This window comes from Corvus brachyrhynchos, unplaced genomic scaffold, assembly GCF_000691975.1.
Source record: "Corvus brachyrhynchos isolate BGI_N302 unplaced genomic scaffold, ASM69197v1 scaffold97, whole genome shotgun sequence".
Classification (NCBI taxonomy): domain Eukaryota; kingdom Metazoa; phylum Chordata; class Aves; order Passeriformes; family Corvidae; genus Corvus; species Corvus brachyrhynchos.
Window position 1 is genome coordinate 6,799,540 of NW_008239758.1, and position 55,657 is coordinate 6,855,196.

The window sequence follows — 55,657 nt, forward strand, 5'->3', positions numbered from 1 at the left end:
ATCACAAATGCCTTTTCCTGGTCTTAAAATCAAGAGTCAAACACGGATAGAAGGAAAAAGGGGGTTTTACCTTGGTATTTATTTTAAGGATCCTCAGGTGCACCATGTCCAGGTTGAATGCACCTCAATGCCCACTGTAATGCCTATCCCACAAAAGATCTGGTATAACATTATAGGTCTTACCAATTAGCAGATCTATCAAAAATTCCCCAATGAGAGGCTCAAGTGAGCCCCCATCCCCAAGGAACCTTCCCCTGGATGGTTCTATCTTGGTTTACAGAACATGTTCTGGAGAGGACCTTGGAATCTGGGGCACACTGATCCCTAGCTAGGAAGCTTCTAAAATGTTTAATCTCTCAGTTTGACAAACAAGTCCAAGAATGTAGGCAAAAAGCACTAAGAATACAGAAGTTGTAAAAAGGTATAAAAGGGGTATAAAAGAAAAGGCAAAAAATCATCATGGTATCACCATCAGCAATGTAACTATCAGCTCTGTTTTCTGTTTAATAAAAACTGGTTACAGGATGTTGATAACCCCCCACCTGACTTCTTGCTACCCTTGGTGCTTTTGAGTGATATTTTTAATCACATTTGACAGTGAGATGCCCAGCTGTATGGCTCAAAAAACACAAACCTTATCAGACAAACCAGAAACTCATCGATATCTTTCTGTTTGCAAAGCAGGTTTTGAGATGTTTCATTCTGCCACTGGCCACAGATGTGGTGTCTGTCTGTCACCTTCCAGCACATGCTTGTCACTCAGTAAAGGGTGTGGAGGAGCAATCTGAACATAATAAGAAACCCTGGATAAAGGGAAACTGAAAATGCAAGTCTCTGGCCTTTGGAATTAAAGGATGAAGCAATCACTGGTTAGCTCATTCCCCCGAGGGAAGTCCACAAGCCTCTTGCAGCCTTCACTGTAAAGAAGCTTACAGTAAAATATGCATTTCATTTTATTTTGTTGAGAGGGAGAAGGGCAAATGAAATGAGCAGGGGAGAGGTGGACAGAGAGTGGAGCAGAGTTGGCACTTTCCATTATGTTTCATTTGTCAAGCCAGTTAGTCTTGCTGCAGGAATAATCTCAGGTTCTCTGCCTCTTTTTCTCTGGACATCTGCTGCCCTATTCCTTGCCCCATTCCTCTTTTCTGGGAGGGCAGAAAAGATGGTTTGGGCTGTCTTCCTGTGCTTGGAGGCAAGCTCAGTGCTGCCTCTGGACTTGCCTGAGCTCAGAGGCAAACCCTGCCCCTGTTTGAGATTGTGGTTTGAGATCCTTGCTGCTTCTGTGGTGAAGCTAAAGATTTCTCTTTTAGGGGGCTCTTGGCCAGCATCTAGGAAATACCTCTCCAGTTCTGTTTGGAATTGGATTTGTCACAGCACATCTCCAAAGTACTGGGTACATATCCCAGAAACTGGATTAAGCATGCTCCTCCTTTTTTAAATAGCTGTATGATGTTTCTATACAATAGAGTTTGAGACATAATTGAGCTAAACCTCTTCCTTTCTCACTAATAACAGCCTTTTCCCCTCGCATGCTGCCCTCTGCTCACAGCATGCAGGCTGTGGTTGGATTCTGTACCAGTGAATTCCTGCACATCCCATCTGAAGCTACGGGCTCTGCAATCCATTCCTTGGCTAAACTTCATGCAGGCTCAATCCTCAGCAGTGCTGAGCTGCTGGGAGAACTTAGAAGCTGTTGCTTGCACAAAAGCTGGCAATTAGCAAATTTTGGTGGGGATGTGAATACTTGTACCTGTGCTCAACTCCCCACAGAGGCCAGTTTACAGTCCAATTAAACAATTACAAGTCATTAAACTGAATCTTCAGAATCCTCTGGGCTCTCTATATTGCTATTTACATAATTCTACCGCTAAAAATAATGATGATAAAGTAATCAGGTGGCAGTGGAACATCTTTCCAAGTGTATGAAAAGTTAATTGCCTTCACTTTATTCCCAAGTGTGCAAACACTGTCTTGTTTGGTAGTGACAAATATAATTTGGGGGTATTTTATGCACCTGACATTTTGAAGAGGATATATAGGCTGTGCTCAGCTGTGGAGTTACCACCTCAGAAAATATTATTACTCTATACAGGTCCATCACCCTGTGGTGCTTATTAAGGAAATATGAGATTGCTGAAAGATGTAACTTCTGAATTAGACTATGCTAGCCTTGACAGGATAAGGAAAAGCTGGAGTGAACTTTCCAGGTTTAAAGCCTGGTAAAAAGGAGTTTTGCTTTTCATTTTTTCTTTCCTGTTTTGAGGCTGTCCTGTGCAGCGGCAGGAGTTGTACTTTGATCCTTGTGGGTCTCTTCCAACTCAGGATATTCTACGATTCTCGGTTCACGTCACCGTTCAGATCAGAAAAAGCCCTTTGTGCTTATGTGGATAGCAGACTTTCTACACCTTCATTTGAGACTCTCTTGGTGGTGTTCTTCCCTGCCCTCAAACTTTGGGTACACCCTGCCAGGCTTAGCATGCCTTCACTTATTCACTTCACTACAGTGGAAATACAAGGCTGGAAATAAAAAGATGACATTTATCTTAAAGGCCACACTTGACTTCAATTGGAGCTTCCCAAGTGCTCAGTGCTTTGGAAAATACATTCTTCAACTGACAATTTGATGGCTTATTCCATACAGGACATCTTAAATGCTTTATGAAACAGAATAGCTTAAGCATCTCATTAAATGCCTTGCTGAATACAGAGTCAAATAGCAATTATGTTACATGACTCAGTTTCTCTACCTACCCAGAAGGAAGTTTTTGAGCCCTCTGTACAGCATTACAAGGAGATATGGTCTAAGTGAGCTGTTGTATAGATACAAATCCTACACTCAGCGTTAGATTTGCCTTGCTGTGGAAAGCTCAGATAATTCTTCTTTGCAATCAATGTTCATGTTTCTTCAGCGTGGCACCAGTACAACTGAAAAACACAAGTGAGTGTTCGGAAAAGAAATTGCTGTAAACAGGAAAATAAATGCTTTTTTTCCAATTTGTCCAAAGCTCCAACTACCTTTCATAAAATTTTATGTAAATTAAACAAAATTAGTTCTAAATAACAGAGCTGAGGACTGGCACCTCAGCTGTGAGAATGGTATGTTTGTTCTCTTTTGCAATGTGTTTCTAGGAAGGGGGGAAAAAAAAAAGGCATTAGAAAAGTGATGTGAAAAGGAAAAATCCCACTGTTTGCTTGTTCAGTACCTCAGCAATATTATGATGACTTATCTTTGTACTAAAGGTTTTTTGACCCTCTAGAGTTGTTCTTGGAGCCCCTGAGATGTTCTGGCTCTATGCTTCAGGTCCACAGCAAGGAGAAGGGATCTACTGCAGGGAGCAAAGCCAAAAGCCCCAGTTTTGAGGAAGAAGGAATTCTCTTCTTCTGATACAGATCTAGGGAAGGACTGAGAGATGCATTGCTGTGTTATGTCCCTATTTCACAGTAAGCTATACCCTTGATGCTAAAAATTAATTTCAGCTGATTGCAGCTCTGGTCTTAAAGGTTTTTATTCCTTTAATGTGTCTGTTAACTGATTGTTCACAGCATCCAAACTCCCCAGGGCAGTAGGAAAAAGGGCTGAAGACCCTTCCTAAGTTGTTATCTTAAACAGGTATCCAGTCTGGGATGTGAAGGAAAGGCATCTGGTACAGGACTGCATCTGACTCTTAATTTCCAACTCGCTTTGTGCCAAGGGACACAAAAAGAGGCAGAGGATGTTATGTTAAAGAAAAGTGAGAGTGGCAGAGGTGGCCTCTGGAGGTTTAGCACTGTACAATGTCTGTTCCCATCAAAGTCACACCTCGTGCAGGTGTCCCTGGAGCATCCCAGGAGCTGCACAGCAGCAGGGGGACCTGTGGGCATCTGTCAAATGCCCACACCTCGATGCTGGTGGAAAGGGATGCCTGCAGGGGAAGAGCAGTGGCTGCACACAGCTCTGCTGACAGACAGATGGCACCTTCAAGAGGTACAAACACCAGAATTTGGTGATGTTTTGCTATCCTGAGCTAACCTCTGCTCCTCCTCAAGTGACAAACTGCTGCAATTAGAAGCATGTTATCACTCCAAAGTGACCTTGACCTGTCACAGCCTGTGAGATACCTTATAAATCAAAAGGAACAGTAATTACCAGCATTAGGCAAGTGATTTGGGATTGTTTTGGATAATAGCATCACTGCAGATTCTCCTAGGGGTTTCTCAACTTCAGGAAAGTTAAGACTTAAGGTTCTCTCTGGTGTCCTTTGCTAAGCCTGTTATTGCATCCTTTGGGCACATTTTATGATGATCCAGCTTTTCTCAGAGCTTGTAATGACCATTGTTGGCTGGGAATAGCATTTTTAGCTTGAACAGTGTGATATTTTGTTTACAGAATCCTTATGCTTGCCTATGATCTCGAGTAGAGGGGGACGTAACCTAGCAAGCTGGAGTAAGCTATGACTTGAAAAACATGAAGTTTTCTTGATTTTTGTACATTTTCAGGAAGTTTTGGTCATCTGACTTTAATTTTGCTATTCCTACAAATACTGGATTCTGCCAACTGGATTTTACTCTTTAAAGGATAAAATGTTGCCTTTTAGTGGGAGCTGTGGTAGAGTTGTGAAGCCCACGAGAACAGAGATGAAATGAGAAAAGGACCAGAGCTGCTGGGCAAAAATGGAAACAGCACTTTGTGTTTGACTGGTGTAATTCTGCTTGGTCTCACACTTCCAGGTGAGTTAGAGCCCTTGAGACAGTATATTACTTGTCTTTTTAACTCATGGGGAATTTAACCTGCCTGTGGAAATTAACATTTGCTTAGTCTCAGAGATGTAAATGCTGGGGATTCCCTGTGCAGAGATGAATCAGTCCATGGTTTCCAGCTGCTGCTCCTCCAGAGCAGCTCCAGCTCCCCTGTGATGTGCCTTCTGGCCTGACTAGGAGAATGAATTGACACCAGAAGTAATAAATACAGAAAAGAATGAGTTGTCTGGAAGAGGAATGGGAAACCCCTGTAATCTCTAAAACCCTGCATGCCTGCTGAAATGCTATTCTTGTCTTCACCTGAGCTCCAAGACACTGTTCAAGGGCTTCCAACGTTTCTACATCACTTAAATCTAGGTTTTCAGTGCAAAAATGGAAGATATTTTAGTAATAATTCAGAAATGGCTTAAGCCTTCCCACCAAAAAAGTCCTCACCCCAAACCAGGTCTCTTAGAAGCTCTTGAACTTGTTCAACCTTGAAATCCCAAATTCTGTTTCAAAATCCTGCTTTTGTTTTTTTCATTCAGTGGATCTGTCTGAAGCTGTTCAAACACCCCTGGAGGATTCTCACCCCCAGCTGGGGATGTCTGCACTGTGGTGTTCCTGCCCTCTCTCATTTCAGGTGGAGCCTGGCTGTGCCTGCTGCTGGGCAGCCTCACTCAGCAAGGCTCAGGCTGCCCTGTCTGGCAGCCCAAATGACACAGGTTGTGCCAGAAGACACTGCCTCTGCTGGGTTTTGCATCTAAACTTACTGCCTCTCTCAGAATATCATCTTGCAGAGTGTCTTGCTTGAGAGAAAAAGGACAGAGTAAATCTCACATCCTGCTTTCTTGGATAAAATAGCATCCCAAAAGAACAAAATCCTCAACTCTGTGCCTGACCTGTCTGACTCAGGATGTCTGCTGTAGAGGCCACAGGCTTTTTGGTGGGGTTTTCCTAACAATAGGAGAGCTTCAAATAAAGCCCTTGCTCAGGGAGACGTGTAGCTGAAATTTCTCCAAACTGTTCAAGGAAGGAAGTTGGGCCTTAAGAGGAAAAGTCTGTCTTTGAGTCGTGTTTCTTCTACTTCCTAGGGCTATTTTTGAATTGTATAGAAAGGAGAAAACAAAAAGAGCAAGGTTTAGGTTGGTTTTTTTTTTTTTTTCAGTCAAGCATCCCTTATGTCACCAGGAGCTTTGCCATTCATTTCAGTGGGAGCCCTTATTACTGTCTTTCATTTCTTCAATTTGCCTCCAGCACTCCAAAGCAAACTGCAGTATGTTTTGGCTTTCCTGGGGGGTGTGTTGAACCCCATATCCTCTTTTGCTGTTGTTCTCCCCAGGAACTGAACAGGGACTTTTCACATACGAGCTATAAGCTGGCTCTGTACTGCTTCAGTGAACAGGGCAATTCCCTGCAGTCCCTGGCTTCTGTATCCCCACTCTTGTGTAGTCATGCAGGGACAAAATGTCATTGTCTAAATGTAGCAGATTCTCTGCACAGATGTAAAGGACCTCAAAATACTGTAGAGTCATTCCTGTGGTGGTGAGACTGTTTTGCAGCAGTAATCCAAAATCTGTAGGAGTGTTACTAGTATGGGAAACCTGCAGTGGGATGCATGAGGTCTGTGTTTGAAAGGAAGGAAATTTGAAGCTGTAAATATCAAGGTGGCTGTTCTTTCCTGCCAAGTGTCTCCTTGTTATTTCCAAAACCAAACCCTGTCTGCTCTGCATTGCTGGGTGTCTCCAGGTCATTCAGTGAGGGATTTCTCTTTGGTTGAGGTTACCAGAACTGGAAATCCACAACAGTTTTATCCTGAGCATTGAAATTTGTAGTGGGATCCAGCTCCTGGAGTTATGATACATAAAGAATGTCATGTCATTAAAAAAAAGTAGAAAAGAAAATTATATTTTGAGCCCTTTTGGCTGAGGGGCAAAGCTCTTAGTGGTGTCCTGAGGACTTTAAAGGAACAAACAGAACTTGGGAGTTATTTTTAAATTCCAAACTGCTAAGGACTGGAAAAACAAACAAATCCCTGAAACTGCCTCAGAAATACAGGGCAGATAAGGAAAAATGCTGTGCCCAAGCAGCACTCTGATCCTATCTGTTCAACAGTGGCAGAGACAGCTTTCCTGTTTCACCTGCGGATAACTTCTTGCCCTCTTGATAATTTCCTGACTGCTAAGGACATGTAGAGAAACCTGGAGGAATCAGCTCATTCCCATGTATCATCCTGCACCTTTTTTTACCCTGCTGCAATATTTCTCACCTCTCCCATGCAGCAGATTCAAAGAAGTCATACAGGGGCCAAGTCTGCAGTTCCATTTATCATTTCAGACAATATAGAAAATTGTGTTGCAACAGAGCAAACTACTAAATCACATATAATTGCTCTGATAACGACTTAGGGAAGGTGACAACAGCTAGGGAACTCTTTCATCTTCCAAGGTTAAACATCTTAGAGGTATTTGATCACCTCTTCTTGTGAAAATGTGTATTTTCATCCCAGAACTTTTCTGCACAAAGCAAGTCAGAGGGAAAAAAAAGGAGGTTTGCTTATTTATCAGCGTGTAACTAAGGGAGGATTGACTGTCTTATGGAGGGGGTGTGTGTGTGACACTGAGGTCCCACTGCAGAGGGCAGGTGCAGAGTAGTCACTGTCCCTGTGCTACAAGCAGCAGTGTGGCACACTGACATGAAGGACCTTGCCCAAGACTTCAAGAAGTCCTGGAGATGTCATGATTGGATTCAGGTTGGTTCCAAACCCCTGCTAAGAGTAGAGAAACCCCCTCATCCCTAGGACAGTCTGCCTCCTGGTTTGGTTTCATTGATTTCAAAGCCAATGTTTTCAGTAATTGAAATCTGTTTGGTTCCTGTGTGTAGAAAGTTACAAATGTTTTATCTGTGCAGGACTGGAGGAAAAAGCTCTTCAAGCTGTTGACTGCTTCCCCCACCCTCAAAATATCCTTTTTATTGCTCTGCAATATTGAAACTTCAGCAGCTAGAAACTGTCATCAAACTGCTAAGAAAACCAGAAGAATCTCATTGCTTGAGTTTTAATGAGGCTTATTTTTTTTTTTCCTGTGGCACTCCAGCTTGTAGCAGCCGAAAATAGAGCTGGCAAATGAGAAGCGTGCAAGGAACTTTTCTTGCTGCTCACTCCCTTTCCCCCCGGCAGTGGGTGTGGGGTGCCCGGCACCCACCCATTTCCACGGGCAAAAACCTCATTGCTGAAAGGATTTCTCTCCTCCTGGACACCTAAAATCTTGTACAGTTTCTGCAGAGTGAGCTGTGGCAGCGGCATTGAAGCAGGGAGTGGGTTAGTGTGCTGGTGGCTGTCTGGATTCTGGGGTAACTCATTGGCCCTAGTGCACTGGGGGTGTCTGAGCATATCCAAGTGGAGCAGTGGAGCCAGCCAGGGGCCTTTCCCTTGGGAAATGCCATTCCCAAAGGTCAGGACCGAGGGCAGATGGAAACCCCACCTCAGCCAGGCTGTTCTCCTTCATTGTCTGGTTCTATGTCCAGCTGTGAGGCTTATCTTAGAGGAAAGGGTGGAGGTTTTCCAAACAGCTGATTCACTTCAGATTTTCTCACCTTTGGGAAGATGCCATGCATCCTCGCTGCCTCTTTGCAGCTCTGACTGCTCCAGCAATTTCCAAATTGCTTGTGAGAAAGTCTGCAGGAGGCTGAATGTGGCAGGGGTGGGAGCAGGGCTTTCAGGCAAGCGGGGAGATCTGCCCCCTGTTTTTCCCAGAGAGGCACAGCCCACAATTCATTTGCCTCATATAAAAAAAAAAAAAAAAAAATCAAATGAAAGAAAAAAGAAGTAGCTTAAGAAAGCAAAAAGATTGCAAGAAAGAAGTGGGAAGGGAGAACAGGGCAAAAAAAATCTGAAATTGTTGCTCGGTGTAATGCAATGCCAACACCCAAATCTGTCACTAAACCCAGGGATGAGGGTCTCCCCTCCACACACCAGTGAGTTTGGCAGGATGCTGAGCTCGGCAAAGGTGCTGCCTTAGCAGTGACCTCCTCAGTGCAAAGGACAGATGAGATCCACACCATGACATTTTCCAAAAATGACAGCTAACTTCATGCCTGGGTCACCACTGCGTGTTTCACCCTGCCATAGGAAGATTAAGTGGGGAATGTGACTGCAGAGCCTCTGTGTTCCTGGGTTTTGACTCATTCTCAACACCAAAAATGCAGCATAGGCATGTCTGCAGAGGGTGTGAGCTGATGTGCCTCTTCTGCCATCCATGGGGAAGCTGTTCTCCCTTCATCCCAGTTCCAGGTCACTAAGACAGCCAGCACAGCTTATTGGATCATCATGGTGTATTTGCAGCAAGCTCAGGATCTGTGAAAGGCCATGAGGAATAACAGAGTGCCAGGAAGTGGCTGGATGAACACAGGTTGTCCTCGCTCAGGAACACCTTGCCCTGGGTGTTTCTGCCCAGTTTTAGGCAGTGGGGATGTCAGTCTAAATACAGACTTGCTGCTGACAGGACTGTCAGTGCAGATGAATTTGTTTTGGAGCTGTCTCATCCACACAGCTCCTTAGAGGACACCTTTGCTTCTCCCCCAAGAAGCAGCATCACTACTCCATCCATCATTATGACGCCCATCCCTCACTGAAGGCTTACAGCCAGCAAATACCAGTGAGTTTTGTGTAATGCTGCATCCTCAGCCAGGCTGCTGACCCTCAGGGTAGTTTCTCTGGACTCATGTTTCCTGATAGAAAAGATAAAATGAGTAACACTTCCTTCTCAACATGCTGCAGATCTTCAGTTTTGTTTCAGAGATGCTCTGGCCCCTTTAGATTAAATTCATGGATCAGCTGCAGCAGCCTTCCTGGAGTTATTATGCCGTTCTTTATTTTGGTATTTGTAGTTGTTTGTATGGTAAGGTGCTTCCTCAGGCCCTATGAAGAACAAGTGCATCTGTGATGAAAGAATTTCCAGGGGTTATTTTTCTGACCCTCTGAATTTTCACGGTTTATGTATGGATGGGGAATATTTCTCTCTCTGTTTTTGCTCTGGGCTTCAAAGATGGGAACTGTGTTTTCTGAAGCTTTAGTAAGAGTTAGTCTCAAGTTCTACTTTGGTCCCAGAGATAGGGCAGAGCAGGCTACTAAAATATGGAACATTTTCTCAATAGTTTACAAAACAGACTGTGTAGATTTGTTTCACACTTAAAATAAGAATTTCACAAAAGCAATAAAAGCAGTCTTAAAAATTACCTTAGATTTGCAAGGCTGAAAGTCTCCTAAGTCATGAAGTCACAGGTGGTAATTCAAAACCCTGTTCATCCATTTACCAGATTCCATTAAATATATATATTAGGGGGAGTGGGGTATTTTTGATTTGTGGCTTTTCTGTGTGTGAAGTACACTTTTTTTTTTAATTTTAACCTTTTTCTCTGCCTGGGTTTCATTTAGGAGGTTTTTAGGTATGAGGAATTGGGCCCAAGGCCTGACACCTGTTTCCCCTTCCTTTCTCACTCCACAGTTGTGTGTGTGCTCAGTGGGGCTGGAGAGGTGAGAAGCACCTTCTGCTCCTGGAGCTCTCTCAAAAAGCAGCCCAAATTTGTACTAATAATGGTGGGGGTTTAAATCCTCTGCAATTTGTAAATGTGCATTTCCATGGTAACACGTAGGTAGTGAAGTAATCCTCAATTCATCATCTTCCATGAAATTCCAGCAACTATTCCTAAACATTCATCCTTTTCTAATCCCAGAGCTGTTGCCATGGAAATGATCAGATAAGATACAGGCCTTTAGGCAGATGGGTCTATAAAGAATGCTAAATCTTGGCCCATTGAAATCCTTATTTAAAAGCAACATAGCTGGCAGTGATTTTTCTTCTGATTGTTTCAAGATTAATTAAATTAACTTCATATTACAAAAGGCTTCTTTTCAAGTGACCCCTGGGAACTGAAAGTGGCTCTGGCCACAGAGACTCAGGTCTCTCCTCTTTTATGTGGTGCCAGGGGCTTCTCCTGCTCCCATTTCCTGCTCCCATACTCCTGCTCCTCTCTCCACATGTGAATAACTCAAATTCTCACCGGCTTTGCTCACAGTCTGGGGTTTAGGCCTGCTTTTCAGATATCTTACTCTGCAAAGGAGCTTATTTTTATTTTTTGCTGTTCATTGGAGTAAAGGACAGCATCTGTGAGATTACATCCAACACCCAGAGGATCACTGCTTTCCAGTGCATTAAATTCTCAATTCCAAAAGCTGTGTAGGATGAGGGGCTTGCACGTGCAGAGGCACCTTCTGAGCAGTTTTCCAAGCTGGACCTGGAGGTGTGTAGATGACTGTTAAAAGGGGATTTGGTCTCTAAATCTCTGTTCTTAAGTCACAAAGGTGTGTTGAAAGCTGGATGTCTTCTCTCTTCACCAAGACATTTCAATGCAGGAGGAGACACTAATTTTTGTCTTCTCCTGCAATCAAAAGGAGAGAGTTTCAAAGACATGAACCACTCTTAGGCACCAGTTTTGCTGACTTTTAGTAAGGGTTGGGGATCCAATTCCAACATATAACTTTGGCATTTTTCTGCAATGTTTCTTTATCTCTCTGCACACAAAAAAAACCCCTTGTAAATTAATCTGAACAGAGAACACCTGAATGAAAAGTGGATTTCTTGTTATTTTATTAGACTTTAGGGACAAGAGTCAGAGGGTAAGAGGCACCCCACTTAGACAAGTGCTATGGACATAGCAGTGGTGGTTAAAGAGCCTTCCGTCAACCAGCCTGCTTGTTATCAGTTTTTGGTGGAGGCTTTCACCTTCTGAAAGGTTGTGAGCTTGAAGGGTGGAAGGCACCAGGTATAAAGCATGAGTTGAAGAGCTGTGAGTTCTCCTCACCCAGAGCAAAGTCCACCAGTGCAGGTTTGCTTGTTAAGGAAGGTCAGGTGGATGTTCTCTGTCTTGAAGGACTAATGAGATGTGGAGATATCATGAGAATTGGAAAGTGGAGGGCTGGAAACATCAGGCCAGCAGGGATGGCTTCAGAGGACAGGAAGAAAGTGAGGAAGGAAAGGAGAGAGATCACTGGGCCAGGAAGCAGGCAGGAGAGGAGGAAGGACTCTGCCAGGAGCTGTTGAGCACATGAAACTCCGGGGAGAAGAGCAGACAATATTACAACATCGATCAGTGTCTGCACAGTCTGTTCCTCATCCCCTCTGCAGGCTCTACTCTCTGCTCCTCCCAGCATGGCAGCAGTTTTGTTTTCATTATAGGGGGGAAATTAGAGAAATTACACCCCCAGAGCTGGTGCCTTGTCCCTACCAGTGCTGCTGGCAGTGGCAGCCCAGGGCATGGAGCCCCAAAAGAGCCTCTGAAAATCAAAAGCTTCACTATTCAACTTGTTGTAGAGGGGTACTTTTGAAGATTCCCCCATGGATGACCTAAGAATTCCCATTAAAAAAAACCTCCATGCAATTCTTTACAGAGCTTAAAAAAAAAATCAATATCAGCAGCTCTGCCTGGGTTTAAATCATTCACTGACACTGTTTATTGCCTAATGATAATATTGCATGGATTGCAGCTCCTGTGCCAAACACATCACAGCCTGGGAGGGAAAAGGGGGGAATAAATTCAGGGAAAATGGCATGTTACAGCCAAGAAGGGCAGCCAGTGGTCTTCACTAGAAAATTGGGCCAGTTCAACTTCTCACAGAAGAGGTTAATAGCAATCATAGCCTGGATATATATGGTGCCCTGAATCCAAGGAACACATGGCCCCTATTTATATTTTTTCCAGCTTTACCTCATTGATGAGGAAGGAGCATCAGAAATAGGCTGAGTCACAAAAGCTCATGAACACTGGCAGGAATCAGACCCAAGTGTCTTGGGCTCTGGTCTGCAGCTGTAATTCAGTATATGATATTTACCTATGCACCCAAAAAGTTTGCATGGGAGAAGCTGATGAAAACAGGAGAGCAGGAAGGCAGAGGGTGATGAGTATGATGGGAAGGAAAGAGAAAGGGAAAAAGAGGGGCAGCAAAGGAGTATGCAAGATTGGAAGGTAATTTTCTAGTGTCTTCAAGTAAGTAGGAGTCAGAGGAAGAAAGGAGGTTGGACCAGCAGTGGAGCAGAGATGGGCTAGAAGACAGAAGAACTAGGAGATGGTGCATAGGAATGGTGCTGTACAACACAGCTAGCAAAGATTTCATGCTGTGGTAGCCAGTGGAGAGCTGCAGTCTTTGTATTTGCTCCTAGAGCTCTCTAAGATATGAGCTGGGCACCATCAGTGCCTCCCACATTACTGCAGGAGCACTGAATCTTCACCAGGGAAGGAAAACATCCATCTCCAGGGAGACAGCTTGGCTAAAGTCTCAGACATCTCAGTCACTTTCATTATGCCTTAAGTAGCAAACTGCTGTGATTTCAGCAAGCCTTAATAAGTTCCCTAAAATATCCCCTTGACTAGGCCTGGCCACAATTGCCTTGATTTGCAGATCTGCAAAAAATAGATGAAAAGACAAGTGTGAAACAGGTGCTGTCATGCAAATGAAAGGATGGGAATGCAGTGAAATTTTTGTCTGGCTCCACTACCTCCCTTTTGAGACAATTACCTGTTTGCAGCAGTCCTGTCCAAATGCTGCTTGATGATCTGCTAGGACTTCCAAAGTGGCTGCAGCTGCTGCAGGTGGAGTATGTCATGCAAAGGGACTTTTTAACAGAAGGGGTTTTGTGAAGTGTTTCCCAGATTTATCTTATTTTCCAGTCATCATTCAAAAGCAGGGGCACATAAAGGGCTTCTGGTGCTCCTGGAATCACAAAGGCTGGTTGGGAATATAGCAGCAAATGGCATCACCAGCAGGGTCTGAATCCACTGCCTTTGGCACCATCTCCGCTGCCTGAGCGCAGGGAGCAGCATCTCATCTGGTAGCTGTTGGAAGTTATTTACTATCGTTAAAAATAACAGAAGTCCCACTTTCTCTAGGAGTAAAACACTTTGAGAGTTTGAGAGCAAGGTCTCACCACGTTATCTCTGTGTTCCAAAGCAATGCATCTGGGTGTGCTCACAGTCAAGTGCATGATGAGCTGCCTGGAGTATTTTACAAGCCCGGTCTGCAAGCTGAAAACTCTGGAACAAGTAGCTTATCACTTAAGCTGCTTCGAGGATTTAGAGTGGTTTAAATTACTTAAAGTGCTCCAGGGACCCGATCCTGCACCCACTGAAACTACTGGTGATTTTGTTGGAGACTTACAAGGGACAAGGATTTGGCACTAAAGGCTTAGAGAGCTGAAGTGGATAAAACCCCTACAGCCCTTTAGAGATGGCTAACCCATTCCAAAGCCTCAGACCTGTTCACAGCCCACAGAGGTTGGCCAGTGATAGAAAAGCCTTAGGAGTGCACCAAATGTCCTGCTGATGTTTACATCAGGCACATTTTCAGCCCCTGTGATTGCAGCAGCTCATCTCATTTCCCCTGACAGCTGTGGACCCATCTTGCTCCCAGCAGTCTGCAGCACCACTGGGCACAGAGAGAAAAGAGGAGCCTTGTGCAGAGTATTGCAGAATAACTTTCTGGTAATTTGGAGCAGAAGTGGGCCCCAAGATGGTAGCTCAAGTGTTTCCCCCTTTTGGTTTTTGCATAAGGACTCTTCTTCAGTCCCTTTTGTAGTCCATTTCAATACTTTACTGTCGTTTGCTTTGTTCCTCTCTTCCTTCCACATACCTCTTAGATTATTTCAAACTGTATTTAATACTGATCTTTCCCTTCTTGCCTAAGAAAGTACCAGCATGCACCCTGAGGTTTAAGTTATTAATGTGTTTGACACAGGCAGAAGAAAAGAAAAATATTAAACCCTTCCAACTTTTCACAATAGCAAAACAAAAAAAAAAGGGGGGGAGTGTTGGTGTTTATACCCACTGCAAACCTCAGAGGTTTATTGCTCCCCAGAGATCCAACCTTCCATTTGTGTACAGGCCTATTTTGCTTTTCATGCAGGAGTGGAATATGATCCCAGCTGCAGTGGAAGGGAGTGTTAAGGGACCTTGGGAAATGCTGACATGGCCCTGCAGGCACAGATTATCATCTGCAGAGGACACAGGAGATTGAGGGGCTGAGCCAAACTCCTCCAGATCAGCACCCAGGGACCCTCAGCAATGCCCAAAACCATGTCATCCAACAGGATGTTTTCCCCTGTTCTTTCCAGCTTCATCCCGTATCCCATCCTCACGGGCAATAAGAATGAAAGTCTTAACTTCTTCAGGGAAATTCAGCCATCCACAATATAATACACCAGGGGATGAATTCCTGAGAGAGACCCTGTTTGGTACAAAACCCAAGAGGATCTGGTGTTGTAGATAACAGCACAGAGATAAGAAAAGTGTTTAAAATCTTCTGCAGCCATTGCCTGCTAAGGTGTTCCTCCTTTTCCAGTCTCACCATCTCAGCAATCCCCTGTGATTTGGGCTCTCATGCCAAAAAAAAAAAAAAAGAGAAAGAGCTGTATCAAAACCAGAAAGAGATGATTATATTCCCAGGGGCTTTCAGCAATTCTTCTAGCAGCTTCCAGAACCTACTCAAATCCTGTCAGTGCAGTAAAAGCCAAAAGGGCTGGAGAGAAGCATCTAGGAGCCATCATACCAATAGAAATGGTCTTACGATGTTAAAAAAACAACCCATAGTTTAAACATTTTTCAGCTCAGGAGATTTCCCTTGGTAGAGCACAATAATCTGGACAGACTGACTAGAAATATAAGTCAAAGAGATTAATCTATTTCCATATATACCAACCTAGATGTATATATTTTAGATTTATAGTGGATGGCTCAACAGTGTCCCCTGAAGGATGCACTGTAAATAAAAGAGGTTATGAAAGAGGTAAAAGAAAACAAAACAAAAAAACAGAGGAAAAGAAAGAATAGGGAGAAGTCTGTGAAAATCTTTTGGAGAAATAATTCTGGGTACTTTTCTTGTAACAACTACACAGTTCTGAAGTTTTCCAGATCAGTTAGTTGCTGCAGTGATGTCCAGTTAGCTGGACTTCAGATAGTTGTGCCCAAGAAACCTCTCTGCCTATTCAGAGGGCACTTCTGTCATGGAAAAGTGAGTCTGGTGCACCTCCCTCTTCAGCTGAGCAGGAAAGCAGAAGGTTTTTGTGAGGGTGGTCTCATTAAAACCCCCCATCCCACTGTGCCCAGGGGATGCACTCAGTGACTGCCCAGTGGACACTACGATGTCAACAACTTTGTTGGATGGATGCTGAAGTCATCCAGGCATCGAGAACCACACCAGCCATGGTTCCTCAGTCCCTCAGTGCCACCAAGCACCTCTCTGTCTGGGGCTTATTTGGAAAGGGATGACCTTCCTCTGAGCACTGAGGGTCCCTGCTCTGTACAACCCTGTCCAGCTCGAGGCTGTGATCCTGCAGCCAGCTCCCTGTGCACGCTCTGAATTCCTTGTGGGAATGCAGCTCGCAGTAACAACCCCAGCAGGATTAGGAAGTTCCGTCTATTCATTTAACACCCCAGTGGTTTTTTAAACAACGGCATCAATGAGGTTTTCATTTTTTTACACAGAGGAGAAACAATCTGACCACGATGAGTTCAGCTCTGTAGTTTTCTGCAGGGAATCTATTTGCTGAGCCACTGACTCCATTGGTGCTTTGCAGTAATGCCAGAGCTCGGTAAATATTGGCCACTGTGCCTCTAAGTACTATTAATGAAGTTAATTAGCAACAAAAGTTTTCAAATGGGAAAAAGCTACAGGCATAGCCACGGTTCATTAAGCTTCTCAGAAGCTTTAAACCAATCTTAACTGCATTTCTCAGGGAAAAAGAACACAACTTTTTCTGAAGAATTGAAAGAATTTAGCAGGTCTTCTCTACTTTATGAAAACAGCATTTGATTCCCTTGGGTGAAAGGAAGATTGGTCCTGCTTTTCCTGGGAACACTTCCCTGCAAGTGACCTCCATGATGTACCTGCTGTCTATTCAGATGGAGCTGATGGAGTATTTAAGAGGTATTTAGGAAGGAAAAGAAAAGATCATAACCTTTTTAATAAGCAATTTGCCTATGACAGTGCTGGTCAGTCCAGCATATCCCTCTCACATAATTAAGACCAAGCACTAGATTTGCTATTGTCCCATTTTATAGCATTATGGAAATCTAAGATTTAACCCAGTGCTTTAATGTCCCTGCCTTGTTTAATACCATTACTGCATTATAGATTTAAGGTAGCTCTCAGGTGGTAAATTTTCAAAGCAGTGTGTGGGATTTAATGTCAACAGAAGTTCCATCACTAAATCTTTTTGCTCTGCTTTCAAGTGTTCCTCTGAACTGCTCACCTGCAGCTTAACACCTGGGCTAAGTGGGGTACTTTTAGGGTATTCCTTATGTCAATGTATTCCCTGGTGAATCACAGGCTCTGAGAGACAGATTGCACCCTGATGGAGACTTTCCCATGCTCCAGATCTGGGGTGACAACTGATAAGCAAAGGTGCACCATTCACCTTTTAATTTTCATTTGATCTACATGGCCTCTGTCTTGACCAGCAGAGAAGAGGGTTTGTGGCAGGCTGTAGGAAATGGGGAGAGGGAAGTACCAGATGCCTCTTCTTCCCTTCCTCACCCAAGAGACGCAGGTTTGTACAGAACTGGTGCTGCTGCTTCGTGACAGTGTTTGAAGTCTTTCTGATTCGGGTGTTGAGATCCCACTGACAGCTACAGGACATCATGTTTTCTCCTCGCTGCTTTCAAATTAAAAACAAAATGAGATTTCCTTTTCTGTGCCCCGTAAGTATGTTTTTCTCCGTTTTTAAGTCTAAGTTGGATGCAACAATTATTCCTTTAAAATCAAGGGTTATTGTACCACTTCCAGCTGTTTAGTTGAAATGTTACCTAAATCTTTTCTCAGCTGATAGGCTTGCATCAGTCTCTAACTAGGAGTGAGACTCAATTTCCCAAATAATATCCTCCTTAAATAGAAACCTAATCAAACCCATTCCACATTCTCATTGGCTACCTGAGCCTATTTCCCAACAATCTGTCTTTCTGTGCCAGAGCATTAAGTCCAGTAAAGTGAAAAAAGAAATTGTGGAGGAAATTAAAATAGGTTTACTGTGGCAGCCATCACTTCTAGCTCAGCCAGCTGCATCACTCCTCGCTGCTGGGAAACTCATTTTGGAAGCAAAATTCTGTTATTACATCCTGATATTTCCTCAACAGTTTCATGAAATATGTGTGAATAGAGCTGTGACAGGGATGGCAGGGTCAAGCTAAAGATAACCAGAAAGAGTTAATATAAGAAGCTGTGCCATTCCATGGCCTGTGCCCCTGGAGCACTGTGTACACATGGAGCCTTCCAGCAAGTAAATTTTGATGCAGATGGAAATGTTTGTACCTGAAAGTAAATAATATATATTTTTCTCAGCCAATCAAGAGATTAAATATCCTGTTGTCTACAAATCTGGTAAGATTTAAAACCCATGCTAATCTCGTTGTAGATGCATCACAAATAGTTTTCTCATATATAAGAAGAACAAGATGAATCCATCACCAGAATTATTTACTGAATTACTTTCCATGACCAGTCATCAAAGGAGAAAGCAAAGTAATAATGAATTGAGAAAGAGATGATGAGAAGCTAACAAAGTATTCATGTGGTTTTATTCCTCTGGGCAAAACCTTTATTCCACCAAAATCAATAAGAATAGAATCGGATGAGTTATGATTTATTGCTACAGTCAGATCTCATTGTGTTCCATTAAAGAGGTTGTGATGATTACAGGTTTTCTCTGAACATGCCACAAACAGCGACATATTTAGAAAGCATCAGATGTCAAACACCAAACTGTTTCTGAGAGAACTTACAAAATGTCACATCACAAAATGGATCAAAATAGTGCCTTTCCCAGTTTTTACTTTGTTTCTTTTTGGCAAGCACTAATTTCTCAACATGCTAATCCAAATTCTTTCCTGATTGTAAGTCAGTTCTGAGGACAACATAGCCACATTAGCCTGAGCCTGGCAGAGTATGTGGCATCTGGAGTATAAATCAACGTGGCTTTGCTTGTTTCCTTCCTCAATTGTGCAGCAGATAATCAGTGATGACTCAGAATTACTCAAAGAGTAGCTCTTGCAAGTTCATTTTGTTATCCTCAGTGTTGTCCTGGCTGTGTGTTCAATAATCATGCTCCAGGGTAGCTGGATTTAATGACAGTGTCATCAGAAAGTGGTAGTGTCTTTTTTGAATTTTTTGTGACAATATAAGCCCAGCTTGATGTACTGTTAGTGATATTTTTCTGCTTATATCCTTAGCATGGATGGTACCAAGATGAAAGCAACACTGCCAAGCCTTTTTGACTGCAGCTAAAATTCCCATTTGCTATCAGAAAAGATTATGTTAAACCAGCCATAGTGGGGCCGGAGGTACCTCAAAGACATACTGCAGTGACAAAAAGCGTTACCAGCACAGATATGCAATTGCCTTTCATGGGAGCTTAGCTCCCAGGTATGACTGATTGTTTTAGGGCAGCAGCACTTACAGGCTGGGCCAATTTTATCAGTTGGAAATTTCCTTCTATTTTTGATTTACTTTATTGGAAAACGTTCTCAAAATGCTGGTGCAGGGGTTCTGTATATTAAGCATTTTTCTTTGCTGGAAGGGAAGTGTCAGGACGTTGAAGTCCATCTGGTTGTAAGAACCAGGCAGTGAGAAGGAGAAGGAAGGTTGTGGCTCAGAGGACCTGAGTGCTGTTCTCATCAGTTTTTGCTTGTCACCATGAAGAGAGGGAGCCTGCAGGGTGGGCACAGGGGACTTTGAAAGGAGCTTGCTCCAGGCTGGCAATCTCAAACCCTCACTGCTGCCAATCACCTGTGCTGGTCCCTCCAGAGCACTTCAGCTCAGACCAGCACCTGCTGCCCATGCATGTTCTGGTACCTCTGGAGAAGAAGTAAGAGCACAACAGCAGCAGAAAAGGAAAATGATCAGGAGCTGATGAGTAGCAGAAGGTACTGGCTGTGAGCAGGGACTGCAGTGTAAGACCAGTGATGGTTTGTGAACACTTTGGTGCAGCTGGGAGGAACTTCCCAACACTGGTAGAAATGTACCTCCTGTTAGTTGAGAACTGATGATGCTTGAAATGATTCTGTGAGGCAAAATAAGTGCATAAACCTGTACAGAAATTCAACCCAAAAATAAATTAATGAACAATTTTATTCTCTTAGGTGGCTATTTTATTTGAAGAGCTGAATTCCCTTCTTTTGTTCCTGTAAACTGTTTACAGGGTCCTCTCAAGCATCTTCCTTCTCTGGCTCACCCAGTAATGTCTGTGGAATATCCTTGGTGTGTGCATGGCTGGTGGGAGGCAGAGCAAGGGGCTGCTTGTGGGTTGGCAGGCATGGGGAGCTTCTCTCTTCCTCTCTCTTCAGTTTGCTGCAAATCAATGGGCAAAGTTCATGTGATGCACAGTAAGGAAAGGGGGGTTTGAGCAGCTCTTGGCAGAGAGATGTACCCAAGCGCCACAGGTGTGCATGCTGCTCTGTCACTAGAGCTCTGTAGAGGTGGCATATTTCTTTCTCCTCTTCCCTGAGGAAATTACTCCAGCTCTGGACTGGAGCTCTGAGCAGAGCAGACAGAATCCTGAGGATGCCATCCCAGCAATGTCTGCTTGCTGGAACTGAGGCCATATCTCCATTGATTCACCATCTTTGAAATGAAGGCAGTGTCTGTGCCTAGGGTGGAAAGAGAGCTGCTAAACAGGGAAGCAGCGAGGTTATGTTTTATGATCATGGCACTATTTCCCTGATCTTACAGGAAAGTGTTTAGGCTGTGTTCCTCAAAGCAAGAGCTAATCTGCCAAAAGCATTTGGCGTGGACTCACTGACTGCACTCCTGAGATCAAATACTTTTCTTTTGATCTGCTCATGCAGTGTCTCCTGTACGTGGTAGTGCATTTTCCATCATGGGTAGGGAATAGCTACTGGTATTCTGAATGACAGATCCCCTTTGTGAGTTTTCACAGATATCAAATATTCAGTTGACTTTATTTGGCGCTTCCTAAGTGAAGAAAATAGGTAATTCTGGGACAACACAATGCAAGGAAAGTTCACAGACCTGCAGTCTCATGAGGAAAGAATAGAGGCTGAGTGAGGAGAAATTTACTCGTGCATTTAATTATCTGAGTCAGCCTAAATAAATTGGTCATCCTAGAAGACGGCAGGGATCCAGGATCACGACCATCATCAGAGGTCCATCAGCAAACATTTGTCATCTTCCAATTAGCACTGCCCTGCTGGCACAGCTTCCCAGTCTCAGCCTGAGACGGGGCACTCCCTGGAGATCCACTGAAATAGTGAACAGAGGGTTATAGGCTGTAGAAGGAACACATGTATAAGGGACTGAATTAGGATAGCTTAGGCAAGCTTAACTCAGGCATCTCTTAACATGGAGAACTTGACTGGACTATATTAATGTCCTCTTAATGCTGTTTTTTTTAAGACAATTTCACAGATGAAGAATGAGGAGTATGAAGAGTTGTGTTCACAGAAGAACAAACAAGTCAGCAAGAAAGCAAATAAGACAACCAGAGGCAAACTCGGAGAAGTCCCAGGATAAAGCCTGACGTGGCTCAGCTGCAAAAGATATGCTCTACTGTGCTGGGAAGAAAGGATAAACTTTTAGGAAAAATGAGCTGGTTTTGCTCTGCATTGAGCTTGATCTATAAAATACAGTGCCAATTCAGGTCAGACTATGGAGAAAATATCCTTGGATCCTCAGAAACAAATAATCTCACTTTTTAGAGACAGATTAATATTGAGAAGTAGAAGAAAGACATTGGCACAAAATTCTAAGGAAGGAGATGGAATTTGCTTTTCCTGAAAGCCCGATCTTCCTTTTTTCAATTAAGAATAAACATCAAGAAAGCTGATGATTACCTGGGGTTTATAGCTCTCAAACTTTAGACAGCAAAGAAAGATTGATTTTACTGCATGGTTATCGTTCCAAGACTTGGAATTTAAAATTATAAATTTTATTCTAAATTAACAGAACCATTTTCAATATTGTGCACTTAGCTGTAAAGCTCTGAGAACTTCTTTTTTACTGTTAATTTTATCTGGTGAGTACGGGAATGTAACAGGGGTGTGCAACTTCCCTGTTCTTCCTGGTTTCTTTCATGGGTAATTGCTTTCTTCTTCCTCCTACCGTGCTTGGTTATCCTGGGCTCTGATAGCAGTGTGATTGCCACATTGCAGCCTTCAGCAAAGCCATGCAGGGTCCCTCCCATGTGAGAATTTGGATGAGGAGGGTCCTGCTGCTGTTGTTCCAATCAAGTACACAGCAACTGCTGGGGCTGTGGCTCTGCTGGGCTCTAATGTACACACAGTCTCTGTACAAGGTGCCTTCTGCTGGTGAGATGGTTTGGATCAACATGATGTCAAAACCTTTCTTTGCAGTTAGAGATCAAACACAGCAGTTTAGCTCAAGATTAACACTGGCTTCCTACAGTCTTCTGGATGGGAATGGGTATTTTGGCTTATTCCCAGTAGCAGCTGGCTAACTACAAATAGAGACTTGCCAGTGGCCCATGTACCAATCCACGGCTTGGTGACCAGAGCTCTCTGTGATCCAGTGTGTGTGCTCATGTGCTCCTCATTTCACAGACATCATTTAATTTCTCTCTATCTTGGGTCTCCATCACTAGGGAACAGTTAACATTCCTTTTGCCACTCTGATAGCAATGCCATTCATTTTTAGGCTGATACCCTAAAGGCACCCATACCTTTACTTTATAATTACATATGGCTAAAGGCAGCATTAAAATCTCATGTTCTCTCTACAATTCTTGCAAGCTCTTCCGCAGAGGAAATTTTTAAGGCAAGAAAAAAAGAAGTAATTCAGCTTATCTCTTTTTTGTCTTTTCTTCACAGACATTTCCAACAATGGTAAGTTTCACAAGAGGTACACCCACATGAGAGCAAAAAGGAAAGAGAATGTTCTAAATACAACTTTTGCCAGCAAAAAAGAGAACGAAGTAAGTTAATGTTAAAATACTTGTATTGCAAGTTTTCTTCTTGATCACACTGTAAAAATCTTATTCATTTCAATGGAATTACCCAAGTGTAACTTCAAGGGGAATTTGGCTTATGTGGAATCAGGGCAGGAGGCTCAGGAGCAGAGGCTGGCAGGATGCCTCATTCCCTGTGGCTCCTTTTTCTGGGAAGGAGAAGGAAAGGGAGAAAACCCTACAGCACACGTACTTAAAACATTTCATCAAACAGATCATTCATCCTAGCCAGAGTCAAAAAGTCCATTCTCCAGCTCCAGCTCTGACTGAACGGATACTCTGAGCTGGAAATCTGGTGCATCCCTTTCTGCAGTACAAAATTAAGTCCAGTAGAGAGAGACAAGAAGTGACATTTCAAGGAGGAGGATTTCTGTTTGGATACTGGGGGGTCACCATGCTGCTGATGACACACAAAGCAAGGAACCAGTGCTGCTCTCCAGTGCACTGTGGATTAAACATTCACCACCAGCACCTATCTACAGCTAGAAGTTATCACAGCTTGGCTACATATTTGGTTGACTAAACCTCTCCAGTGGTTTTGTCCAAAACTCCCACTGACATCAGCCAGGCACAGTCTGGGTGTGGGATCACTGAAATCCCACTGGTGAAAGATTACAACAACCCAAAGGATTAGAGCTAAACCAGTGGTGCTTATGGCACTGGCTCCGTGGAAAGATTTATGAAGGGTTGGCAATTGCAGCCTGCCAGTGAAAATACATGCTTTAACAGTACAGTGACTAAAACTAATGTTGTATTTCTGCTAGCTGCTGCCTGGTAGTTTGCTGATGTATTTAGTTCACAGGTTCAGGGCTAGAAGACCTTACTCATCACAGCTCTTAATGTTCCTACCCTACTGCAAAGTCTGGCACCTGACTTGATGAATAGTTACTGGAATTAATCATCAGAAGAGACCAGTTTCTTCATTGTACATTTGTCTGAAAAATTGCTCTCTTTGTGGAAGCTTTTAATGGATTTCTCAAGTCTTTCTGAACCGTGACACATAATGCCTGAAATTCAATAGAAGCAGCAAATGCAAGGGATGAAAACCAAGGTGGAAGCATAATTACTGTGTATCAAAATATAGTGCTTTGATAACTGAAATTCACAGGTGATGTGGGACAGTTTAACACTGCCAGGGGCTGATGGTGCCCTTCTCCACAGCCATCCATGCTTCCACCCTGCTCTCCCTTCCCCAAACTTAATTGCCTCGCAATTATTGGCTAGGAAAAAAACCTGTAATCACTAGTGATTAATTGCCCATCCCTGGAACTGACAGGAAGAATGGTCTCAGGGCTTCTGTCCATAGCATCATTTAGCAATGAAAATACAGAAAGTTGTTTTGGAAATGTCAGGGGGAAGTTGCCAGTTCTCCTCTTGGGCTTGGATGGCTGCTGGAGCACTGCGATCGCTCTGCTATTTCCATTTCAAAGGGGAACAAATCATCTGATTTTCACAGACAACAATGAGAAACCATCTCTGGGCCTAAAAGAGATGCTGTATTGCATCTCCCCCTGTGGGGAAGCAGGAACAGAGCTCACCTTGCTAGGAGAAAGGAAGGGGGGAAATGATGCAGAGCATTGAGCTGTGGTGGGACTCTGCCTTTTTTGGAGAAGGCTGGGATGGGATCTTACTAAACCTGTCTTAGATTTTCTTACTTCCACCTTTTATGCCCTGGACTGCACCAAAACCCACGTGCCCTCATGATCAGAATTCACAGACCCTCCATTCTCTCCTGAATGCCAGGTTGTCACCATGAGCTCAGTTTGGTAGGATCAAAGCTGAGTCTTTTAGAACACTATAGAGAACACCATTATTTCATTTGTCATCCAGAAATAAGGGGGACAGGATTCCTTTCAGGTTATCACACCCACGTTATTTCTAATCCCAGCATAGAGGAGCAGACCATATCTCTGCTGTATTTCCATACCCATTTAGTTTCATTTCACACCTTACAAGCTCTTCTGTCTCGCTATATGTGGAGCAGGATCCAGCACATTGTCAACTACAATCAGGCAATTATTAATATTGAAAAAAAACCCACCAGTGTAGGAAAATCATATGTCCAATTCTGAAATCTCAAGTGGTTGGGGAAAATCTTTACAAAAAATTTTACCAACCACATGTACAAGGATCCTGTTACAAGAGTTACAAAAACGCAGCCACCGCATCAGTGCAGCACCATAATTCAGAGGCCGAAGTTCTCGCTCTGGGGTGTGTGCCATAATTTTTAATAAAAACAATTCTAATATAGAGATGCTGCCAAGCAAAGCATTACCAGAGCTGCCAGAAGGCCTTCTGATGAGCCAGCCCTACACAAAACCAGGCAGGGTTTGGACATGGCTGGTAAGGAAGGTCTGTTTGAATAGCTTGTGGATTTGCATGGGAATGTCAGCAGATTGAGGTGCTTCTTTTTTGCTGAATTGGAAACTATTTGATGGGGAATGCTGTGGTTTAACCATAAATGGCAACTAAGCCCCACATAGCCTCTTCCTTCCACCCACTGGGATGGAAGAGAGAATCAAGAGTGAAAGTGAGAAAACCTGTGGGTCGAGATGAAGACAGGTAAATAGGTAAAGCAGAAGCTGTGTGTGCAAATAAAGCAAAACAAGCAATTCATTCCCCACTTCCAAGGGCAGGCAGGTGTTCAGCCATCCCCAGGAGCACAGGGCTCTATCACATGTAATGGTGATGTGGGAAGACAAACACCATCTCTATGAATGTCCCCCCTTTGTCTTTCTTCCCCCAGCTCTATACACTGACCATGGCTCCATATGGTCTGGGATATCCCTTGGGTCACTTGGGGTCAGCTGTCCTGGCTGTGTCCCCTCCCAAATCCTTATGCCCCCCTGCCCCCAGCCCCTTGCTGGTGGGGTGGGCTGTAAGTATCACTCAGCAAGAACAAAACATCCCTGAGTTATCAACAGCACAAATCCAAACCAGCCCCATACTGGCTACTGTGAAGAAAATGAACTATACTCCAGCCAAAAGCAGCACAGGGGAAAAAAGTCTGTCTGAAAATTCCCAGTCTGTCCTATTATGTTTTATACAGCAGCTGGGAACAGCTTTTCCAGATGGTTTGAGGTAGGAAAGGAAAAGCACATTTGGTATATGACACTGGAAAGTTCACAGAGTCAGATGATAGAGATGAACCTGGTTTGGGGACAGGACTCAGCAATGACACATGGAAAACATGGCTTTTCCCATAGCACTTTCTGGATCTGTTCTTATAGCTGTCTCTTTGGGTAAAAATTTTCCATGTGAGCCTGTTGCACTAAAACATATCCAGACAATTAAAACCAGACTGCTACAGCACAGAAAATATATGTGTTTTTTAAAAATGCAACAAGTGGATTGTAAACCGTTTAAGTTCTGCAGCTTTTGTTCATGCCAAGCCCTGAAGTAATGGAAACTGGATATCAAACCGACCCAAGCAAGATCTTGCCAAAAAATCTTGTCTGGTACACTTGCTGCTTCTATAAACACAAAGTCTCTCCTGGAGAAGATCAAGGAGAGTAGGAGGCAACAAATCCTGGCATCACCTTCTGAGATATTAGTGGCCTCTCAGATTGCCTTCTGCACTGGGTTTTTATCTCACTTGCCAGAGCACCACTGAAGCTGAGCTGTTAAATGACTGGTTGAGTCCCAAACGTGTACATAATAAGCTACTGGGCCCCGCTTCTGTCTTGATATTTATGTTACATGCCATGATTTTTCTTTCTGCTCTGCATCTTGAAAAGGAAGTTCAATGTTGTGGAGAATTTAAAATTGGCTCACACTGCAGAGGATATTTCATTACCTATGTATCAGCCCTCAAGGTACACAGTAATTATCTCCCTTACATTACTGGAATTTTTTGTATCTTTTCTAGGAACTAGGTATTGATCCCTGGAAAATGAACAACACTTAAAATAAAATACAGATAACTGCAATCCCAGCGGTCCCATTAAAGGATGAAATGCTTCATTAACACCTCATAAGAACATTCGGAACACGAGCGGACAGCATCTTTCCTCTTTCATCACTGAGGCATGCTATCCACAAAGGAATGGCTCTTAAACTTCCCAGGATTAGTCTACACACAAATTTCTATAGTGTAACCAAGACAGATATAAGTTGCAGAGCTCTTCCCTACCATATCAAGATAGGTTTTTCTGCTTAGAATTTTTTTTATCATATTCTAGCCTAAATCAGCTACTTAGCAATTTAATCTTAAATGAAATAGAGGAAAAGTAAACTTTCACAGATACCATAATTAGTTTGATAAAACTAGGTTAAACTATCAATTAAACCAACACAACTTCATATATCCACATGCCCTTGAACTTCTCGACTGTGAAGAACCTGAATCAAATTGTTGGACGTGATCTCCCTTGAAGTTTCAGCTTGTAGGTTTTGACTGGGAAAAAACTCTTCAGTCTAGCAGAGGTAGCAAATCTGACTGACATTTGAGCAATGTAGAAATGCTGAGTCTCTACACATGACTACACGGTTTTCTTGTATTTATTTGAGTAATGATGTGAAGACAAAAATGAGCAATATGAGGTGTCCTGCTGATTTCCATGGTGCAAAGGTACCTCTGAAAATTAAGTCCCCAAGTGTTTGCAAGTCATAACTTGCACATCAGGTGGTGCCTGCCTGGAGTGGCTGGCAGCACACATTAAATTAGCATGCTTATGAGAGTATTATTAGTTTCAAGTGAGGGACCCAGGAGAATATGTCTCCAACATGATTTCAGGTGCTAAACAAAGTGTAATAAAGCCCAAGAGGTAAGTCCTTAATATAGAGACTGGATCCACCTGAGCTAGAGTCTCCTACCTCATCTCCCATGCCTGCAAGAGGTTGTAGGGGCTGTCCTATATCCTTATCCACCCACGCAGGGTGTAAATGATGCCTGGATCGCTACTGTCCTCCTGAGTGGGTGAATGCCCCCTCAGAAACTCTGTCTCAGGCCAGAGAGACAGAAAATGGATCCACCTGTGGGTCTGGCTTCCTAATGCCCAGAACAACCTCTTTCTGAATTTTCTGCCAGGTTTTTTATTGATTATTTCATCCAGCTGGAGACTGGTTATACCTGAGACATCAATGGTGTTATGTAAATATCTATCCTATACATCAGTGTTATCTACCTAAGGCTTCTGAGGTTTCTAGTTTACTTCTGACAGGTCTAAGAAGAGTAACCCAAGCTAATGATCCATGTCAGTTGGCTTAAATTCCTCAGTTGGAAAATGCTCAGGGGGGCTGCAAATCCAACAAGGTTGAAAACTGAGGCAGTCAATAGACAGATAATGTCAGTCAGTCTGATACTCTTAGTGTCTGACAGAAAAAATATCAATAGCTGGCATGATTGATGGGGAATGAAGGAAATACCACCCACAAACAAAAAGTAAATAAACAGGATTTGAAAGGGCTATGTTGCATTGATTTTGAGACTTCTGATTTTCTCCTTTTTTAAGCTGATTCAATTTCACTCCTTGGAGTAATCCTTTGATCCAGGCATACTTTATAATAAAGAATTAAATAAATTCACACATACATAGTGGCCCTCATGGCAGCACCTTTAACATGTGCTCCACTCCCACCTGAGTGGAGCTTCTGTGAACTGCCATGGAGAGGAATGGAGATACATCTTCTTTTATTGAATGACCTCTGTGTAATTAATATTGTGCTGCTTAGTGCCCTGTAAACATATAAGTAAAAAGAATAAAGAAAGGAAATTATGGGTAATTTAGTTGGTTTTTTAAAAACAAAATAAAAAAAAGTCCTTCTTGTATGTGTTCATCTTCTCCCAGTGTTTGAAATTCTGAAGTGTTAAGCCACTTGGAATCATAGATAGCACAGAGTTTTTGGCTGGAATCTGGGTGTTTGCGTTCTGCCAGGCTATAAATAAACATAGATTGATTTACATATTTATTAACTTCATTTTTACAGGGTTGCAAGCATTTCAGGTCTTTCACATACTGTGGTCAAAATGCCAGCAAGGTCATTCTAGGAAATACAGAAATTCACCAAGCCATTTCCCAGCATCAGAAATGCATCAGCTTAGGAGCAAAAAAAAGAGACAAGAGAAGGCACCACATGGGGTCTGCTGTAAGTACAGGTTGGGAGGATCTGAAGGAACTTCACAGAGGTGTAATTATCATCAACAGGCAAGATACTGATGGATACCTCTCAGTTGCTGTCACTGGAAGAGTGTGACCTACATTTGTTTGTGGAATAGCAGATCAAATTATATGCAAGACCATGCCTGTTGTCTTGAGGAAGCATAAACAAATTTAGGGTGGAGAAGGAAAGAAAGAAAAGCATGTGGGTCCAAACATACACTGCTATTGTTTGAAATGTGCCACTTCCAGGCACCTCTGTGAAAATAAAGCCAGGTGAACTGTGATCTCAGCTCCTGGCAGCAGCTAAGTACCGGTTGCATAGAGTATTTCAGCAGGCACTCAAAGAGTGATTTCCAGAGAGACTGGAGTCTCTCTCTTTTCCAAGGACCTGCATCTCTTCTCACATGGAATGAAGTGTTCTGATTTTTCAAGCAATACAGCTAGAGACTACTTGCACCTTTATCTGCCTTCCATTCAACAAATATTTGGGGGACTCCTCTATTGCAGCTGGCATTTGAACAGGTCCTCAGTACTAACCACACTGTCTCCTTAGTGCCTTGCTCTAGGCTGGAGCAAACTACGTGGCTGGTACAATTAAAAACAATTTGGGGTATCATGAGAGGATAAAAGCCTGGTTTGCCCCTGGCAGGACAGCTGTGAGCAGATCGTGCCACACAGTGTGACAAACTCGAGTGTGCGCTGGCATCTTTAACTGGGACAATACAAACACTTCCAACACAAGTTATGTTGGGAATGAGTGATGCAACTTTTTGTTGCTACTTTTCTTTCACACCTTCAAGCCTTTTGACCAAGCTGCACCACAAAAAAAAAATGTGCAAAATACATCATTCTCTGGAGGGGTGAGGAAATACTGCTGTTCTGAGCAGGAAAGAACAAAGTCAGTCCCTGAGCCCATATGTAGATCACTGAAGAGTTTACATATTGTCATCAAGAATAGATGCCAGAATCTGATGTCTTTGATGTCTTTGATGGCCCATCAACAGTCTAATCAGCAACATAAAACCATCTCAGAACGGAAATTATTTGTCACACTCTGAAAGACTGACACTTGACATCTGGTTTGACAGGTTATGAGGCACCATGAAAGCACCCTTGTAAATGAAGAAATTCAGTTCATCCATCAGAGTATATAAATGACACTTCTGTCATCCTGGAGGTTCTGGGATTCCAAAAGGTGAGCTTGGACAGTCATCCTCCAAGGCTACCTGGCATGTTGCACTCCAACCCACACATCAGGAAAGAGAATTTCTAATGTCCTCTCAACTCACACCTCTGAGAAGACCCTGAAGCCAAAGGAGTAACACGCATAGGAAATACGAGGGTAGACAGAATATTGGCTGAAAAGTCCCATGATTAACCTATCAAACACCACAGTCGTGTGTTACACTGCTGGGACATAAACCAGATATTGATTAACGTCCCACTCACTGCAGAATACTCCTAAATACTGATCCTGCAGAGGTAAATGCCCTTTTAGTAGCAGTCCTGGTGCAACTCTCCATTTCTCACGGATGTAGGGACTGAGACATAGTTTAATATCTGGTACTACTGAGAAACACAGCAACATGCAGAACAGTGAAGCACTTCACAACAGTTACAAAGAGATAAGGTACCCTGCTTAGAAGCTGTAACAGAGCAATAAGGCCATGCCAGCAAGCACCAGAACACCCTAATCGAATTATCTTTTGAAGAATGAAGCACTCGTGGCAGTCTCCTGGTTTTGTGTGCAGAAAAGGCTCCATCCTCAAGGTCACTGCTGATTTTATGCCCAGTGATGTTCAGGAGAGTTTTGATGGGCAAAGACTGCAGAGCTTTTTCCCCACAGCAATTGCCCTGATAAGAACTTGCACAAAACTTGCATGGGATGAGAGCAGAGGTCTGTCTAATCCTCTATCCCCTTCCTCATCATGGCCAAAATCAAGATATGCTGGACTCCACCTGATAGACTTCCTGGAACAGAGTCAAACTCAACTCATTTGCTTTGCACTTGTGCATCAACAGACTGAAATTCTGGAAAAATAACAGGGGACATGTATCAAAAGCTGGGGGCTTTCCAGTAATAACTCCTATAAACCAATCACACCCATTGAAATCAACCAGGCATGCTATTTATTTGGTGTTTTGATAAATTATAGCCCTGGGGGGCATTGAGGGCCAGATTTTAAAAGCTGTTCAGCTGTTTAACTCTCATTGATTTCAGTGTAATTGATTTCAGTGGGAGTTAGGGGCCTGCATTGCTTCACACTTTGGGCCAGTCCCTTCTATGGTAACTGTACCAATTAGGCAGGAGAGCCATTTATCAGGAGCCCCATTAAACGGAATCAGAGGTACCCAATTACATCTAAATTACCAGTTCAGCCCCCGTGAGGTAGGGAGGGGAGGGGTGGTTGTTGCTGTAGCACAGGCACCACCATTGACAGGGAGAATGTCTTCCATTGTATCCCACTTACAGCAATGCTCATCCAGGGAAAACATCCTGCTTCCTCCATTAACCCATAAGGTGTTTTTACCCTCCCACCAGGTTACTGTGCCACTGCAACAGCCTAATGGTGCAATGGATACCAGGAAGAAAAGCAGGCTGAGTCCAAACCTAAATGAGTGGGGCTTACATAATCAGAGGGTGAGAAAAAGAGAAACTAGAATCAGAGACACGGCCTTTTCAAGGTTTCCAAGGCAGCAAGTGACTGCTTCTCACACAGCATACACCACAATCGTGTTTTCAATTCTACAGCGTCAGCTTCCCCTATGAGGAAGAGAAAAGAAATCCCCTCTCTTTTGAAATGTGAGTGCTTTTGTAATAATAGAGAGAAGGTCTGGGACACTGTGCTCCACATGAGTGGTTGTGGTGATATCTTCATTTATTTGAGATCATCTTCTGACATTTCATTCCGTTTGCAGGCAAGTCATTTGTAACGTTACGTACAAAGGACTTTGGTGCCATGATCTTTAGCTTTTGCCCTGCATTTAATACTAAAGATCACTCAACAACGATGAAACCAGCTGGATGAAATTCCTCTCCTGCAAGACATGAAGGCCAATGACGGTATGAAAGATGGGGGGCTGCTTTGTCATTTATTGCTTCATATCCCATATGTTTGTCTGATTGGTGAAGTGAAAGGTCTGTTTATTAATACAATACTTCATGTGAATTGCAAGCAGCTGGAAGGCAAAGAAAAGAGGGAAAAAATCAGCCAGGAAGGCAATGAAATGACTGAGCAGGACAGCCTTAAGGGAGCTCCCAGGAGGCTGCTGAAAACCACATGAGAATGGCAAGTTTGGATGGCTAAGCCTTCCCTAGCACCATGCTTGGGGCAATAATCTTGGGGAAAAGCGTTCTAGCAGGGGGAAAAAAATATCCTTTTGGTAAAAACACTGAAAATTTCTGTCAGAACACCACAGGGGAAGAAACTGACTCTAGGAAATATAGAAATATTTCCCTGGACAGATGGATTGCTCTATATAGGTCAAAATTTTGTTTTCTGCCAGCCTTCTTTCTCACTCCTAGAATGACACCAGCTGCACCACCTTGTACTGCTGGTTCCTTATTCCTGAAAGCAATTTTTTCCAGGTGCCAAACCAATCAGAATAATGTAGGTAGATCAGATGATTACAAGAACCCAGAGCCAATGCATTGCGAGGAGTAAAATCCATAGACAGCATTCCTAGAATCTACACCACCAGGGGACAGACCTCCTGGCCTGGCTGTACCACCAGGTATCCCAGGACATCCCTCCCAGCTCAAACAAGTTACAGGAGTGCCTGGAAAAGGTCAATGCTGACTAAAACTGCTTCCTTTTTAGATCAGCTGTTAATGAAAGCTCCTTGTTACCCACGGCCTTCCTGCAGCATGAATGAGCCAGTTAACACAGTGATGGTGTGTCAGTGCCTCACTGTATTCACAATTCAAGATTTAATGCTTACTACTGTTAAGGGAAAAAATATGAGTAACTCATTTAGCTAGATTTAATTTCTTTACTCTCTGCAAAGTCCACAAATTAATTCCTCAGTGGATTTCTGTTCCAGCACTTAACCTAATCTTTTCAGACACAACAGAGATAATTTCTCAGTTCCTGCCTTATTCTGAAAGAAAATAGCTCTACAATACCCTGCCTTCTCTGATCTACCCTTGGTAGAGCTCTCACATAGCTATGCCAGATAGAACAAAAAATAATTCTGTAACTTTGGGTGGAATTTGTAATACTACAGAGGTTGGTTTTAATCAGAAAAAAAAAATCTTTGTTCTTCATAGGACCAAGAGCAAACACCACCATGGGGTTTCCCTTTGTGGGTACCCAATCCAAGCACTCATCTAATTTCAGCTAAGGCTGGGGGAAATAAATTTATTTTGCTTTCCTCCACCATAATACCCCAATGTACTTCTTTTCTGTTCTTTACCCAGCTAAATTGTTCATTCACTGTTGAGTCCAACTAACCCTTTTTATAATGTGCTGGTCTTTATAGGTGTGGGAAGGAGGCCATGGAGACTAATGAGACCTGTAATAACTCCCAGCCTGTTACCTGTAGAATCTGGCACTTGGGAAAAACTTCAATGCTATTTTTCCTTATGATGATGAAAAAAGAAAAAAAAAAAAAAGTGGTGCTGCTTGGCCAAAGGTTTCATGACTGAGGAAATCATCCGCAGCTCAGGGTGAATGCTGGCTTTCTCCTTCCCAATGAGCTCATGTGTGTTCACACATTAGGCTATAAAATTGTTATGTGGAGCATTAGGGCCTCTGGTTTCTCACTGTGAATGACACAGAAGGGCACCTTCTTGCCATGGTAACAAGCCAAAGACAGAGTGTTGTAGCCAGAGAACGTACAGAAGTAAGGCTATGGCAGAAGCAGTAAAGGTGGATGCATTGTTTGTCCGGGAATGTTTTTAGGCTACCAGGTAGATGGAGTGGGAAAAAAGACAAAGTCATCACTATTGCCTTTTCACTGCAGAGAATGTGGCAGGATCTGGTGCTTCCATAGACATTGGAGTAGATGAAAAGTGAGGCTGGGATTGCTGAGTGCTGCCACTGGGGTTATGTCAACCAGGAATCTTGAGGTCTTCTTCCTTCAGATGTTTTTTCAAGATATTGTCTTTTACACTTATAAAACCTCCCATCTATTATTCTTACTTACTTTCTGAATTTCTCCATTTCTCAAGCAGTTGTTTCTACCCCATCCTCCTTAAGACAAGATTCTCTTGAGCCACTAATGCCCCTGTTTAGCCCTTTCTGAGATCAAACTCCTGTTGCCCTTAATGAGTACTTGGCCCAAATCAGGAACCGTGCCAGGATCTCTGGCTCAGGAGATCTCTGAGCAAGACTTCAGCCCAGGTTACCACTTTTATTTTTCAGTAAAACATATCTCCAGTGCCTCCAACAGAGAAGTGTGTGTACTAGCCAAGAGTTTTAATCCTTCCCAAAGGCTTTTTGCAGTTGGTCCAGGCTGGCTAACAAGCCTAGAGCTTTTAAACATCTGCTCTAAGAGCACCATTCTAGCCCTTTGAGTTTGGCCTTACACGTGTTATTTTTGGCCTGTGCTAGTGACTGACATGTTGTCCTGCTGACTGTGTTATTTCACATCCTGGAAATGCTGCAGGCTGTGAGCTACAGGACCCTTGGTTTGGGAAAAAGACAGGTTTCTTCTGTAAATCTCCATAGTCTGAATGTGTCCTAGCAAGAGCCACCTAGCAATGACAAGAGGGAAAAGAAATGAAATGGGTACTGAAAAGCATTAATACATAATAAACAAAACAGTGGCCTAACAGACAGAATTTGATCAGCTGGAATCTCAAATATTGGTGTAGAAGCAGAGTATTTATAGATAGGGGCTGCTCCAGCCCTGTTTAAAAATACTGGCAGAAGTTGGAGGCAGAACTCAGATTACTGTGTAGGGCCAACCTACAGTGCAACATTTGCAATTCTCTGGAAATCTTTGGGATTTCAAGCAGCTTGGGGCAAAGTATACTCCACACACATGGTGCCTGCCATGTGTTCAGCCCTCTCCTCTCAGGAGGCTAACTGCCAGAACTTGTGTAGCATGTGTGAGGATGTGTTTGGATGAAGCATTACTGGAAAGGGAACTTTTGCAAACTTCACTGAGGTTTTTTTTTTTTTCACCTGAAAAATTTCCACACACACCTCTAACACTGTAGTTGTTCTATAACTCGAGCCCAAATGACGCCACCGTAGAATTTTTAACCTTTGTGACTGTCCGTACATTTCCAGACAGGGAGGGTGTTTTTCTCTACTTCACCAGCTCAAAATTCATCCATCTACAAGTTCAAACATCTATTGCATCTCTTTCAGGTTCCCATTCAGGTGACTCCAACCTAGAGCACACAAAACCTGCAGCAATGGTGTAGAGATTGTGCCACATTGACACTAAATAGCTCCCATTCCCTCAGACACATGAAGAGGTAAAGTACTCAGAATATTGGGAGGACAGTTGAGTTTGACACAGGTTTCATTGATTCAGTGGATAATAATCCTTCCTCTAGCAATGCAAATAGTCTTGGCAGTGCCCAAAATGTCTCTGTAAGTGCCAAGGAGGTGCCAGCTGTTGACATGGTGGGAGATTGAATTCAGCCTGGGGAATGGGGAGGATAATTTCTTGTGGCTGCAAAACAATAAGGGGTGAAAGGAGAAGGGCAGGAACATCCCTCCAGTTATGTGGGGTTTTCCTGTGTTGACCCCTGTGGACACATTTATTCTCATTTCTCTGAATTTAGCACTTGTTCACTAGCTTTTATTTATTTATTTTATTATTTTCCGTTTGCTTCTTGCGGAGCTTCTGAAGGTTCCTGAGATCTTTCTGTCTGCATATCCTCATATCTACATACCTGCCCCAAACCTGACCCCAAACTACCTCCAGGCTTGATGGGGCTCTGAGCAACCTGGTCTAGTGGAAGGTGTCCCTGCCCATGGCATGGGGGTTACAACCAGATGGTCTTTAAGGTCCCTTCCAACAACCATTCTATGATTCTGTCAAACCTTTGGCGAAAATTCTGCCAGTTGTCAGCTAAATCCAAGTTTCAGCTGAAGAAAAGGCACAACCATGATTTTAATATTTATTAGAGCACTAGGGAGTCCGCTCAGAAAAGAGACAGCAATAGACTGGAGCAGAGTTCAAGCCTCTCAAAATACAACCAAAATCAACTGCTCAGCACACTGCTGTAGAAAGCCAAGCTCCAGTTTACAGTGTTTGACTTTATTTAAAAATGCAAATGGCTGCAGCCCCCCATCCATCTGATCTGCCAGGGAAGAGGAGTTTGAGGAGGTACAGCAGAGCACACAACAGTGCTTTTGGTACATCTTGTTATGCTGCAGCAGAAAACTCCAAAACGAAGCCTGAAGACTTCATGTATCAATGAACACTGATTTTGCTTTTCACTGAAGGTACAGAAGAAGCTATAAACACATCTGTAAACCCTGAAGAGAGTCCCTGTGCAGTTGTTTGCAGACACTGTCGCCCCAGATGATTAACAAACAGCAGTAATGGGTCTGTATTTGAGCACAACACTGCTGGAGTTAATATCCAGATCCTTCCCTGTTTGGGAAAGGCATTTTCTAGGTGTTTGAAAATGGGCTGGTTAATCATCAAAACTGGAGTCATTCAGGCGAGAGGTACTTCAGAGATGAGACAGCAGGGAAAAAAAAGGCTGCTCTGTTTGCTAAAGGTGATAGATTTGACAACATTTTGTTTCTTCTGGAAGACAGGTGCTTTATCTGGGTTGACATCAGGTAGTATGGTCATGTAGGATTGTGTAGACTATTTTATTGATACCGAACACAGGCAAAAAGTTGTGTGGTTTTTTAATTATATTTTTTAAAGAGTCACATTTTGCAAGACATTGTCTATGGATAAAAAGAAACATTGCATAAGCAACTCTTAACAATTAACCAGAATTCTTGCACCAACAGTATGGGCACAAAATCCTCCCCTCTCATTATACCCAATTTGGATTTTCCACACTTGATTTGGATTTCTGCCAGCAAATGCACTGGGCCAACATAATTTTATTTCAACCTTTCCTACTAAAATTGCAAGACAAAAATTTCTGTCAAAGAGCATTGACTGGCCTGGAGAGGTGATGTATGTTGGAGTTTGTGAAATGCTGTGAAGATGCAGAACGCTTCAGGAACGCTGCTTGTTCCAACGAGGACCAGAACAGTGGGGACGCACACTCAGAGGCTCCGGGGGGGAGGACAGGTCTGTGGGGTTGCACAGGAGGCAGTGCTGAGGTGCAGTGATTTGAAGGGAAGAGCTCAAGGGCAGCGTGCTGAGGCATTTGGGAGAGCAGAGCTGCTGTCAGCCCCCAGTCCAGATTTGAATGCATTTGTTACCCTGACAAGGCTAACACTTTCTCTTTTGTGCTAACTTTGGTTCGTTGCAGTGCACATCCTCCCCCTCTCCTTCTTGAGCATCTGCTGAGGTCACATCTTCTCCTCTGCTCCCCCCACCTCCGCGTTTTGGGGATGAACACTCGTTGTTGCTTACCCCATACAGTGCCCAGCACGTGCCCAGCCTCTCCCCCGGGACTGGGACACATGGCATTGCTGGAACAGGATGGCATTTACACTGGAGACAAGGACACTGTCAATCCAGCACAAAGAGAGAGCTAAAGAAGCATCCACACTGTGCATGCTGAGAGGCTTTAGCTGTGTCCAGGCAGCAAGGCCAGCTCAGGACACTGGCATCCTTCCCTGGGGCTGGGGAAGGACTGGCTGTTTGCTCAGGGTCTGCAGCATATCCACATGGCTTTGCTGCCACTGGGCCCTCCTCAGCACCTCCCTAGGGGGAGAAAGACATTGGATCAAGAACTGCCCACAGTTTCTGGGCTACATCCTATTTTATCTTCCAAATTCAGGATGAAGGGACAGAAATTAAGTGAGAGCCTGCATGTCCAATGTAACAACTGTCTATTTTTTCTCTGCTACAAGTTCTGGTCTGCTGGACATTGAGCCACCAGCCTTTTCCTGCTGCTTCATTTCTGATGCCTTATGTAAGCCATTCAAAGTCCTTCCAGTACCTGCTCTGGCACCCATGCAGCAGGTTTTCTCTGTTGGTGTAGGCACCTCAGCCTCAGTTCAGTGACAACAGTGGAATTTCTGTCCTGCATGTCATTGCCTGGCTTGTACTTGTCATGATCTATATGTACCACCTACAGACAGGGATGGGGAGCTGGCATGCTGGGGAATGCTGCTGTGAGAGCAAAGAGAGCAGGTAGAATCTCTCCAACAGAAAATTCTCACTAGACTAAATCGAAATTAAATCCTTCTTTGTCCTTCCTAAGACCTAAGTAGCCCTTGCTGAAGCTTTTATTTTTCAGCTTAACTCTTCGGGTATCTTACATATTCTCTACCCAGGGAATATCTACTAATAAGATCGGAACACACTCCTGCAATTTCTTTCAAAGCTAGCTAACACTAATCTATCCCTTAAGGACTCCGCCTTAATTACTATAACTTTACTCCTACTCCTGGCTTATATATTGCTGGCCCATGTTCCAGATTGACGCATCCTTTCCCGATGGGGCAGGTTCTAGGATCTGGGGGAGTGGAGATCATCTGTGAGACAGGGAGAGGAGAAGGAGTAAACAATGGTCAAACAAATTAGAAAATTTCTCCAGTCTACCAGCCCCAAAATTTCCAAAAGAAGGGAATAAAGATGAAGACAAAACAAAATCAGAACCTTGATTTTTGGTCCAGAGAAGGATCCAGCTGACTTATTTTCAGCAAGAAAGTTTCCCTAAAAAATAGCAATTCAGATGGAGTGAGACAATGCATGTGAGCCGACTTAGGCTAACAATACAGACTGGAAAAAGTGAGTGCAGCAGTTTTTATGTCCTAATTTTCATGTTCACATTTTTAAAACAACATACTTCAGTGCATGCATGCCAGTTACAGGGGTATGTTTTCAAGTTGAAAAAACTGGTCTCTTCATGCTGAGACAGGAATTTTTACTGAAAAATTGACCTAGAAGTGATTTTTTAACAGAGAGAAAAGTTTATAATGGTAAATAATCCAAAGCTGAAGAAAACTATTTTTTTGAAAAATGCATTTTTACTTCCTCTAAACTGATTTTCTCCAACACTCTTATTTTCTATTTCTGCCATTAAATCCCAAAGTCAGGGTTTTACTGTGCTTCAGCCCTTCAGGCTGTGCTGTTCTGACTCCTCAGCACTCCAAGGGCCTTGCAGGAATTAAGTGCCTCTCACAATAGGACACATTTCTAGGGTGAAGATTTAATTTGGTTTTGGACTGTGTGACTGAGTGGATGAAAAAGCAAACAAGAACTTCCTCACACCCCTCCATCAGTTCTGCTAATGGGAGCTCAAAGAGTAAATGAGTTGATTCGCTCGGTTATGGGTGGGAAATCAACTGAAGCAATCCTCCACCCACCACATGTCCAGCCAAAAGCAATTTAGCCAGCTAGGAAATAAGGAAAACTGGGATGTCCTGCTGGTCCAGGGCAGCCATATGCTGTTATCCTCCCCAGGTAGGAAGGCAATGCCATGAAAGTTCAGATCAGTGGGGTTCCATGGCACCACACTTGTGTTAGAAGAGCTTTACAGTGAACACGAGAGTGTTTCTGGGTTTGGACAGATGGGTTGGTCATGGCTTTCTGCTGCAGCATATTCAATTTATCATTTGTTGAACATACACAGAGCAATAGTGAGCTACCGTAGCAACTCAATATCCCACAGACTTTCCCTTTCCCTTCTGGGGAATCCTTCAGGGATCCTTCTGTATGGGTCTGTCCAGTGGTAGACCCCCAAATTCTCCCCCTGGATCACAGCAAAAGATACCCACAGCCTGTGTTCTGCTGTCAGTTCTGCAGTTCCCTGCACAGTAAGGGGATACCATAAGGCATTCTTTCCTAAAAACAGGGAGGGATTGTATTGCCAGCCCAGACAGCTTCCTCACAACACCCACCTGAGGCAGGGTAACACCTTCTTTCAACAGAGATGTGTAAGCTGGGTTGATGTGGACATCCCAGAGGCATATGCAAGCCAGGCTGTCCTGCTGCACAGAACGCAGGGCGGAGCCGGGATGCAGGATGGGACTCCCAAATTTGTGCAGTCACTTTGGTGTGTGCCGTGTCCAGCCCACCCCGGGAAGCAGCTGGGACAGAGCTTTCTTGGGGATCCCAACCAACTCACCTGTGTCTGGTGCACACATTCCCTTAGAGAGTGAGCAGCACGGACAGAAGCACTGCCTGAATTTCCTGCTATCTTTTAGTCTTCTTTGTCAGCAGAACTGTACTTCTGCCCTGGGAATACCCCAGTGATGCATAGCTTCTGCTGATGAGCTAGGATTAGAAGGACTTTACAGAAGGCTGTTTGATTAAGTGGCTATTATCAACTGAAAACTTGGTGCTTCCCATTAAGTACTCTCAAACATGTGTCCTCATTTTACTTATTTTGTGCTTGCAGTTATCTTTGGAAGAAGCAGCCTGGCCTTTTTGCCTCATCCAGGCCCTTTTGCCAACACTAATAAGATATTCTGTCTTGTTCCATGCTAGTTTAAGAAATGCAATGCCCTGATGGAGCCCTTCCTTAAAGGTATTTCTCTAAAATCAGCACATCACCCTGTAGTTTGTCGTGCAAATTGGCCCAACCCCTGTGAACATTCTGGTTCTGACCAGATCCTTCAGCACCTCTCCCCCAAGGCAGCTCTCTCCTTCCAGCCGATCAAAGCCTGCACAACTGACAAAGGACTAAAACAATAACACTCTCACCTTTTGTCTTTGTTTCTATTGCTGTGCCAGTGCAGTTTGATTTGCTCACAGCATCTGTGCTCAGGCTTCAGTGATTTCCCATAATAGTCCAATATACTTTTCATGATCCATGTTCAATTTATACCCACACCCGACTTTAATCCTTTTGTCCAGATCAGTTATTTCATATTTTTATACATCAAATTGCTTTCACCATCTGTTGGCCCAGTTACCCTACATAAGCCAAACCCTCTGAAGGTATAATTGCAATATTGTTCATAATTTGCCCATTCCCCTTCCTCCCAATATACATAATGACAGCAAAATGAAGAAATAATTTAAATCTAATTTAAATTCCCTTCGGGTTTTTTACACTGTGCTGATCAAAATAGTAGCTAGGGTCCTCAAAAGAAGAAGCCATCCATCTAAGAAGAGCCTTGATGCCCTTGGATAGCTATCTGTGAAAACGAGTGAATTTCTGTAGGACTGGAGCACCATGTACCAGCATTTAGCGAAGTTGATGGCAAATGCTATCAGCACATCAGCATGCTGCTAAATCATTGCACAGAAGAATTCCAATCTGGTTAAACAGGATCTGATTTTATACTGCCACTTCCATGAAATAAACGTACTCAAACATTATTTCTTCTTGTCTTATCTATTTTCATCTCTATTTCAGCCAAAGCTCCTTGTGCTGGGGCTGTGCACTGTGCATCGTGCTTGGGCAGTTTTTCAGGCATCTACAGAGAAAACTTGTAAGCACCAACCTTCTTCCCCAGGGATAACTATTCCTTGAGCTTTGATTTAATTTTTCCTACAGTCAGGAGGCCACCCACAGAGCTCCAGTTTTGCCTGACCTGCTTCATTTCTGCCTCAGCATTAACAGGAAGGGCGCAGAGGGGCATCAGTTTCTGGCAAGATTCATAGGTTATTTCAGACCTGGGTTAGCATTTACCTTTAGGACTTACAATGGAGAGGAAACTGCTGCAGAGCTGGGGTAAGTACCTCTGCCCAGCATCAGAGGCACATGCTCCAATGCAATACATTCCACCAGCACCCAGTCCCGGGAGGAGTAACTTCAGTGGAGATAAATAAGACATGTAATTTCTTGTCCGGCTGTTGCATTTCCCACCGCTTGTTTTAACAATTACACTCTGTGACTTTTTTTATTAAACAACCAAAAAGAATAGATTCGTGTAACCCAGGAAGGAAAATTGCCTGGAGAAATGAAACATACCCAGACTTAATTTTCTCTCCTGCGCTTTTTGAGGTGTTTGAAATGAATGTGGTTTTGTACAGCAGTCAGTAACAACACCTGTGGTTTTGGCACTTCTTTGCCACGCTCACCTCTTCATCAGCCAATTTTGTTACAAACAAACCCAAGTGGAATAAAAGGCCCCATCCAAGCTGTGGCACAACTTTCTCCTCCTGAAACCAATGGAAGCACTGCCATAGTTTACAACAGGGATTGCCAAAATCCCACAATTATTTCATAGGCAGCTTTCTCCAAACCTTATTTTTAAAGCAATTAATAGAAGGAGTGATTGACCTTTAGCGAGCCATATCCCAGCGGGATTTGTAATCAATGCTTCTTCCAAGTGCTTCTTTGCACTGACTTCCGTACCAATTAGCAGCTTCTTCTACAGAAAGGTTACACAAATACAATTTTATTTCTTCTTATTATTTTTTCAGACAGGGCCAAGTTTTAAGCGGGTGCCTGGACTTAACAGCTTCAATATTGGATTTGCTCTTGTAAAGAACAGGCTGCTTTTAAGACTGACCTGGAAAATAGATATTCAAGGAGCACATATGCTAAAGGAGCTGAGGCACTTCTTTTTGCTTTCAAGACCAGAAGGTTGCACATAAAACACATTCAAATACTCATGACTACAACTTCAATGCTTTTTTAGACAGTGGTGATTCTGAACTCAAGACCAGCCTGTTGTAAACAAATAGATCGATGTGAAAGCCTATTCATTTGTTCAACTGATGCACCTTTGAAACAAAAATAAAATGTAGAAGAATAAAATTGAACTTTCTTTCAAGACCAAATAGAGAAGATACTGAGACATCAACCTTCCCTCTAGAAACATCTCTGTTTAATTCCAATTCAACAAAATGTAACATGGTATATCATGGTCCTGCCTTCGGGATAGGGAGGAGAATCGGAAAAAGGTAAAACTCGTGGGTTGAGATAAGAACAGGTTAATAAGTGAAAGAAAATAAAATATACTGATAATACTATCCACAAGAATAACAATAATACTTATAATTGTAATGAACATGTTAAAAATGGGGAAGATTGGGAAGGGAGAAAGGTTGGGGGGAATAAAGGCTTTTGTCCCACAGGATGTGCGAGTCATTAAAATGCATCTCTCTATACCTGGAATATTTCTCTTGTGAGGGACAGAAATACAATCTCCTTGAAACAGCTACAACAGTTTTGTTGGGGGTATTTTTTTAACAGGCAGAACAAGCTGAATCTTCCCTAGTACAGTTATTTCTGTTGGAATTGGTGCCTGGCAGAGCAGGACCCTCTTGGCTGGGGCAGGATGGGTCAAGACCTCCAGGGAGGAAACTGGTGCTTCAAAAATCAAGGACATTGATAAAGTTGAAGAAAGGCTTGGAGGAATAAGTGCTCAGTGTTGCCACTACTACTGAGTTTCAGGGCAATTTTTAAGGCAACATCTAGGTTATAAACATGAAAATATGGCATTCCAGACTCGCAGCCATCTGAACGTGGCTGACGGTGAATGCTCATTTCTATCATTTCTCACCAGGGAGAGTATTGATTTCATTTCCCACACTACACTAGTCACTTGACCAAGCTGCAGTCCATTATTTAATGTGTTAGTCACGCTGGCTTGTGGGGGCCTGTGGTCTGTAGTCTATCATATGGTGACCTTTATGGTGACTGGCATAACCTTAATCATGATAGAAAACGCTGATATAGAGGTATTCACATCATTATTTCTAGCACTGGCAAAAGGGTTGTTGAAGGAGTAAGGTATGAGTAGAGTGGCATTTATTGTTCCATGTGGACAAGTGTAGTGATTTGTTGTACAGTTTAATGTTTGGGGGTTTTTTTAGGACAAGGACAAAAAAGTTTCCTGCAGAGGCAGCTGAGAGGAGGTAAATGCTCCGTTTTAGGTGAAGGAGTGCTCAGAATAGAGGTATCAAGGCTGAAATTCCTCACATTAACTGCTTGCACAGCTTTTCCCAGCAACTTCATTCCCCTCCAGAAGCACAGAGCAGAGAGTCTGAACCTCAAAATGAGGGATGAGCCAGTGACATTGTGAAGTCCTGTAAAAGCTTCATGTTTGTTACACTCAAGATGGAAGATGCTCAAATACTCTGGGAGCACACAGATATTAAAAATGGCCAGGAGAGCCCAGCCCACAGGGAGTTTGCAATACAAGCAGCTGACCTATGAGCTGGAAGGTCTCTGCTCCCATGAGAGGCCCTAATAGCACAAACTATTTTCCACTGAGACCAGTCTCACCCCTCAATGTCCTCCATGTGTAAGAAATAAATGAAAGGATCGATATTTTTCCATGCTAATTCTTCCATTTGTTAGCCTTCCTTGTAATCTTTGAACTCTTTCTACCTTCCAAACCATCCTTCCCTTCTATAAACATTATCACCTGTCCAAACATTTTGCAGTTATTACATGAGCTGTATCAACATCCTCCAGAGGAGTAAGAAGCTGTGATTGATGGTGAGATCCTCCCCACTGTGAAGGGTTAACCTGAATCTTAGGTGCCATTCAAGCTCCCACGCTGACCCTCAGTGGAAATTGATAGCTTGTATCTGTGTATTATTCCTTTCCAGTACATTGTCAAATCATTTCATCTGTGTTTAAATGGATCAGTGGTTTTCATCTTCAGTGTTTCCTCGTTCCTCTTTTGGGTTTTACTAGTTCTTTGTTGTTTGTATGCGTTTTTAAAATCATAGAAGAAAGTTCTTTTGTTCATTGCTTTTATTTTTATTTCATAAGGTTTTCATAAAGTTGGAGGTAAAGGACAGACATCACATTAGCAGATCTATATTGTCTTGCTCCAACTAAAAAAGTGGACCACATCTATGCCTTTTATAAGTTGCATTACAGACACGGCAGTGTCATCATTTGCAGTTAATCAAAACATGCCAGTTAGGCACAGATTTCCTAAACACATGTATCAGTCTTATTTGTCATGCAAGTCATAAATTTAAACTGATGCATCTGTTACAACCATTGGTGCAGGAGATGGAAAAGATCCATAGGGAGGCTTTCAGCTTTCCATTTAGTGCTAAAGTGGAACAGAACTCTATCAGACGTATTATTATTGTCATTATTATTTAATATCCCCCTCTGCCTCCCCTGTGCATTAGCCACTTAACAGAAAGCACGAGTGCAGCCCTTGTCTCAGACTGCTTGCCATCCAAGTGACAGACTGGTGTCCAAGGGACAATAATGCATATTTCAAAGAGGATGGCCAGGATCCTCCTGGAATGACTGCATGGTTGCTCAGGAGAGGGGGTCCAGCTGGCTGGTGGACACAGAGGGATTTGGGGGTTGGGTTTGCTGCTGAAATGTAAATATGATGGCGCAGCCATGAGTTTTCAAGAATGGCATGATGGTGAATGAATTCAAGGAACGATTGTGAGCACTGATAACTTCATTAGTACAGACACCAAAGAGTGACAGAAAGACAGAAGTGTAATGAAATATATTGCAGATGCTGAATAACAGAGAGATGATAAACTGACCCAAGTGCTGCTGTAAACCGCATCCTTAGGCCTGGGTTCAGATACTCTGCAAGGCCTGGGCAGTGTCTAAGCCCTCAGGCTTGCATTAGCCATGCTTCTAAGCTCAAGAACGTCTTTCTTTCAGCGGCGCTCCTGACAACTCCAGTTTGAAGCTTGTTCTTGTGATGTTTCTGCAGGACTCACATGCTTGACTTGGGAAAAAAAATCCTTTCTTCATTACACTTTGCAGGTTACAGAGTTAACAAGTTTCCAAGAAAACCTTATGTACCTCAACCTTGGGCAAAGGCAGGGGACATTCTTTGTGCTTCCAGGTGACCTCTGGAGCCCAGTGATGGCCACATTCATCACCCAGATGAGCATTCCTCGGGAAAGCATACTTTGAATCTGTCCAGACCTTAATGAGTTATCTACAAACCATCAAATATTTCACATTCCATATGGATCATCCGGGTTTCCTAAACGACACCATCAGCTGGGGTGGCTGCAAGGATCATAAATAACTCCCTCAGTTTAATGAGTTACAGTCTGAGGAAAGGCTCCTCTACCAGGTAATGAGTCACAGCTTCACTTTGTTGTAATCAGCTGGGACACTTGATTTACTGTGAGGGCTACCTGTATTAAAACTACTCAGAGGCTATTGAGGAAACCCAAACAGACCCAACCTACCACAATTTAATCTCCCCACAAATAAAACCTACTCATAAATCAGAGCCAGCATGTAAATGTGTCCCTCTAATGCTTCTATTAGGAAACCTAAACCCACAAAAAGCTCTGTAGGATGTGAAAACTGTGGTAATGTCAGTGTTACCAGGCTGATTCATAACACACAAGGAGCGGTAAGGTGCATTCTGCTGGCTAAATAATCAAGATAGAGCAAGCAATTTGACAGATATGTTGATGTCTCCGTTTTCATTTTGAAACTTAAAATGGACATATTTTCACACTTTTATTGACCTTCCCAGAAAAACACAGAGAAAAATTATAGATAAAGCTGTTAAAATTGTCATTGTAGTTTTCACTTACTGAAAGGAGAATTCTGATAGAAAATCCAGCAAACAAAGCATACTGCTTTTAATAAAAAATGACATAAAAAGCTGAGTTGCACAGAAATACGTGTATTTATTTTGGCTGAAGCATCTCTTTTGATCAGCTCTGGCAATGAGCTCTTCTCAAGCAAACAACAGCAATAGTTCACGGAGGGTCTGTTCAGCTTGATTGAGAAAAGGCATGCTGATACAATGGAATGACTGGGGTGACAGTCACTCTCTTGAATAATCATTATCATATTGTGTTGTCCAGGTGGTAAAACAATCTCCACATAGAGGAGAGCTGAGACTGAGCCTTGGTTCAGGAGAAAGCAGCACCTCCAGAATTTCAGTCCAAAACAGACCACGTAGGCATTGCTGCAATTTATGTAAGTCAACAAAGCTGAATATTTAAAAAGCTGTATCTTTTGTAAAGACCTTGATTCTCATTCTCTCAGCTGATGTACTACTTCAGTTCTCTATTCCAGAAAGGCATTTTTAATTTTGTACGAAAGAGAAGAATCAAGATGCTTCTTGTCAAAAGATTAATGATATATGTCCACGGGGAGGAAGTTATGCAAGGAAGTTTGGTTGAGTACACTGGTTGTCTTAAGCTGCCATGCTCCATTTTGCTTCAATGCGATGTGCACAGACTATTAATAATAGTAAATTATTGCATTTGGGACAAAAATTCAGGGAACTAATTTATAACAAAATCTGCATTCAAGCCATCTCTCAGTTTTCACATACTGGTCATAAATCAATGAAGAGACATTTATGATTGATTTACAGGAGAGTTTTATATTACCATAGATACATAAAAATAATAGTGGCCTTCCAAACAACTGTCCTTCATCCTAATTATGCAGCCAAACATATCCTTCATAATTGACAGTTAGGATGTTTCTCTCAGAAAAGGGACTTTGAAAGTTAGAAAGGGAGCTAAGGTGTGGGTGCAAAGGTAGATCCTGAATGATAGTTTCAAGTGTTTGTTGTTAGGCTGTGGGAAATAGTTCCCATCCTTGTGGTGTCAATATGGGTCGTGGTGTCTTTATGGCACCAGATCCCACTGAGCGCTAGGGAATATCCCTGAAAACAACATCTCAAGGTCATTTCTTTCTCTAGATTAGGTCCTGTCTGTAACTTTCCTGTGTAAGTGCATATGGTCTCCTCTGGGAAGATGAACAATTTTAGTGGCAGAGTGAATCCCATCTCTTGATGTCCCATCATGAGTTTAAAAAAACAGAACTACTTTCTTGATTTAGAGGGGAAGGACATTTAAATGAGTAGTGAGAGATTATTTATTTTTCAATCCATTTGAACTAGCCATCCCATTCTCTGCTGTGAGATAATAATTAGCATCCAAATCGCCACTGCTGCCCCCTCAGCATTAGCAGAATGCCATTCTTGCCTTGAGGACAGCCCTTCACACTGCAAAAATGTAGGAGATAGAAACTGTCTTTTTCTCAATGAAAAATAACTGCTGAGGGCTCACCAGCAGGCCACTCTACCCAAACAGCAAACATTCATCTGAGAGCTTTCAGGATATTTCCTGTAACCCAATTATTTTCTTTTTAAAATAGCAATGAAAAGTGGAGCAGGAACGTAACGTTGTTAAGAACCTGTCAGGCTTTGCCTCTCCTTGTTGCTCCATTTTTTCCAAGCTTATTGAACACTCTAGAATTAGCATCAGGCAAGGCTTGAGAAGCATCAAGATAACAAGCTCACAAATCTCCTTTAATGACACCTTTCTTTCCCATACCCTGACTTTTTTTTACAGGAGAGTTGTTCTGTTACATCAGCCAAAATATGGGCTCCATTGCTTCACAGTAAGTAAATGAATAGGACATTTTTTCCTTGAGGGCCTTGCTTATTTCAAGGTCAAGTAGAGCAACTCTTTGCTGCCTTACTGAGGCACTCTCAAATAACTTGGTTTTATTCTTTGACCTCCCATAGCATTGCCCTGTTTTCCTACTGGAGGTCAGGCCAGGAGCAAGTGAATTCCCTTTATCTTTCAGTGATTTAGCAAAGTTCCAGGGAGGTCAACAACTCCTCTCTCCCCTGCATTCCTCCATCCTGCATTTTTATCATTGCTTCAGGGATATTGTACTCCTTCATACCAGACATTGTAAGCATCCTTCGTAAGGGGAAGTTCAGCCTCTAGGACCACAGGGATGAAAAGGATGCAGAAGGACTCTGGTGCTCTTTGGATAAAGTTTTGCCTGCAGACCCTTAGGAATGCTCTGCAAGGTCTTCAGCCAGTCTTCTGCAATGACTTCAGTAAAGGCTTCCCTCACACTCAAGTCTTCATATCAGATGACCATTGCCTTAAATATCAGTTTGTGTACTCAGACATTACTTACTACAAGAGGCTGGTAAGGACATTTCAGTTTCACATAGACATGAAGTAATATAGGGATTCTGTTAATTCTAAATGCTTGAACCAATAAAGCACAATAAACCACTAAACCCTCAATAAAATAAGTTTAAAAAAACCTCAATTCCATTCTTGAAGTTCCTTCTTGCTTCCATTAGTCTGTGTGCAAACCTTTGAGGACCAAATGCTGTCAAGAATGCTGAAACTCAATTCTAACAGGCTATTACAGTAGAGTACAAGACAGAAGAAAAACATTTAATTTTGGCCAAAATGCTCACTATATACTCATATTGCTGCCATTTTTCAAAGACACATTGTTACTAATCAGTATGAACCTAAAAGATTACAACTCAGCTCAGGGTTATGTGTCCAGCCAAAAAGATTGTGACTGACCTTATGGTGCCCAGAGGCATTGGTACAGCTAAGGTGACAAAAGGGTGTTCTTTTACATCAAGCTCACCCAACTGAAATTACATAAGTATATAAGGTAACACCCAACAACACAGTTAGCTGCTCTTAGGATGAACTTACTGAATTGAACTAGGGTCATGCATCAGTTGAAGGGGTGGGAGAACTCAGTTCTGGCCAAGAAAAAAAAAAAAAAAGCAATAAAAATTCTCATTTATGGGAGTTGCTTTTGTTTTGAAGAGCTGTTCCACAACATCACAGTGCTGTCAGTGCAGCTCCTCCCTTTTCTGTCTGCACTGTCCTACTTTGTGTTTGCTGATTGCCTCGATTCTTTAATGGAAAACACAGGCCACTATTTTAATTGTCATCTATCGTCATTCAGCTTCCCACTCTCCCATGAACACCTTTACCTCAGCCTGAGAGACGGAACACCCTCCACACTGGCTCACTTCATCTGTGACTACAGTGTGTCTTAGAGAGACCTTGGTACTACAGATTCACCACAAAATCACCACAGGAAAGTCTCTTCCATTGGAAAGAAACAGCTAACCCGGAAAAACCCTAAGCCAGGTTTTTACCAGCTCAGAGATGTTAATAAAATCTATTCTTCAAAGAGATACAACAGTCATTTCAATAAACCCAGGAACCAGTATCATGAGACAAATACATGCTTTACATTATGTCTAGAGAAAAAATATGACTGCGCTGAAAGCAAGCAATGTTTGATTGAAAGTGTTCATGCCAAACTGCAGGATCCACTGAGAATGTGGTCATGGGCAGTAAATAAAAGGCTCCAGAAGTCAGCCCATGCACCCATGGCTGGATTTCAAGATGCCACTGAGTATCACTGTAAACAATTTCTTTATTAAGGGTACAGTCTGATTTACAAGTACTGGGTCCATCAAGTCCTCTAGCACGAAGTGTCAGGGCACAAGTGTTCAGTGTCTGGGTGGAACTCCACTTGCTTACAAAGTGTTTACAGCTCCCTCGGTCCAAAGAACTTCACAAACATTCATATAAAAGCTCTGCTACATTTTGCTTTTAAATGAAGTTAATTACAAGGTGGACATGTAGAAGGACCCAAATTGTGTCCAGCTAACACAAAAAAAACCCAGAGTAAGGCATCAAAATGAAATCACAGCAATGAACTTTGGGCTGACCCACTAATATTGATGCTCAGAGTTGGGCAGAAGTGTCTGTGTGTCACCAGCAGCTGCAACTGTGTGAGGGCTTGGTGTGACTTCCTACACAAAAGATGCCACCATCACTCCTTGTGCTACCCCACCACCTGGACAATGAATTCGTACAGACCCCAGGGAGCACTGCCTTCTGCCGCATCATCAGCCACGGACGGGTCTGGCCAAGAATATTTTCCAGAGTGTGACAGTGACAGGAAAGCAGAATATTTGTAATAAGGCGTTACTACCATGAGTAAGTATCCTAGTTGTTTCACAAATGCACATCAATGTGTAAAATACCCATGACATTCCCTTTTTGACTGATTAAATGGAATTATCTTCTAGAATTAGAGCTTCAAGGTCTCATCCTTATTATAAAGAAATTAAATATTTTTATTGCATATTGACTTACAGTTTGGACAAGCATTGCTTTATGAGATGCTGATTAATAGGAAAGCAGCAGTCTATTGTCCAGTAATTTACTTTTCATTTTCTGATTCTGCAAATTAACTTTCCTACTAAATGAGGCGTTAGGCTGATGTCAATATTTGCAGGTACTCCACAATTATACTGTGTTTGCTAAATGACATTGCTTTAATTCAAAAGTCATTCTGATTTCCATTTAGACCATGATCCTGCTGGGTGCCTAGTTCTGCTGTAAAAGTGTCGCATGCCCTCAGGTCTCATGGAGTCAGTGGCACTAGAGATTATTCAGCTGCCTTCAGATCCAAGTCTCATTTATTTGGGAAATCGTAATTAGAGGTTAGAGCCAGGTTTATGCAATGTGGATTTTAGACAAAACACCCAATTCCTGCATTTAAGAATCTACTCTCTTTTTTAACTCTTTTTATAGATGGATATTTCAAGGTGAACTTTCACCTCTTGTTAAACTAATGTGTCCTAATTTTCTGCAGTTTTTAGCTTCAGTGAGGTGTTCCCTGTCCTTTCATCATGTGGGGGAAGGAACAGCTATCTAATCTGCTTGTCTGAAGGAAATGCCTTTTTAATGAGTCCAAGTCTCCAGCAGGACTCAAAATAGCAAGGCAGTAAAGTCAGAAGTGTTTATAGAAAGAAATTGCTTTAAAACTGTTATTGTCATGGTATCTTGGAAATGACAGCTGCTGATACAACCACAAGCTGCCCCAGTCTCACTCTCCTTACTGCCATACACCCTTGGCTGATGGGCACACTTACCGGTAGATGATTAAAATCCCCTCCTGTCTCCTCCCTCCTGTACCAGCTGATCCACAAGGTTTTACACCAGAGAATCACAAAACATAATTTCAAAGCCATCCCAAGGAAAAGCCTCTTGGCTAAAGCCCTGGGATCTCTTTATTTGTCTACATTTTCTTCCTTGTACTCTGAACATATCTGAAGTTATTCCTTATTTTCTTAATATGTAAGCCTTCCCTCAGACAAATGCACCAAGCAGGACCAGTCAGAGGGGCAGATCTGGTGCCAAGGGGTTATGATTTACGTTACATGCAAATCTGTTTTGGCAGCACATGAGCTCTCCTTTCATCCAAATGGCTTAAAGAAAATGGAAACTGGCCCGAACATGGATACACTGTCCTGGAAAGAAACCCAAATGGTTGTAGTCAGAGACTGGTATCTGAGACAGCTGTGCCTGATTTTTAACTTCACTGGTGGGATTTTGAGTGGAGCAGAATGCAAACCTCTCAGGAACATTATTTTCCTGTACCTAATGCAGCGCTGTGCCATCCTCACAGCCAGGTGAGAGCATCTCCTCTGCCAGAGCAAGGGGAAGAACAAGTGTCAACCCGGCAGACTGAGGCAAGCATGCCCGAGGGCGGCTCTCACGATGATGCTCCTCAGTCACCCTTGCAATTATGTCAGATTAGCAGCGATTTACAGCTGGGCTGGCACCCAGGGCCACAGGGCAGGAGAGCAGCCCCAATGCTGCCCAAACACCTGTCTAAAACCATAGCCATGGGGAGGGGTGAGGATGCAGACACTTGGGTGAGTGTCAGACTGCAATAGCTGCTCCTGACCTACAGCAGCGGAAAGGAGAGCAGTGAAGTGCAGTCACCCTGTAGAGAACATCCAAAGCAGTTCTGGTGGCAGAAGTCAATAGTTATGGTTGCACCACTGCCTTGGTTGGAGTTTTTTTTAACATTTACCACAGGTCTTCTGTAAGATCATTGTCTTCTCTTAGCACCTGTTCTTGGCTTTCCCTGCTACGTCCTCAGCAAGAATAGGTACACTGCTCCAGTAAGGCTGTACTGGGTGAGGCACACATTAGCTCCCTGGACTGTAAAATATGTCTGGAAGGTTTGGGAATACAATTCCAATGGCAATTGTAGAGATGCCTAATGATACAGCTCAGCTGCTTGCTTTGGCACATTTCACAGGAGCGGTTTCCACCAGCTCTGCTGAAGGGAAATCATCCTCTCCTGTTCCTTCTCCTGTTACCCACACTGCTGATGCTCCAGCTTAGATTTTCAGTTTGCACTTTTGCCCCTTGAGGTGTAAGATACCAGTCAAGTACTGCACTAAGGTCCTCAACCTTCACAGCTCCCTCTCAGTTCTTCAGTGCCACACACCCCATATACCACAGGCAATGACTACACATGGATCAAAAAAGTTATGCCTGCCTAGTATCAAGACACACGATTACACAGCTAATTTGCAGTAATATTAACCATGAACAGGAGGGGAAAAAAGTGAACTAAAGCAGAAATTGTTTCAGCGTGGTGACAGATTAAGAAAACTCTGCCTGCTAAGGTTACCCAGAGGTGAATGCTGGACAAAGCCCACAGGAACTCAGCAAGGAGATGTCCAGAGACAAGATGTAATGAGGTGGTCTTAGGGGAGCTGGCTTGTTTAAGATTGGAGTGACCAGCCTTATCTAGGGCAGCACGCTGCCTCCCAGCAATGAACGTTGGAGTGTTTATAAAAACCTGACAAGGTATCTGCAAGATATTTAGTGCAAATTACTGCGGGCGGAAATGCTTGCTTTGGTTGGGGAAACAGCTGAGAACTGTGCTGGCAGAACTGCTGAGCCCTGAGGAGATGGGACTATTCTAGCTATAGACTCATTTTTCATTCTAGGCTAATGATAATCCAACAACATTAGTATTCCACACATTAGTAGTTAAAGCTGAGTCAGTTTAGGCCAGAAAAACTGTTTGGGTATAGCAATAATTAACTATTAAATCCAACCAGGTCACTTGTCCATCCTTGAAGCATTCTACTGAGATGTCTCAGGAATGTGGTCTGTTGAGAGGTGGCAAAAAGCAAACTCAGGTCTACCAATGTACTTGAGTGGAGATGCAAGACCCTCACTCTTTCTTTCAGCAGAGCAACCTAGGAGGAATTTTTCTAAAGGAATTAAGTGTTTTGCTCTTCTTTACAACACAAAGAAGAGCAAAAAATCCAGGCATTCTCTTTTGGACAGAAACTGAACTGAAAATTGTATTCTGCTGCAATAAACCAAGCAACCAGATGTTTCAGATAATTAGTATTAGAGTCAAATTTTTCTAGCAGCTGTTTTCCTTTTGAAAGACAAGCAGTGTATCAGCCTGGACAAACTCTTCCAACAGGATGTCTAAGACGTGATCAAGACACAAGGTGTCATTTGCATATATTACATATATATATTCTCAAGAGATTTAAAGCATCAACTTGAATATTGGTAACTGCAGTAGCACGTGCAAAAGTTCACTTCTGCCTCCAGATATATTCTTGAAACTTAAATGAGTTTTCAGAGCTTTTCTGCCTTTAGCATCTAACCTAGAGCAGGCAAAAGTTGACTGGAAAGAGCAGCATGCCCCAAAAATGTGTATTGGTTCTGTTGTTTTTTTTTTTTTTCAAGAAATGTTAAGACTTCCCCTACCATAATTCTGTATGTTCAAGTATTTTAAGAGACACCACTCTGTTTTCACCTATTTAAAAGTCTGTGAGCTTGTCCATCCTGTTCATAATGCACTACAGCATCCACCTAGAGCAAAGCATCGGTCTAGCCATGCTAATTGAATTAGTCTGTGAATTCACCCATCTAGAGATAGAGACCTTGCTAGCTTCCCAACTTCAGAATTTTCATAGAAGAGATGCCTAAATAAACATTTCAGGAAGGAGATGAGCACTTTTTTTGTCTAAAGAGATTTCCGGAAAACTTGCCTTTTTGGGGTTTCTTTGGTGGAAGAACCAGTTTTTTCAGGATAGAAAACAAACACCTTATGAACTGGCAGAAACCTGTATGGAAGAGCCAGTTTCTCATGGCCTCATGCAAAAACCTTGGCAGTTGAGGCCTCAGGTAGTTTCTAACGTGCATCTTGTGAGGCTTGCAATGTCTGGAGGACTGATCTGTATCTCATTAAAATGAAGACCACTCATCTACAAGCACCAGACTGCTCTCCCCACTAATTGTTTGATAACTATGCCTCAGGCCATTAATGTTGGGAGACTGTGTCCCTGGGGTAGACTGGATTATTGACACCTATTGATGTGGCGCAGACTTGCTGGAATAGCTGTAGCAAGACAAAGTTCAAGATGGGAGGGACCTGTTGGCAGCTGATGAGCAAAGGGCAGCAACTGACTGTGCCAGGTCTCTCCCTTTTCTTTCCAAGCAATGGTTTGCAGTTCTGCTGGGGCAATGTGCACCAGCTGGTCTGAGCAAAGATTCATTAACCTGGGTGGAGACTCTGCTCAGAGATTTTCAGCATCGCGTGTACTAAGGTTACTCGCGTAAAAATAGGGCAAAATAAAAAGCCCCCAAAGGTGATAATATTTTGGGAGAAGGAACTCAAAAAGAGTACAGGAAGAAAAAAGGGCTCATTCAAAATATCAGTTCTCTTGACTTTCTGGTGATGACTGGTTTATGCCTTGAAAATTAGAACGGTCTTAAGTGCCACTTTCAAAGGTATCTTCTGATGTGTTCAGGAGCTTCAAGGCCTCCTCTACCTTTGAAAATGAAATTTAGGATGCAAATTATGGGTATTTTTGAAAAATGTAACCTGTGTTTCCACAGACAATTCTTCCTGTCAAAGGCCATGAGCATCCCAGTACTAAATGGATCATGGATTTAAAGCTCCACATAGCTCGGAGTTAAATAACACAAGGAAGTAGAACAGCAGCCCCCAGTGTGGGTCCAGAAATGAACTAGATTTGAATGTGAAGAGTGAAACAGATCAGGTTTTGCAATTATGCTGACAAGGAATGTGATCTGTAATAGTAGAAGTGAAGATTAGTGGTTTTTAACAGAAGATATCTCTTGAAATTAGAACTCGAGGTGGGGCTGACCACAAAGGGCACCATGGAAGGCAGGTGGCAGGGACACGAAGCACGGCCAAGGCTGGTGCACATGGCAGCGGCAGCGCGACGCAGGTCA

At 42.9% G+C, this 55,657-nt stretch overlaps 1 long non-coding RNA gene across 1 annotated transcript; it reads left to right on the plus strand.

Annotated features, from left to right (window-relative positions):
• Positions 1–31,762: 31,762 nt before the first annotated feature.
• LOC108448716 lies at positions 31,763–42,814 on the plus strand. The gene is made up of 2 exons (XR_001864697.1): positions 31,763–31,901; positions 42,263–42,814. It is a non-coding gene; the product is annotated as an uncharacterized LOC108448716 (long non-coding RNA).
• Positions 42,815–55,657: the final 12,843 nt, after the last annotated feature.